Below are 72,089 nucleotides of genomic sequence, written 5' to 3' on the forward strand. Positions count from 1 at the left end.
TCCTTGTACAATCTCTTTAGGACTTTGATTCCAGGACAAGTCTGAGCAAGAATTTGTTGGTTAATGTGCTCAAAGCCCATTAGTAGAAACCCAACAACCTCGTGAGGAGGAGCAAGAGGGATAAATACCTGGGTCAGTCAGGTGGAAATCTGTTTGTGTATGTGTCCTTGTGTTGTCTGCATCATACATAAGTGGGTGCTAGAAAATGTAGGTGTAGAGAGGCAGGAATGGCGGATTCCCTGCATAACCTGGGTCTCCCTTTAGACTCCCTTCCCATAATTAGTCGGGTCATACATTCTGACAACAACAATTTGAGCCCGTGTTTTCCAGAAAAGGAAGAAGCAGCCCTGACTAAACCTGTTCCGAATGACCCGTCCACAGATTCCCCTAGCCAGATATGGGGCATGCCTTGAGGGATGCGGGGCTGGATGTGCTGACACCAGCTGTACAGAAGAGAGCCAGTGGCATCGGGCGCAGCCGAAGATGGAAGACCCGAGGAAGGTTCATTAGTCTATTCAAAGTCTCTTGTCTGCAAGTTTTCTGGATGGTAAAATAGGATATCTTGTAGCAAAAACAAAAACCTTCAAAATGTCTGCTTACAGATACATGTGTTGGGGCTGAAGGAGCAAAAATGTGGGACTTGAAAACACAAAACAAAACAACCAGGATAAAGGGACCCATGTTCATGGGGAGCTCCAAATTGAATCATCTCCTTGGATAGTACCTCAGAAACAATCACAATACCAGTTAAGGAGGTGTGGTTATTCATAGAGTTCAGAAGTGCTTGCTAGTCCTCCTTGTGCCCCGAGGCCAGGATATTGACAAGGAGAAAAACAGCAAGACTTCAAATGTCAGAAAATTCACAGGGACAGAAGACTATATGGCATCCTGAGCAAAGTTTTGATGAAGTGATTAGTGATGTGTTCAAGACTAGATGTCCTTTGAGAGACGATAGGGCAGGCAGGTAACTACTTTGCCTTTGAAGGTTCTCTAAAGAGTGAATAGGAACTTTCACGGAGTAAGGAATTTCTAGGAAAAGCCTCCATGGTCTTGACCATCCACCTTCTTGCAACACAGCCTGTATAGATAGGTATTTCCATGTTTGCTAGTTGTTCTGAGGATTGCAATGGGCAGCGATTTCTTATGAGGGTGGAAACCATCAATTGCGATGATGAATTCTAGAGACAAGGAATGTGAAATTATTGTTAGGTTCCATTAGAGTGTTTCTTTTTCTAAATTTGTCATACATCCTTCTTCCACAGAGGACGTGCCATTGACACGCATGATGGAGGACGGGTGGCTGCTCACCACCAAGCACCCCGAGGAATCACGTTCCTGTTGTGATGAGAGAGCAAATGAACAGATTTGTAAGGTAGAAAGCTGACCTTAATCACCTACTCCTGTTGTCTTCTATGATATCACAACCTGAAATGTAATGCCCATTTCTAAGCTACCTCATCCATTCCCCGGCTCAGAAGTTGGATTTAAAGAAAACATTTCTTGTCTTGGTTCTTTGTAGCTGTCCTAGAATCTCTTCCTATCATTTTGATTATGCTTTGTTGTTTGTGACTAATTTTCTCTTGTAAAAATGGCTTCGGTGTGAGCTGTAGCCTCTATGTAGCTCATGACGGGGATCCCAACAGTCAAATTTCACGTTCCCAGTGAATCCAGCATTTCAAAGGGAAGGTCTACCTTGTATGTTAGAGACCAGGCCATCTATCTACTACATATCGACCCGGTGGCCAGAGCGCTCTTGATCTTATAGCACAACTCTCAGTTGAGTGGCAGTGTCTTTATCTCCTGAGTGTCATCTGGTGTCCTGTGGCCTGGTGTGTTAACCTCGTTTTATGCACCTGGGATTTGGGTCTCCTTTCTCATATATTCCTGATCTGTGCGGAGAGTCCTTTCCTGTGCCAGTTTATTATTTTGTGAGTAGCCACGCTGCTGTGGTGGGCTGAGTTTCAGTTCTTGTCATCATGGCCTGTGTGTGTGTGTGTGTGTGTGTGTGTGTGTGTGTGTGTGTGTGTGTGTGTGTATTTGGGGTGGAGATTCCTGAATCAGAAGAAGGAAGGATCTCCTTCCTTCTTGGACCAGCTTCTCACCAGTTACATCTTCTGATCCACTGATCTTCTGTCCTTCAGGAATGTTTGTTCTAAATATAAGGCTCCACTGAGGTACAAGACACTGTCAGTTCCAAAACTGTGTGATTAAGGCAGACTCAAAATTCAGGGAAGCTAAGTTGTGTACTTTGAGTGATGGAAGCAAACTGCCATGGAGTACCCGGTGGCCTCTCCTGTGTGCAGGGGCGCTGAACTTGGAGTGACATTCCTGGAGAAGTTTCAAGGATCAGGGATAGATAACCCAGCAGGAGCAAACACCAGAGCCTAGAGAGTATCCCAGCACATCCATTGGAGAAATTCAAGAGACACGGCTCTTGAGACAGAGTGGGATTGAGCATGGAAATTGCTGTTCAGAGTTCTTTGTGAGATTGAGTGCTAGCAGGAGAGCTAAGGATGTCTCCAGTGTGTGTGTACTCCCTCAATGTCCAAGAACAGGGGAGCACTACTGGACAAAGGGGCAGCCTTAAGTATTTTGCCTGTCTGTCTTTACCAATGCAGAAACTCCAGAAGCATGTTGGTCTGTGATTGTTGCCATTCTCGAGGTCAAAGACAAACATGAATTTGCTGCCGAGTTATGGCATGCATTTATTCTCAATCTGCTGGGTTTCATGCTGGACATGTTTCAAATACAAATAGAAAAGTCACTTCCCTTACATGTCCATTCTTTTTTCTTTGTCTGCCTTTTCGGTTGTTTTGTTGTGTTTTGTTTCTCATTGCATTCGCGATAATTTTGTTGTGTCTGAAGGCAATTCATTCAACTTGCTTAGTTTATATCAGTCTGCCTTCAGCCAGTGTCAAGAATCAGCTTCTGTCTCATTCTCCTGACACCCTAGGTGACAATCTGCGAGGAAGGCTGACACGATGCCCAACTTCCAGTATGACTGGCATTCAGAAACGCCTATATGATAACACATCCTTGTACCAATCTCTTTAGGACTTTGATTCCAGGACAAGTCTGAGCAAGAATTTGTTTGGTTAATATGCTCAAAGCCCATTAGTAGAAACCCAACAACCTCGTGAGGAGGAGCAAGAGAGATAAATACCTGGGTCAGTCAGGTGGAAATCTGTTTGTGTATGTGTCCCTTGTGTTGTCTGCATCCCCATAAGTGGGTGCTAGAAAATGTAGAGATGCCGAAGGCAGGAATGGCGAGATTTGCCCTGCATAACCTAGGTCTCCCTTTAGACTCCCTTCCATAATTAGTCAGGTCATACATTCTGACAACAACAATTTGAGCTGTGTTTTCAGAAAAGGAAAGCAGCCTGACTAAACCTGTTCTGAATGACCCGTCCACAGATTCCCCTGCCAGATATGAGGCAGGCCGAGGATGGCGGGCTGGATGTGCTGAAACCAGCTAATAAGGAAAGGCCAGTGGCATCGGCCGAAGATGGAAAACCAGAGGAAGGTCCGTAGTCTATTCAAAGTCTCTTGTCTGCAAAGTTTTCTGGATGGTAAAATAGGATATCTTGTAGCAAAAACAAAAACCTTCAAAATGTCTGCTTACAGAATACATGTGTATGGGGCTGAAGGAGCAAAAATGTGGGACTTAGAAAACACAAAACAAAACAACCAGGATAAAGGGACCCATGTTCATGGGGAGCTCCAAATTGAATCATCTCCTTGGATAGTACCTCAGAAACAATCACAATACCAGTTAAGGAGGTGTGGTTATTCATAGAGTTCAGAAGTGCTTGCTAGTCCTCCTTGTGCCCCGAGGCCAGGATGTTGACAAGGAGAAAAACAGCAAGACTTCAAATGTCAGAAAATTCACAGGGACAGAAGACTATATGGCATCCTGAGCAAAGTTTTGATGAAGTGATTAGTGATGTGTTGAAGACTAGATGTCCTTTGAGAGACGATAGGGCAGGCAGGTAACAACTTTGCCTTTGAAGGTTCTCTGAAGGGTGAATGGGAACTTTCACGGGTGAGGAATTTCTAGGAAAAGCCTCCATGGTCTTGACCATCCACCTTCTTGCAACATAGCCTGTATAGATAGGTATTTCCATGTTTGCTAGTTGTTCTGAGGATTGCAATGGGCAGCGATTTCTTATGAGGGTGGAAACAGTCAATTGCGAAGATGAATTCTTGAGACAAGTAATGTGAAATTATTGTTAGGTTCCTTTAGATTGTTTCTTTTTCTAAATTCGTTGTACATCCTTCTTCCACAGTGGACGTGCCATTGACAAGCATGAATGAGGACCGATGGCTGCTCACCACCAAGCACCCCGACGAATCATGTTCTTGTTGTGATGAGAGAGCGAATGAACAGATTTGTAAGGTAGAAAGCTGACCTTAATCACCTGCTCCTGTTGTCTTCGATGATATCACCACCTGAAATGTAATGCCCATTTCTAAGCTACCTCATCCATTCCCGGCTCAGAAGTTGGATTTCGCAAAGAAAACATTTCTTGTCTTGGTCCTTGGTAGCTGTCCTAGAATCTCTTCCTATCGTTTTGATTTGTTTCCTATCGTTTTGACTGTAACCTCGTTTTATGCACCTGGGATTTGTGTCTCCTTTCTCATATATTCCTGATCTGTGTGTGTGTGTGTGTGTGTGTGTGTGTGTGTGTGTGTGTGTGTGTGTGTGTCCTTTGTAGCTGTCCTAGAATCTCCTCCTATCGTTTTGATAACACTTTGTTGTTTGTGACTAATTTTCTCCTGTAAAATGGCTTCGGGTTGAGTTGTAGCCTCTATGTAGCTCATGACAGGGATCCCAACAGTCAAATTTCATGTGCCCGGTGAATCCAGCATTTCAAAGATTGTTTGCCCTATATATTAGATTCCTGGCCATCTATCACACATTGACCTGGTTGTTGATGGGCTCTTGATCTCATAGGTAGGCTCTCTGTTGAGGTCCAGTGCTGTTAACCCCTAGTGTCATCTGGAGTTCTGTGGCCTGGTGTGTTAACCTCATTTTATGCATCTAGTAATTTGGGTCTCCTCTCTCTTACATTTTTGTCAATGTTATTGTTTCAACAAGAGTTGAATAGGCAATTGTTTGATTAATATGCCAAAGCTCATTAGTAGATAATGTTACCACATCCTTGGGAGAATTAACAGTGATGATTATCTTGGTATGTCTAGTTGAACTCTGTTTTTGTATTCTTTCCTTCTGGTGTTTCCTTAATCATAAGTGGGAGCTAGAAGATAATAGAGATTCACCTCTCTTGAAAGATGTGAATTCCCCAGGATAATCTTTGTGTCCCTTTAGACTCCCAATTTTATCAAGTCTTATTTTCTACAAATAACAAATCAAGCTGTTTTCAAGAATAGAAAGCATCCTAACTGAAACCTCTTCTAAATGTCCCTTTCGTAGACTTCACGGAATCATGAAAATGCTTTTGTGTTTGGTATGCCTGAGATTCCACAATCCAACAAAGAAAGACAAGTGGCAATAAGTTTTGGCCGAAAACTAGATGAAGGTACTTAGTCCACTAATGAGTATCTTGTCAACACTATATAATGTATGGTAAATTTGCATAATTTGCAATACCAAACTTGTCATAGGATACATGTGTCTGGGTCTGAATGTATAAAAAGTTGGGAATAAGGAAAATTCAGGGCAAAAAAAAAAAAAAAAAAAAACAGCCTAAAAGGACCTGTGTTCATTGTGAAGTCCAAATTGAATCACCTGATGGGATAGCGCCACTGAAAACAATCACAATACCTCTGTTATGGAGGTGAGGTAAGTCATATAGCCCAGAAGAGCTTCCTCATCTCCCCTGTGCCCTGAGGCCAGGATTTTGACAAGGAAGCTTCAAATGTCAGAAAATTGACACTGACAGAAAAATAAATGTCATCCTGGGCAAAGTTCTGATGAAGTGATGGTGAAATCTTCAGGACTTGGTGTCCTTTGAGAGACAATAGGGAAGCCACATAATAAATGTGCCCTTGCAATTCCTTCAAATGTAGAAGTCAAACATTCATGGAGTCAGGAATTTCTAGGGAAAGCCTCATGGTCTTAACTATTCACCTTCTGGCAACGGAGCTTATCTGTATTAGGAAGGTGTTTGTGTTTCTTAGTTTGCGAGTTGTTTTTGGACAGTGAATTCTTATGGGTGATTGAATCTGTTAATTGCAAAGCTGCCTTGTAGTGACAACTCACATAATAATATTGTTGGATCTGTTAGATTATTTTGTTTCCTAAAAGTGTGGGTTTTTTCTTGACAGCGGACTGGACATTGAATCCTGAAATAGAGGATGAGTGCCTCCTTAACACTGAGCACCACAACGATCCACCTTTGGATGGTGACAAAGGCTTGTTTTGTAATGTAGTAAGATCACTTTAATCACTTTGTCTGTACTGTTGGATTTGGTGACATTACCACATGGAAAGTAATGGCCAATCTATACTACCTCATATAGTTCATGACTCAAAACATAGAAGTTGCAATGAAAACATTTCTTGTCTTTGTAATCATAACTCTCTTAGAATATAGTCCTGTCATCCTTCTGTGATAGATCTTAGTTGAATTTTTAGTGGAGATCCAGAGCCTAGGTGAATTTGGAGTGTAGATTTATATAGGGGAGAAAGAAGGATCTCTTTGCATTCCTGTAAGAGGTTCTGCCCAGTTATATCTTCAGATCCACTGATCTACATTCCTTCAAGGATGTTTGTTCTAAGACCTGATGCTTCGCAGCCATACAAGAAACTGTCAATTCCAAAAGTGTGTAATCTCCCTGGACACACAAAGTGAAGGAAGCTATACTGAGTACTTTGAGTTATGGAGCCAGGTGAAGGTCAAATGCTCAGGGGATAGGTCAGACTGCAAATTGAAACAGTAGCTCTGAAAGAGAAACCCAGCGCATCCATGGCAGAAATTCAAGGAAGCTGCCCTTGAGTCAGAATTGGATTTAGCATGGAAATTGCTGGTCAGTGTTTTTTCTGAGATTGGGGGTTATGTGGTTAGGTAGTGATGTGTCCAGTGTGTATGCCTTCCCTGATTGGTCTAAGTTACATCGATGACTGTTTTCATGCCCATGTTTCTAATTGTCCATTATTCACATTGCCTGTTTGTGGCATTCATCATCTCTATTTATCCTGTCTTACTGTTAAAATTGAAACACATTTGAAAAATTAGTTTTGTGAATTATTAAACTCATTTCTTTAATGTAATTCAATTGAATGTTCTTCCTCCTTCTTGATTTAGTAGTAACATTTTGCATGTTTTCCATTTGAACAATGTTGCATGTTTTTATCATATTTTATGTTGCAGTGTGAATTTCTATATTTCTTCCTGTAATTTTTTAAACAAGAATATAATATGTTTTTCTATAATCTAGGAAGATTTTTATCTAAAAAATTGTGTTACTAGTGCTTTTTTTTTCTTTTCTTTTTTTTTTTTTTTTTTTTTTACAGAAAGTGAATGACCCTACTGTCATCCAAGCAACTGGTATGGAAAGTTCTCTTTTTATTGAATATGAACAAAGCTACATACATAAATATTGGGATGCGTGTAGGAAAGTGTAAGTCATACCTTTTGCAAAGTATACATTATGTAAGTTTTGGAAAGTAGATCAGTGTTTCAATCAGCTAAAGAAATGTTCACCAAAACATACACCAAATAGACTAGTGATTAGAGAAGACACAAGTTACTAGCTTTGAGTAATAGGTAAAGTTGAGCTAGTTATTGATGAAGCTGTATCAGTTTAATATTATGAACACTTTCCTGCCTGCCGGGTTCCACATCTGTGTCAGGTCCAAAATAAGACACAGAGACACTTTTGGTTGTAAAGCTGTTGGCAAATGGCTCCAGGATTTATTGCCTAGCTCTGTCTTTAAATATTAATCCATAATGACTAATATATGTATTTATATATGGTCTCATTTTTGAGAATGCCAGACTCCTGTCTTCTCCTCCTGGGATCACATCGAGACCCTCCTCTATCCTACTTCTCCCAGAATCCTCCTTGACCCCTAGTCCTGTCTTGTAAGAGTGCGGTTTTTCTGCCCGCCGCCTGGTCTTGTCCTGCCGCCATGCCGCCAGCCCCAAATAATGCACAGAGACTCTGCATTTGATACAATGCTATTGGCCAGGTGCTAGTTTCTAATTGGCTAGCTCTGTCTTGATTATTAACCTATTTGTGTTAATCTATGTATTTCCATGTGCTCTTCTTACCAGGAGCCGGCTGCCACGTATTGCTCTCTCCAGACTCTCCATCTTGGCTCCTCCTTACTTCCTTTTTCCTCCTTTTCTCCTAGTCCCTTCCATCTTCCTTTCCTATTGGCCAACAGGGCTTTATTATTAACCAGTATGAGAAACCTATACAGAATAACATCTCCCATCATCTCCTCTTTTCTGTCTAAATAAAAAGAAGGGTTGTAACCTTAACATAGCAAAATATATAACACAACAGTTATCAAATAAGAATCACAGTTAACAATATTTAGTCCATTAACATTTAGCAAGATTTGAAGAAAATATTTCATCATCTATTCTATCTTTGTGTATCTAAAGTCTAAGTAACTTACCTTTAATCCTAACTAATGAAAACTATAACCATAACTATCTGTCTTCAACTCCTTCAAAGACCACAGAAGGATAATATATAAACTCTAGAAATGACAGAGACAACTCACTGCCTGTTCACCCGAAGTTCTTTTGTAATCTTCCATCTTCAGCCCATAGGCCATAGTGTGTCTGGCAGACTCTTCAGCAAAGCAGGAAACTTTAAACTGTCTGACTGTATTGGCAGTTTGTCAGTCACTTTTCTCTGTGTCCTGCAGACTGTCTGGCAGACTCTTCCATGAAGCAGGAACTCTGTAGCAATGTCCATCTTGAATCACCAGCCACCTTTCTGTGGGTCCTGCATGTCCATTTTATACAGCATAAAGTCAAACAGTCCAGACAAGAGCAGTATCTTGTCTAAAGGGCTAGTCTTGCCATATTGAAAGCAAACTCCATAATGAGTTTCTTCAATGTCCATCTTCCTTTTGTGAAGGTGGTGTTGCCAGGAACAATTATGTCTCATTGTCGAGAAAAACCCTAAACCATTTTAAATGCCATATTCTGTAGGTCTTTGAAAGGTTTGAAGAATTCCTATCTATCTCAAATACATCTCTGTGTATCTTGAAAACCTAACTAACTTAACTCTAAGCTTTGACTATCATAGGTAATTATCTATAATCTGTATGTACTACATTATACATTACATTTCTAAATGAGCAATATAAAAACAATACCTAAACAAAAGGAGAAATATACACATCACAAAATTGACCTTAAATTGTATCAATAAATGAAAATCCATTCCAAAACAAAGTATTCGTATCTATACCATAATTCCCTTTTTACCTTTAAAAAGATATTGGTTGTGATCATTAACCATTTGTAACCAACCCCATTTGAATGAGGAAAGAATAGATGCTTATCTTCAAAGAACTCTCGATATGTTCAAACCACAGTTGTTCAAGAAGTATTAGGGCCTATAGAAGGCACATTTTTGAGCCTGAGGAAATCAATCATATCTGCAGAAATAGAAAGTATAATAGTATACATCACCAAAGTACTAGTTCAATAGGATACTATATGCTTCTTAAATTATTTCTGATGAGTTTATATAAAAGCAGATATTAAAGTAATACTTAACTGGAAGATGAAATGGATGAAGTCAAGAAACATGTGCAATGGATATTTTGCAAAAGGTGGGTAGTTGATTGTTTAGGCAGATGGTAGGAAAAGAACTTGGTGAATTATGAGTTTATCTTTCAGAATCTTGAGAGAAGTCTAACTGCATTTTTATTGCAATCAAATAGTAGATGTTTCCTGCAGTAGGGAGTTTTGTAAACAGAAGTAGGGAAATTGGGATACACTGTACCAATCACTCCTCCCTCCCACAACTCTCAGGTATCCAAATGTAATCTACATTAACCTTAGGTAGTGTTGGAGATAAATCTAAGTACATAGGAGAAAGTCACTTTTTAACTTCATCTTATTGTATATGAACTGATTCATAAATGAGCCTCAGAATATTTTGGCATGCCATTTGTATACATGAGGCTATTCAGCTTATTTGTATACATCTGTGCATGTTTTACTGTATGCATCAGTTATTTCAGTGCCCTTGATCAGTCATGGATACAGATCTGTAGCTACAAATGCTACAGTATAACATGAATAACATGTCTTCTTTTTGTCCTTATCTTGCACAGTTAACATATTAGAGACCCCATTCTATCCTCTAGAGCAGTTCCAGTGAGCTCTGCATGCAAAGTCACAGACCCATACAACCATAAGCTCTCATTTCTTTGTAATGCTTACCCTTTTGTTTTGTTATATGAAATTTTCTTATTGTTGGTGGTATTTTGTTTAGGGATTTTTCTAGAATCTCAACAGAGTAGGCATGTTTTGTGCCAGTGAGCTACACCTCTAGTTAATGGTATTGTGTTGTGATATGCTCTGGGCTCCACAAGGCATCACAGGGCACCCAGATGAGTGCTTCAACACAGGAAAATGTGCAACAGAAAAATGACAAAGTGACACAAACAACACAAAAATGTTCACATGGGTCATTCCCATCTGACCTGCTTATTCAAGGAATAAGGTAGTGCAGTTTTGCACAACTTCAGATTTGTACATCTTCTAATTCCTTTATTCACATTCCCTATTGGATACTTGGCTGTGACCATTTAACAAGTTCAGTCTTTCAGAAAAACCCCTTACTTCAGATGGAAAACACCTTCCCTTCCTGTAAACCATTCCCCTAACTTACTCATTGTGCCAAATTCAGGCACCAACCACACGAGAAAGATCCCTTGCAATGCAGTTGTGAACATGAACTGTTGTGTAAACACGGAGGTCCAAACACATAGAAATTAACTTGTATAACCTGAGTCCGTTCCAACACTGCATGCTGAGCCATTCTCTTCCTGTGTTATCCTCTGCTATTTCTAAGTAACTAGTGATATCCTAACCATGGTAGTTTTCATAGAGTGATAGCTATAGCTACTCCTTTTGGTATTTCTCTTCATCTCTTAACTACACCGCCTTTCATGCTCTTCCCACTTTGTGCTTCAGAGTGACCTTAACTTATGACTTTCTGTTTGGGACATGGCATTTCCTACAGAAAACCTCTAGCCGACAACTACTATTTCCTACTTGAAAAGTGATACCCAAACCTTACAGGCACACATCAATATTGAGTAAAATAAAGTATGCTCCTATCAGAATGATTTAAATGATTGCCCACCAGCACAGTAGAAAATTTTATGATGAAAGACTGAAATAAATTTCTGTCCAATAAATAAAAATAGTTAGGAATCATTAAACACTAAGACACCCTCATGGAAAATAATAGCTGTTCCCTTTTCGTATGTGGGTATGTGTATACAGTGTTGCACTATTGACATATTGAAATACCAATTAGTATTTTTATAAGAAGTAAATATTTCATCAACAGTTTACACCTCATTTTTTTTTTTTTTTTTTTTTACTCCTGCCTACTCTTTCCCTCTGCTCTATGCTGAACATCTATCTCTAGGCTGCCCTATGTTCCCTAATGCAATGGCAATGGAAGAAGAAACTGCAGCAGCCCTTGTTATTGATAATGGCTCTGGAACGTGCAAAGCTGGCATTGCTGGTGAGAGTGCCCCCAGGGCCGTATTCCCCTCCATCATAGGGGCGGCCCCGCTACCAGAGAATCATGTTGGGCATCGATGATGAGGATTTTTTACATAGGCAACGAGGCCCAACGCAAGAGGGGTATCCTGACCCTGAAGTACCCTGTTGAGCATGGCATCGTCACCAACTGGGATGACATGGAGAAGATCTGGCACCACACCTTCTATAATGAACTGCGTGTGGCTCCCGAGGAACACCCACTGCTCCTAACCGAGCCCCCCACTTAACCCAATAATTAACAGAGAGAATACGATGCAAATAATGTTTGAAACATTCAAAGCCCCGGCCATGTATGTGGCCATTCAGTCGACACTATCTCTATATGCCTCTGGCCGAACAACAGGCATGACCGTTGAGTCTGGTGATGGGGTCACACATACTGTGCCCATCTACGAAGGCCAAGTCCTTCCCTATGCCATCTTGCGTATGGACCTGGCTGGCAGGGACCTAACCGACTACCTAATCAAAATTTTGTTAGAGCGGGGCTATACCTTCAATACTACTGCCTCCAGGGAGATAGTCCGTGACATCAAGGAGAAGCTATGCTATGTTGCATTGGATTTTGAAAAAGAAATGGCAACTGCTGAACACTCCTGCTTAGAGAAGAGTTACAAGCTACCTGATGGCCAAATCATCACTCTGAGCAAGGAGCAGTTCCAGTGCCCAGAGGCACTTTTCCAGCCCAATTTTCTGGGTATCAAGTGTTGTGGCATCCACAAAACCACAATTAGTTCCATCCTGAAGTGTGATGTTGACATCCACAAGAGCCTGTATGGCAACATTGTGTTGTCTGGTGGCACCACCATGTTCCCAGGCATTAATGACAGGATGCAAAAGGAACTCATGGCCCTAGCACCTATAACATTTAAGGTAAAGAGCATTCCCTCCAAAGATGGAAAGATTTCAGTTTGGATTGGTGGCTCCATCCTGGCTTCACTGCCCACTTTCAGGCAGATATGTATTACCAAAAGAGAATATGAGGAGTTTGGTCCTTCTATAATACTCCACAAATGTATGTAGATGGACTCAAAGTGATTGGGAAGTATAATTTTTTTCCTGCCAGACGTACAACCCTCTTATGAATTTACACAACTGTACGAGTCCTTTAAAAATAAATTAATACTTAAAGTTTGTATCTGAATATCACCATTGGATGAAAGAACTTGCTCATTTTAGATTTTGTGTTCGAGTTGTATATTTAATATCTGTGAAATGTTTAATACCCTACAAATATCTTGATTAAGTCCTTAGTCCATGTGTCTTAGTCACCTGGATGCTGAGGGAACAGGCTAGGGAAGGGAACCCCCTGCCTGGTGAGTCTGTGAGAGCACAATGCAGTGACCTGTGTGTGCACTAACTGACTGTTGACTGTTCCAGGATTTTTTTTCAAGTCTGGCAAGGGTCCCTGAAGCAATTACCACTTCTGTCCTACCCATCTAAGCCAGTGAGGAAGTCTGGCCTTAGGATCCAGTTTTGGTTCTAGTGTTTTCCCTCCGGAACCCCACGGGTTGTTGGGGTTGTCACTTGTCTGAAGTCAGGAATGTTTGCATTGACACCAATGAATTTATTCTTCCCTGTTATTTCAGTAAGGTTATGTGCACTCAAGTCTTTAAGAAATGACAAATTTGGATTGCTAATGCTCAGTGAAAAACTTAGGCCCCACAAACATGTCTGAAGGTGTTCAGGAATTTTGATTTTTACTTTGGAACACAAAAATATTTTCTTAAAATAAGTTTTTAAACATCATCATAACAACCAATGGCTTTATTTATAATTACTCATTATAGTTAGCTCAGTGGGCTCCTCAGCAGAATCTGTTTTGAGAGAACAAAACAATAGTTCATGAAAAGAGAGCAAAATGGAACAATGGTAGAAAAATTATGCTGCCATAAATAAGTAAATAATTACATTTCAATTATACACTCTGAGCTGCTTTCTAAAAAACATTGGCTAGGATCTATTTTCTCAGCAATGTTCCCAAAGCCAAGGGGTTAAATTGAATATTTCTTTTATCATTAATGCACCAAAATGAAATTCTTCATTGCTTGACAACTTTTCATTCAGTCTTTGAAAGTTTCAATAAAACTTTGAAAATTTTAAGAAATCTTATGCACATGACTAGCCCTCACCAATGTCACCTGGTATTTATTAGTCTGCCTCCTTCTAGAGTTCACGGCCTTAAAAAAATACTGTTAGCCCAGTGAGTCTGTTAGTGCTACTCATATGTTCACGGCTGTGCAGCTACCAGCTGGAATATGACCAAATGTTCAGCAGTCAGGACTCCAATCAAAAGTGATTCTTCTACTTTGGCAGCGATGAATTGCCAACAGCTACTTGAGTAGAGGAGAGTCCTTGGGAGCCCTCCCCTCAAAAATATGAAAAATCTGACTGACTTAATCTTATGCCATTCTTATGTAGACCACACAAGTGACAGGAGTTGGTATATTCACCAGTCATGTCATGTTCAGAAAAAGAGTATTTCCAGGAATTATCCCACAGTCAGATTTTTGAAGGTTTTTTTTTTTTTTTAAACCTCAAAACTCCCTGAGCCTTGGGTAATGGGAACTTATTGTAGGTAACCCAACTGAAGCTTAAGACCAAGAGTAATTTTTCTTTTCACTTTAACAGGTTTATATGTCTATGCATTAAGTACTACTTTCTGCAAAAAAAAAAAAAAAAAAAAAAAAAAATGTCTTCTCTGGCTGATGTTGAAAGCAGGACAAATCTATGAATACAATATAAATAACAAGAATTAGGTTGATAACACGACCACTGATGAAGACATCAGTGACAGGTTCTGTAACTAGGGCCTTTGACTTCCTTAGAAATGAGCATTTGACAAGGCTTAAATAGTATGTGATATCAAATCCCTCATATGAAACAGGTCTCAAATCCAATCAAAATGTGGTTGGTTGCTTTCATAACCATCATGCCACCATAGCAGAAGTGGAAACATCTTACTTCTCAGTTCATTAGTACAGTATCACTGAAAGTCCATGACCGGGTAAAATCACTGATGCCTTTCACATCTAAGGGCCCACAATATGAAAACCTGCCAACAGGGAGTTTACTGGTCAGTTTTGCATTGATTAATCAATGTTCTGCCACCAAAATGTGTGGGGTCTTTAGAAATATGATCTTTGCATTTAGTTATTTTGTGCAACAAGAAGCTTTGGCAAAAGCTTGTGTTGTTGTGGGTGTCTCTGCTTCTTGATCAGTAAGTAGTTCATAGGCAAGTATTCAACACCCGGTTCTCTTTTTTTTCGCTCATTTACGTATTTATTTTTATTCTTTTACTATTTTACATATTGAACTCAGGCCCCTCTTCCTCCCCCTCTCTTTCCCTCCCTCCCTCTCTCCTTTGCTCCCATGCAATCTCAACCATCCTCCCATTCCATCCCCCCAAAAACACACACACACACTCCACAAGGAAGGTGATATCTTCCAGCAAGCGTCAAGAAAATATGTCAAGTCATTTGGAGTAGGAACTAGGCCTGCCCTCCTGCCTCTAGGTTAAGGGATTATCCCTCCATGAGGAATTTGCTCCCAAAGTCCTTTTTTGCACCAGGGATACATCCTGGTTCTACTGTCAGAGGTCCCTTAGATTGCCGAGGACTTCTGGGACCCATATTCAGGGGGTCTGAGTCATTCCAATGCTGGTTTCCAAAGTATCAGTGTGGGGGTCCATTTGCTCCTCTTTGTTCAGGTCAGCTGTCTCTGACAGTGGGTTTCTATAGCCTGGTCTTGTCCTCCCTCTCTGTATCTGGATTCCAGTCTGGCTCAGTGTTTAGCTATGGGTGTCTGTTTCTGTTTCTGTCACCTACTAAATGAGGACTCCATGATGGTAGATAACTTAGTCATCAGTCTCATTATCAGGGAGCGGCATTTATGTTAGCCTTTCCACTGTTGCTCAAATTGATAGTAGGGGTCAGTCTTGTAATTCTCTAGACATTTCTCTAAAGTCAGTTCTCTTCAAAACTATAAGGGCTCACTATTTTATGGTATCTCTCTTTTTATTTCTCTTGTCTATTCCTCCCCTGACTCTATATTCCTAGTCCCATGTGCTTTCTTCTCCTCCCCTTCTCTTTCTCCTAGCTCCATCTCCACTCACTGCCCCTCCCCCAATTCCTATATGCTCAGGAGATCTTGTCCCTTTCCCCTTCTCTGAGGGACCTTATATGAATCCCTTAGAATTCTCCTTGTATCCTAGTTTCTCTGGTGGTGTGAGTTATAGGCTGATGATCCTTTGCTCTAAGTCTAAAATCCATATATGAATGAGTACATACCATATTCCTCTTTTTGTGACTGGGTTACCTCACTCAGGATGGTTTCTTCAAGATCCACCTATTTGCATGCTAATTTCAGGATTCCATTGTAATTTTTTTTTCATAGAGTAGTATTCCATTGTGTAAATGTGCCACATCTTCTTTATCCATTCTTCAGTTGATGGTTATCTAGGTTGTTTCCAGGTTCTTGCTATTACAAATAATGTATCTGGTTCTTGAAGTTATATTCAAAGTCCAAAGGATTCTCCAAGCAGCATTTCAACACTTTCCATTTTCCTCTGCATATACTCTTTTTAGTATATATTTTAAATTCAATTAGTGGATTTCCACATACTTCTTCATGGATCTTTAGTTTTGGTTAACCCACACCTTATGCCTTGCCCTCACATACCCTTTACTCTCATATCCACTTGAAATTTTAGTTTATTCTCCCACTGTTATTTTTTTGTCAACTTTGGTCTATTGTCTCCTCCAATCATATTTTACTCAGGTGGCAAAATGATGAGTTAATATAGTGTCTTTACCTAATCCTCATTTTGATGAAGCATTTACCTCTCATTTCCCCACATCCTAACACCTCCATGTTTAGATATTTTTCAGCTTTCCCCTTCCATACTGTATTTTCAGTCTCTTCTCCCTCAATAGGTCCATCCACAATGCTTCATTTCTAATTATACAGCTTCCAAGTGTAGCCCTGTTTAGCATACAGAACCTTCAAAGATAGGGTTCCATATTATGAGAACATACAACATTTGACTTTTTGAACCTGGCTGATCTGGGAATATATTTTTATCTGGCCATATATATTGTCCTGAAATTTTCATTTCATTATTTTTACAGAGGAGTGATTGTATACATACAAGCACACACACAAACACACACACACACACACACACACACACACACACACACAAATATACTTGGCTGTTTTGACACATATAACTTGCCTGTAACATGTCACTTGCACTTGTGTCTATGCACGTGACTACTTAATCCTCTGAGTATCAATTGGATGATGCTCAGAATAAACGTGGCTATTATGTGAGAACTTAATTCACAATATTTATCAGCCCCATTCCCTCATTTCCCACTGTTATCTTAGAGTGGTAAACACATTATCATTGGGAGACTTTGTGTTACTGTTTCAAGTTTGCTTCTAGTTTTAAATCAGTTTAAATCACTTATTTTATCTGGTTTAAATATTTATATAGGATGATTCTAGAAATGCATCCAGTGATTTTATGTGTTCTAATTTAGTGGAGTAGGACTTTTCTTGTTTTAATTATGCCCATATTCTTTTCTGAATTTCATGCATACCTGTAGTAAAGTTTACTAATTTCATGCCTTCTTTTACTAACTGAGGTATTTCATCCATTGATTTGTCTAAAAGTTTATCAATAGTATTTGCTTTTTCAAAGAGTCAATTTCATTTTAATAATATTTTAATTTTCTGTTCCACTAGTTTCAGCCACACTTTTCATGATCTTTTCCCGTATTATGTTTCTAGATATTTTTTTTCAAGGCCTTAAGAATAATCACATCAAATTATTGGGACTTGCCAGGTTATGGTTTCACATGCCTTTAAAACAACTACTCGGGAGGCAGAGGCAGTTGGGTCCCTGTGAGTTTGAGGCCAGTCTGTCTACAGAGTGCATTCCAGGAGAGACAACAAAGCTACAAATAGAAATCCTGTCTGGAAAAAAAACAAAACCAGAAAAAGAAAAAAGAATATTATTGGGACTTCTTAAAAGGTAGATAATTATCAGTGTAAACAATTCCCTTTAAGACTGCCTTCCTTGTGTCCCACTGTGTTTTTGGTTGTGAGCCTAGCCTTTAATGGCTGATCCATCTCTCCAGCTCATGTCCCATTTATATATTTTGGTTTTTTTTTTTTTAGGTTTAATTTAGGTTTACAAAACATTTTAAAAGTTCTTCCTTGCTTTCTTCATTGACACACTTACCATAACACAGCCAGTGAGGTTTTGTATTCTCCGTGGTTTCTATTACTATGGATGTCTATAATAATTCCATGGCTTGTATATACCTTCCCCACCATTCATCTTAGATGGTTCTATTTGTTATAAGAAAGTGTTTCTCGGGGCAGTAGAAAGATGAATGGTATTTTCTAGTATATTCTACTTGGCAGTGTCTTTTATTGTGGAGTTAAGACTTAACATTCAGCGTTCCGGTTGAAATATGTGTATCATTTTGTTTTCTGAGACTATTTTGAAGGACTGTTCTGCTATCTCTTGTTTATTCCATGTGACATCTTAGCTGTGCTTTCATTATCTCCCTCAGACCGAAACAGGCTTTCAAGAATCCTCATGGAAAATGTTAGCTCTCTTTCAATTTCAGTACTTTCGCTGGATATAGCAGTTTGTGCTTACAGTATTGCTCTGTCAAACGCAGACTCTGTCTCTCTAGGCACATCTGGCTTTTACATTTTCTGTCTCACAATCAATTGTTATTGTAGCGAGTTTCTGTTTATAAGAGTGTTCTGAGACGGGGAAGAGACAAGATCTCCAGAGCACATGGGGAGAGGGGGCAGTGATGAACTATTACTACAAGGAATTTTGAAGTTTTTCCACTTTTATATTGGAACTCTCCAAGACAACAATATAATTGGAGGGATAACACATCAGTCAGTCTAAACATTAAAGAACCCATGTTGTAGATGTTCATCTCCTCATCCCATAGATGATCACCTTGTCCAGGGTGTGGCTGAGAGCAAAAGATCTGAGTGAAATTTTTTCTATGGAGACATTATAAGACATGGCTAATGACAGATCCTTAAGAAGTCAACTTCATGCACACCAGGTAGACACCTTCAGGTTATGTTAACTGGCACCCCCAGCTGTCTATTCTTTAGAAACATAGAGCATTGGACCCAAGGAAAATTCTATTATGAAACCTGGACGTGACCATCCAACAGGATAACCTGTGGGTGAATAGAGACTGGAAGGCTTGTATGATGTACCAGTAATGTTTGAAAAAGTATGCCTCCCATCCCCAGACCCCCCAAGACATTGCCTTACAAGTCATTCAGAGTGGAGACTAACCGTACTGACCCTCCAGTGACAGACAATTAGGAATGGTGGATGAAGACCCAGTATAGCTAAAGAGAGGATGTAGATAACTCTCTGATGCATTTAACTAATTATGGTAGTTTAATAGACAGGTATTTTTAAACAAACCTTGATAGACATATATATATATATATATATATATATATATATATATATATATATTTAGTCAGATTTTTGTAATTATTGCTTTTAGACCTTAGAAGTTTATCAAATCATATATAATATCTTTAAATCTCATTATTTATAGCACTTAAATAATGTTATGTTCTGACCTTTAGAGCTTAGAGAAGCTGCAAGGAGTTGGTGGTGCATGCTTTTAATCCCACCACTAGGGAGGCAGAGGCAGCCTGCCTCTAGAGGGTGAGTTCCAGGACAAACTCCAAAACAATACACAGAAAGCCCATGTCTCAAAAAACAAAACAAACAAAAACCAGAACAAAATCCTTTGAAAAGCTTAGAAAATCCATTCTAGTTTTCTATTCTATAAACATTTATCTGATTTATCTGTATCATATTTATATATACATATATATATGTATATATATATTAATTGTACTAAAACAATTATACAGTTTTATCCTTATACTGTTTGATTCTATTAATACAATGAGATTTTTGAGATTTTATACTCATATAAATACATCACTCTTGATATTTTTGAAGAAAATTTGCTGAATTGGGTGTACTTCCAATTTGTGTCTGTGTGTCTGTGTATAGGGGAGTATTAAGATGTAAGAAGTTGTGGTTGGCTTAGTTAAGCATAGCTAATGATAGAAAAATAACAGTTGTTCAACTTAGAAGAAAGAGCAGAAGCCCTATAATGGATATTTACGAATTCATTTATTAGTTTGCAATTAAAGAGACGACACAAAAAAAAAAATCCTTTAAATATTTGTATTTGCGTAATATATATGTATGTAGTGTAGGGTGGGTGGGGGTATGTTATTTTCAACTAAAATGAAGGAAAGTGTGTGTGTGTGTGTGTTATTTTCATTTAAATTGAGGGCAACAATAAACAAAATAAAAAACAATGTTTGGGAGCAGGAGCAATCACCATTTTAGTCTGTAAGTGCTAGCAAACCTACCGGAGCAGATGTTTAGTGGCAGCAGTTGGGAATTATTCTCCATTGGGATCTGTGAATTTTAAAGGGTTACTATTTTAGCACTCTGCCTTATATAAAAACCATGTCAAAAATTAAATAGCCATTCATGAAAATAGAGAAATGATCATCTTTTAAGCTTATGGGAGCTGAACCCATAAGCAGCTGACAGGGTGTTAGGAATCTTTCTTCAGGTGTGAATAAATAGGAAGAGAGGAGAAAAAGTTAGCTTCCCAAGTCTCCCTAAGGAATATTTCCTAGCTCAGTTCCAAGATAGGTGCAGGGTTCTAGCAGTTCTCTGCCCATAGAGTTAGTGGGCTGGCTTTCCCTTTTTTGAATATGTTTAGGCCATTAGTTTTCTTCTTATTCCTGTGAGAATCGGTGAGCAGTTTGACACAGGACAGGAGTTTGGAGGACATTCTGAGAAAAACACTGAGTCTGCTGTCCAAATGTCACATTACAGAGCCAGTTTCTAGAATTTTCAACATAGTTTTGTACTAGAGATGACTATATATAAAATTACATGAAGTGAAAACAACAGTAATAATTTTGTGTGGGACTTTTCCTGAACAGACAGGATATACATCTATTCAGATACAGGGCCAGGATAATGAATACTCCAAAGTCCAATTTGTGGATCGGAAGTGTTTGTCGGGGCTATTTACAGGAGCTGGGATGATTCCAATGTTTCTGTATCAGCAAAAAGTCCACCTTGGTGTGACTGATGACTCATGAATGCTGTAGCCTTGGAGCCCTCTGCTAGACTCACAGGAAACTCTTTGGGGCAAAGAATCTCCACCCGGCAACTTGGTTGAACCTCTAGCCAGTTGTTGGTCATTACTTCCATAATCTTGAGGAAGGGTCATTATGACCCTCAGACCTATAGAGCTGTTTACTTACTGAGTCTCATGAGCCCCTTCAATGAGGGAATATTTCTATTCAAAGGAGCTGCTGCACTCCCATCACTTCAATGACTCTCATTCCTCCCCCTTCGCTCTTCTGTGATAGTGAGATAAAGGACTACATAGGGCTAAGAACGGGATGGTCTTGCCACAGTGACAGTCACATGTCCTCATTGGCTATGCTAATGGTTCTGAATCTCTGAAGTATACAATACCTTCCAAAATGCAAGTCTCCTTCCATGACCCATTGCAGGTGACACCAGTAGTGATCTATAAGGACAGATACAATGTTAAGAAGGCAGCCACATCACATCCATTTATCAAACAAATAACATTGAACTCCACACTGGGGTCGGTGACCTTCCCTACCAACAGATTTTTGTGCTGAATGTCAGTTCCAGGTGTGAATTCCCTCTTGCAGAGTGATTATAAATCCCATAACAAAGATATTGGTGGTACTCATGATAGTTGTGCCACTATCTCACCAGAGCCAAGCTGGACTGTTGGTGATAATTATTTCCTAGAAAGCCACATAGCAACACCAGGTACTCTGAAAGCTAGCCAGTACAGACATAGTATGAAAGCCAATTCTAATTTTATTTCTCCATGTCCTGCATCCAAAGTATGTAATGTCTTCAGCAATAAAGTGCTACTTTCTCATTCTGGAATGCAAATGAGGCAGTGTCGGTGAGAATTTAGAGACTCTCCTAGCCAATGACATTTGGTACTAAGATTTTCATTCAAAAACCTATTTGTCGTTGGGAGTGCCCTTTTCTATAGATGCGGTGTTTCCTCTATACATAATCATTTTTGCTTTTTCTCATCATCATTTTCATTTTGAAGATGTATTTTTAAATATTTAATCACATGTATGCATTTGTCTCAGTCATTGTTCTGTTGCTGTGAAGCCATACCATTCCACAGGCAACTATTAGGAGAGAAAACATTTAATTTGGTGTTTAGTTATGGCTTCATTAATAGTCTCGGAGGTTTAGGGCATTAATGGTTTCAGAAGTTGAATCTGTTATGACAGCCTTGGGCTAAGCAAAATATTTCCATCTCAGTATGTATTTTCCTGAAGAGATTTGCACACAACTTACCTGCCCTTAGGATAAGCTTAGCCCTCTTTACCTGTATTGTTTTATCCCTCTATCCCCTCAGGGATGCCCATTTCCCATGATGGTTTCACAGCTTCCTAGAAGGGAAATAAAAAATTGAGTCCATGAGGATATGTGCTCCACTACCGAAGAGCTGAATACATTTGCTAATTCATTCAAGCAGAAGTCTGGGGAATATGTGTGGGGATGGATTTTACAGGTATGGGATAATGGTGGAAAGAACATAAAACTAGAGCAGCCTGAGTTTACTGATAAAGATCAAAGGAATGGAGAGTCTAGGGTTAATACAGAAGCTAGAAAGTTAAAAACAAAAATGGGTCAAATGTTTACTTGAAAAGTTGGCTGAGGCGTTTCTCAAAAGATGGCGTGCTGAAAAGCAGTTAAGAGATGCCTCATATTCCCTGACTTAACGTAGAAGAAGGACATTTAAGGTTTGGGAAATTTCAATTCTAGAGTTGGTGTGCTGTGTAAAACCTAATCTTCCACAATGGGAAGGCCCAGAAGAGTTGCCTTACAAAATTCCTACAAGATGAAAAATGCTGAGAGGGACACCAGCACATTTGAAGAAATTTGCTATTGTCCCTTTCCTTGTTCCAGACCGAAGGGTGGATATGCTGCTGCTCAGCTGGATAAATGAAATACAGTGGGTTCAGTTGGGCTGTGAGGTACCGGGCCAGGTGGCAGCATTCAATTGCTAAAGCAAGGTAAATGTACTCATCATAATGGATAGCATAGACATGACAATGTGTTTTGGCCCAACCAGGAATGATCAGCACAAGCAAAGTGCATTTTTTATTAGCATGGCTTGTATAATAAATGTTAGTGTTTCCGGGCACAAAATAGATAAGAATCATACTGAATTTTTATTAAATCTGTATGGTTGAAAATCTGCAAACCAATGAGAGAAGAACTACATTGAATCACAGCAAAAGACAATCTCAGCCAGTGAATCACTTTCCAGACATGAGCCAGGTTGCAGATCCATAATCCCTTGAATGAAGGGGTGGCCAGGCTCCCCCGAGGAAGGACCTTCCTAAGATACATAAAAGTCTTTCTGTTAGCCTTTCTCTAGTTCATCCCCCAAATGACCTATGGCTTTTTACAATGGTAAGTGTACACTGTGGGAAAGGAAACAATCAGAGTGTCCAGGTTCTACTGGATACAGCTTTTGAGTTGATACTGATTGCAGGAGGTTCCAAGAATCATTGTGTCCCTCCAGTTAAAGTAACCGCTTATGGAAGGCCAGGTGAGTAATGGAGCTTTGGCTGAAATGTGACTCATATTAGACCCTGGAGTCCCTGAACTCACACTGTGTTTATTTCCCCAGTTCCAGAATGCATAGTAAGACAGATATACTTAGAAGTAGGCAGAAGTCTCCATTTGATTTCCTGACCTGTGGAATGAGGGTTGTTATGGTTGGAAGGCTAAATGGAAGGCTTTAGAGTTGCCTCTGTCAAAGAAAATAATGAAGCAAAACTAGTCTAGCATCCCTAGAGGAACAACAGAAATCAGAGGCACCATCATGGACTGCTGCATAGCTGCATGGCTGCTGATTCTCCCAAATCTCTCTGTATTTCTCCTATCTGGCCCAAGCAGAGGACAGATGGATCACTGAGAATGGCAGTTGACTAAAAATCTTGATCAGGTAGTAACTCTGATTGCAGCTTCTGCACCAGACATAGTGTCCTAACTTGATTTGAGCACATTAACACACCTCCTGGTAATAGTATGCAGCTACTGATTTAGCAAATGCTTTTTGTTTCCTACGAATGCCTGGCTGAGGACCAGGTTTCCTGATGGTTCTGCATGTTATACAAGCACCACCCAGAAGTACAGCATTACAGCTTCAGCACTACAACCCCTTTATGGGACAAATCTGAAAGACAGTGGCAAAGGGAAATCTTCACAGTGGGAAGAACATGTGCAGTACACATAGTATTCTAGTTATTTTGTTCATTGACTCATGAACTGTAGCCAATGGTTTGGCTTGATGGTCAGGGACTTGAAAAGAGCATGATTGGAAAATTGGTGAGAAAGATATCTGGGGGGGAAAGAATGTGGCTACATCTCTGCAAATGGGCAAAGGATGTGAGGATACTTGTGTCCCAAGTAAATGTTCGTTCAAAGGTGACCAGCAGAGGTAATCAAGTAGATAAAATGACTTATTCTGGGGACAAACAGGCTTTCTCCCCAGCCATTCCTGGCATTGCTCAATGGGCTCAAAAACAAAGTAACCATGGTGGCAGAGATGGGGTCATGCATGGGCTCAGCAACCTGGACTTCCACTGACCAAGGCTGGCTGGGCTACAGCTCTGTCTGAGTGCCACATCTTCCAGCAGCAGAAACCAACACTAGGTCCCAGATATGGCACCTTTCCCTGGGTGGCAGGTTGAAGATATTGGACCGGTGCCTCTTTGAAAAGGACAGGTTTTGTCTTTAATGGAGTAGATAATTATTCTGGTTTGGGATTTGCCTCTCCTGCACATAATTCAGCAGACAAATGCACCGTCCGTGGTCTTATAGACTGCTTCATTGAACATCGTCGTATTTCACACAGAATGATTCTGACCAAGGAATTCCCTTCACAGATAAGTGTGAAATTCAACCCATGATCATGGGATCCACTGGTCTCTCCGTGCTCCCCACCATCCTGAAGCAGCTGGCGTGATAGGATGATGAAATGGCCTTTTGACTCCACCCTGGAGATCTAGGGCAGGTTTCTCCAGAAAGCAGCATATGATGTTTTTAATCTGTGACCAATGTATGTATGGTTTATCCCATAGCCAGGATACACATGTCTTGGAATCTAGGGGTGGAAAGGGAGTAGTTCCTCTCACTGGTACCCTAGTAACCCACTAGGGAAATGTTTATTTCCTGGTCCCTCAACCATAATGCTTCTACCGTATTTGATTTGGTTCCAGGGGCCAGTGCACCTGAAATGAGCCATAACAAACATTCCATTGAACTTTAAGCTCAGACTTCCCTTGGTCACTTTGGTCTTCTGATCCTCTTAACCCAACAGGCTAAGTAAAATATAACCGTGTTTGGAGCAGCAATTGCTCTAAATAACCATGAGCCAAGTGCATTGTTTCTCCACATTGGAGGTAAGATTATATCTGAAGTGCAGGGAATCCACTGAGGCATCTCTCGGTGCCACCATGTCCTATGATGAAAGACAGTGGTAAACTCCAACAGGCTACCCAGGAAGGATGACAGAGGGCACAGACATTCAGTAATGAAGGTATGTGTCACTCCTCCATGAAAACTCAATGCCTGCACAGTTGCTTGCAGAGCTTGTTGGAAATACAGAATGGCTAGTAGAGGAAGTTTTAAGAACCATATAAGGCCACATGACCGTTGCAGAAATGAGGTTTATAACCATCATGAGTGATTCTGTTGGATTAAGAATGCATTAGAACTGCTATTTGTATTATCTTCCAGTTTGTGAATCATATGTTGTAACATCATTTAAGAGATTGCTAGGAAAATGTCAGCAAACCGACTCAAAACGCACGAAGTTCAGAATACTTCCGATGAATTATTACACTGTCTCCTGTTATTATTAGTATTCAATTCTCACCATCATGTGGAGATGATACACCCTGGACCATCCATCTTTCTTAACACAATGTTTGTCTCAGTGAGGTTTCTATTGCTGTGAAAAGACACCATGACTATGGCAACTCATATAGGAAATATCTGTCTCCTTATAGTTGCAGAGGTTCAGTCCATCATCGTCATGATGGGGAGCATAATGGCGTGCAGGTATATGTGGATCTGAAACCAAGAGTACTTACAACAGGAAGTTACATTGAGGGAAGCTTGAGCAAAAGAGAACTCAAAGCCCTCCCCCACAGTGACACACTTCCTCCAACAAGGTCAAGCCTCCAAATAGTGAAACTCCCTTTGGGGGCCATGTTGTTTCAATCCATCAAAGCAATCCTAAATGTGTTTATACTTAACACACACATTCAAGATGAGAGACCCATAAATTCAGACTAATCCACAGCTTGCCTTGACAACAGCAACATAACTAAGTAACTGAAAGAAAACTCATATGAAAAACCAGGGTTTATAAATATGCTGAAGGCCATCATCATTCAATTTATGTTGTGGTCCTCCAGGGCTGAACTGGTCTTGTGTTTAACCTGAGGTGAGATCCTCTGATGGGAATTGTTGAAAGTCTGTCCTGGTTTCTAGTTGTTCTTGTGAGATTTCTACTGAAATAGACCAGGTCTGCTATCCAAGGGATGAGCTGTCTGTCTGGCCTTGATGTCTAAGCAGTTCTTCAAAGAAGCTGTTGACGCCCTTGTCCATCTGCCCCTGACTTCTATACTGATGTCCCTAGAACTTCCAGTCCAGGTCAGAAAGAAGTGTGCATGAGCAGGTGTGGGGTATTTGAGCCATGGACTGTAAAGAGCAAGACATATGCAGGAAGGTCAGGTGGCACATGCATCCACCAGCTATGCTCCATTCTTGCTATTTCAGTAGAAATCTGATGGAGGTCTCTTCTCTACAGAAAGTTACCTAGTCTGGGTTCTGGTGGAAGGTAGGGCACAGAGCCCAGGCACTGGCACTGGCACCTGGCATCTTTGCATTGTTAGCATACTTCAGCCAGTAAACCTGTTTCACAGGCAGATGACAAAGTTAGTTCTAGGAGTGATGTTTTCTTTGGGGTCCTGTTTGGTAAGTCTTTCTTATTTTTAAGTCTCTTTTATTTGCATACTGGTGATACCAATGAAACAGAAATTTCATTTTTATGTTTGTACACGTGGAAGAACAATTTTGAGTAAGGTTAACAGTGTCTCATCAGTTGTATGAGAACAGTCCAGTATTGCTTAGAGAGCCAGTGTAAGTGTTGGAATTAAGATATTGCTATTGAGTTTTTATAATACCTTGGCTGGTCATTGCTATTTACTATGAATTTTGGTATATTTCTCCTTTTAAAGTTGTACTATCATCTTTTTTCAGGGTAAACACAGGAATACACAATAAAATTAAGATTTCTCTCTGTGAAAAATTTTCTCTGTGTGGAAAAGTTAACAACTTATGCAAGGTAGATTTTTTAGGAAGGTTGACTAACTTGCCTTTCCTGATAAAGGAGGGGAAACCAGAAACAGAGAAACCAAGGGACTGGAGGCAGCTGAGCACTTGAGTGGGATGTGCAGGACAAGGCTTGTTTTTATTAGTATGGTTCTTTTGGTAACAGAGTTACAAATCTACATTTCAGTGGGAAAGACTGTGTCAAGGCCAGTACTTTCAGGGTTATTGAATACACAGCATTGTTTGTTTACAGAGAAACATTTGATATGTAAGACCATCATTTACCCTAACTATTCTTTAGACATGGAGGAAGTCACAAGTATTCCTGTGTTCCTTGTCACATTTGTTGGCATTGCAAGTTCTCTTCTTTAGAAATGCCAATACCAGATGTTTACATGCCCATGTCACAAGTTCACTAAATACTCACATAAACTTAATACTCAGCCCAACATTCAATATTGGCTTCATGTCAGTTCAAGTGTGTTACAAGTTTTACTCCTCTCACATCTTTAAGATTGTGATTAAAATGACATGAGACTTATGAGAGACTGAGACCACCAGAAGTATGCAAAGGCCAAAGGCAAAGCCTTCGTTAAGAAACAGACTGCCAGATAGCTCCAAGAAAAGGGAGAACAACCTTGCAAAAAGGGAGTTTGGGGTTGTATAGGGTGGCTTTAGCTTGCAATGGACTGTGTGATGTAGACTTGAGATAAGATGGATACCCCTCCGGTCCTGTTCCTTCAGGAACAGCAGGATTCTATTGTGATAAAAACTCTTACCAGAAGCAACTTATAGAGGACAGTGTTTAATTCATCTAACTGTGGTATTTCATCATGTTGGGGATTCAGGTCAGGAACACAAGGGAGGAACCTGCAGGCAGGAACTGATCAGAGACCATGGAGGAATGCTGCATTCCGGCTTGTTCCATTTGTTTCCTTATACAACCCAGAACCAACAGCCCAGAGTGGCCTAGTACACTGAGCCCTCCCACATCCATCATTAATCAAGAACATCCCACAAACTTCCATATACACACCAAACTGATGGAGGCATTTTCTCAAATGTAGGTCCTCTTCCCAAATAATTCTAGCTGTGTTAAGCTGACAAAACCAACCAGGACAAATGGTCCGTCTATACAGTACTACTCAGTGATTGAAAAGAAAAGCAAACAATTGCTGCAAAACTACAACATGAGTGAAGTTTAAACCATGCTTCCAAGTGAAAGAGCAAGCCTGAAAATTTTACCAGTGCTTCAGATGCAGATAGAAAAGATTTGGAAGCTGTATAGTTATTTTTTTTATTTATAAGTTTTTTATTTAATTTTATATAACAAAGTCCAATTAAATGAAAACAAACATTTATACACAATATTTGGGAATTTGGGCGTCGTTCTTTCCAAACTACTTCCTGCTGGTAAGGGCGCTGTCATGGGGGGATTCGAAGAGGCAGAGAAAGAAATCAGAGAAACATCACCCTTTACAATATCCATGCTGTATAGTTATTTGCTGTCTCCAAGTGTTTCATTGTGGCAGCTGGGACCCTTGACTGTGGACAGCACATACTTCCAAATAATGTACCTTCAGATGACCTGCCTGTTATTTCTTTGGTTTCAGAGCTAAGTACTCAGGAGTTCCCCTCATGGGCATCTCACTCTGGACAAAAGTACAAGGCTTTTTTTCCCCTATGAATGAAAAGTGCATTTTAACATTATGTGTTTGTCTGTACAGTATATGGGTATGTGCTTATGTGTGTGTAGGTACAGTTTGTGGGTGGGTTTTTGGGTAAGGACAACATATTAGTATTTGGATGTGTGTGTTTGTGTGTGTGTATGGATAGTATGTGGGTGTGTGTGTATGTACAGTTTGTGAGTATTTGCATGTATGGCTGTAAGTACAGAATGTGTGTATGTACATACATTTATGCACATGTATGTAAACTATATAGATATGTATAGATGTATGGTATATATGTATGCATATATATGTACAGTATGTGTGCATGTGCATGTGAGTGTATATACAATATATGTGTGTGTGTGTATGTGCATGTGTGTGTATGTATACTATGTGGGTGTGTGCATGTGGGAGTGTATGTACAGTATATGGGTATATGTGTATGTAGAGTATGTGGGATTTTATGTTTACAGTATGTGCGTGTGTGTGTGTGTGTGTGGACAGTATATGAATATGAGCATGTGTGTGTGTATGGATAATATGTGGGTATATGCACTGTGTGTATGTACAGTATGTGGGTAAGTGCATGTGTGTGTGCATGTATACTATGTGGGTGTGTGCATGTTTGTGTATGTACATATTGTGGTTATGTGTGTGTGTACATTTAAGATATGTGGGTATATTCATTTGTGTGTGTATGAAACTATGTGGGTGTGTGGTTGTGTATGTATGTACAATATGTGGGTTGTGCGTGTGTGTGTATATCTATATGGGTTGCACATATGTGTGGATGCACAGTATGTGGTTTATGCATCTGTGTGAATGTGTTCTTAGAGGTCAGAGTCATCACATCCTTTGGATCTGTGCTAAATACAGTTGTGAGACACTGGTTGTGGGTTCTGGGAACTGAACTGTAGTCTTCTGGAAGAGCAGAAAGCATTCATACATATTGAGCTATTTTACGGTATTTGCTATGACAATTTTGCTGTATACTTTTTTTTTTTTAACGAAATTTGGGTTGTTAGATGTGAAGTCTTTGAAAAGCAGGGCAACATGCACATAACCACAGAGGTTAAGAACAGACTAAGGGACTAGGGAGAGGGAAGAACCTTGCAAGGAAGGGGAAACAGAATAAATAAATTTGGTTGTTTGAAAAAAATGGTCCACATAAGAATTGACACTCATAGGAGGTGTGGCTTTGTTAGAAAAAGGGTAGCCTTGTTAGAGGAATGTGTCACTGTGGGGGTGGGTTTTGAGGCCTCACTTGATCAAGCTCCACCCAGTAACAAAGATTCCTTCTTCTGCATGAGAATCAAGATACAGAAGAGCTCCCAGCTCCTTCTCCAGCACCATGTATGACTCCACACCATCCTGTCTAACAGTGACGACAATGGACTAAACCTCTAAATTTATATACCAGCCCCAATTCAGTCATTTCCTTTATATGAGTTGCTGAGGTCATAGTATATCTTCACAGCAATGGAAAGCCTATGACAACGTGGATAGAAAGTGGTGGTAGGGGCTAGAACAGGTGTATCCAGCAAAAAGAGAGGAGGAAGTGGTTGTAAGGCAGAAGAAATACAGGGAGGGACAGCTAAAAGTAAGGAATATTTGAAGGCAATATGGAAACTGAATACAGTAAAAGCTAATACATATTTTATATAATACATATACATTAAATATGTAGTACACAGACATGGGCACACAGAGATAAACACACACACACACACAAACACACACACGTGACACCCCACCAAGATATCTTAGATATCTCTGGGTATCAAATGAAACGTTCATTACCAGGAATGGGTTACATTTAATTAAATAGCAGACCAAAGAGTTCCCATAGAACCTTCCAAATAATTTAGGATTTGACCAGGTTATTAACTGCTCACCACAAACTAGTGGTAAGATATAATTGGTGAAGCTAACACTTATATGACTTACGTTATGTGGAAAAGTCAAGCTAGTGATAACTTAGAGTCTCCCCTATATTGACTAGTGTTCATGGTACTGGTAGGTACTTTGCACACTACCAGAGGAGAAAGGGAAACACAGGCCTGGCTACAAAGCTTGTGTCTAAAAGGTGTCTTCGTGCATGACACGCTGGTGCACTAGTAGCTCAAAAATTGTGAGAGTAACAGGCCACTATGTGATTGCAGTTAAGGCCTACTGCATGAGATGAAAGGCATCCACGACACTGCTGGATGGCTAACAATATAACATTAGATAGGGCATGAGTCTAAGAAAAGAACAAATACTACTGTTCAGCTAAACAAACATAGCAATAAAATTACTCCTAATGACACTCTGCTATAGAAATGGATCAATGTCTCCCTCAGCCATCAACAGAGAACCTTCTTCCTGCAGCAGATGGTGGCAAATACAGGGACAACTGAATAATATGAAGAGAAGGAGACTGCCTGGGACACTCAATCCTAAATGGGATGTCTCCATCAAATCCTCCCCCAACAGAGGAGACTGACTGTAAGAGCCAGCGGGGATGGGAGACATCAGGGAAACAAGGCATTCTGGGCACAACAGGATTGCCACACAGACACACATATAACATCACAGAACCATGGCAGCATACACAGGGAAGCATAGCTCTCAGCCAGATGGGATCCCGGTTCTGACAGGGAAAGTGGAAACAAGTTCCCAAACAATTGTAGAACTCTCTCCAGTTGGTGACCACACAAAAAGGTAGAAGAAGTTTCCTCCAGTGGAGTTACACTGGCAACACACACTACACTCAAGAGCAGGCCCTGTGGCAAGCAGTAGTTGGCCAATAGAAAACAAAATCAGTGAGATTATTTGTTTCAAACTGCTTCTTCTATAAATAATGTGTACCTTATGTTTCTTTTGCTTATATATTATGGCTTCCAATTTTGTTACTATGGGTTTACTGTGTATGCAAATTTGTAGGTCTCAGCCTCTTATGTGTTTCTTTTGATTTCCTTTTGGCTGTTTCGTTTTCCCTGTTTGTTTTTATTTTATATTTTTCTTTTATTGAAAACAGAGATTCTGTTCTTTTACAACACATCCTAATTCTCCTTTCCCCTCCCTCTGCTGTTCCCAGTTCCTCTCCACCTCCCCTCCCTCTGGATCCACTCCTTTCACTCTGTCATTAGGAAATGCCAGGCTTCTAAGAGGTAATAACAAAGCATGACACAATAAAATATATGTGAAGCCAAAACTATCATGCCAAAGTGGTTTACAGCAACCCATCAGGAGAAAATGAATCCCCAGGACAGGAACAAGATTCACATACCAACTCTTTCTCACAGTCCCGACTCACATTAAAATTCTAAGGTAAAGGCTACAAGTATAAATGCAGAATCCTGATTCAGACAAATGAAGGGTCTGAGCTTGCTGGTTCTACCTCAGTGAGCCTTATGCATGTTGCTCAGTTCATTCAGAGTGCTTTCTTACTCCTGTGTGTGTCCTCATGCCCTCTTTTTCTTACAGTGTTTCCAAATCATCTAAGCAGGATTCCCTGAGCTCTTAGGGGTGGGACTTGTTGGAGTTCTGTAATTTAGGCTCTCTCTATCTGCATAATGTTTGCATGTGGTCTTTGAAATTGTTGGCATTTGCTGCCATCAGAGAGGAAACAGCCTCTATGATGATGACTGGATAAGCTATTGTTCTATACGCATGGCAGGATATAATTGGAAATCAGTTTATTGTGTGTGTGTGTGTGTGTGTGTGTGTGTGTGTGTGTGTGTGTGTGTGTTTCACCAGTAGTGTGTGGTTTTACCCTAGGCCTCTGGGCTCTCTACTCTCTTTTTCATGGTTACCAAACCAATGTTGGGCATGCATTCCTTCTAGTGCAATAGCCATAAGTCAAGTCAGACATTGGTTGTCAACTACCAGAAATTCTGTACCACCATTGCCATAGTATATCTGAAGGTAAGACAGATTGTAAGTCGAGGGATTTGGGCTGAGATAGTGTCTACTTTCTCTTACAGTATGTTCATTTATTATTACTTTTAGAGATTGTAGCAGAAATTGGAAACGGGAAAGGAATACATCTTTTGGGGGGAAACTACTGGAAAATAAAAATGGTGACAGTTCCCATTGCAAGAAAAGCTATATGCTAAGGGAAAAGGTACCTATTTACCTTATGGTCAGTGGATTATTAGCAAGTCTTCAATTAAGAATAGGATATGGTCCTATATTCAACTGAACGGCGTATAACAGGTTGTATAAGCAGAAAGTTTGGTTTCAGAATGAAAGCTTTGTTGAGAAAATACAAGCAAAGATGCTCCAACCTTTCTATTTTCAATTAAGTATAAAATTATGTCAAATGCTCCTCCTGGAATATAGTTACTGACAGGGAGGAGTGATAAGAAAATGGAGCAAGACTAGGCTAAAGTTACCCACAGAGACAGCTGACCTGAATGAGGGGGAGCTAATAGACCCTCTGACTCACAGCTAGGAATTCAGCATTGGTCAGACTCAGACCTCCCGAACATCTCATTTAGAAGGTCTGAGCAGACTAAGGGACTTGTGACAGTGGAACCAGGATGTATCCCTGGGGCAGGAAAGGACTTTAGGAGCACATTCCCCATGGAGGGAACTCCCTTAGCTTAGAGGCAGGAGGGTGGGCCTAGTCCCAACTCCAAATGACTGGACAGATTTTGTTGATTCCTCCTGGAAGCCATCACCCTCCCTGTGCAGTGTGGGAGGGATGGGATTGAGGAGGGCTCAGGGGGCATGGGAGGGATGGATAGAAAGAGAGGGAACTGAGAAACATAAAATTATGTCAAATTCTCCTCCATTGTCTTCAAATAATCTATGTTGTACAAGGTAATGATCCATCCTGGTCACACAGTATGAATACTGTCTACCTAAAATCTCTTCATACATACAATCTATGAACTGTACCATGAGGTCACGGAAGCTCTAGCACTGATTTGTCCTTTCTTCTTCTTTCTTTTTGTTTTTTGTTTATGGTTCATTTCGAGACAGGGTTTCTTTGTATTGCTTTGGAGCCTGTCCTGGAACTAGCTCGATAGTAGAGGCTCCCCTGGAACTCACAGAGATCCTCCTGCCTCTGCCTCCAGAGTGCTAGGATTAAGGCATGTGCCACCAAGCCTGGCTTGAACCTCTATAACTTTGTTGGCAAATTTCTACTAGGCAGTGAGAAGTTCAGCACTGAATATTTCAGGTGACCGGTTCATACTCATATTCCTTTATCACTCAGAAGATTGCAGGAGTGCTGTTGGAGGACTCATCTGAGTCAGAATTGGTCAGAGTGGGCAAGATTGAAACAGACAAGACATCTGGAATTCTCCATCAAAATGGGAAGCAGACACAAGGCAAGGGCTAAGAGGGAGGCCAAGGAGGACATGTGCTGAGAAAAGAAAGAAGAAAAAGGATGATTCTGTTCTCTCCAGTAGATTTTCAGGAGAGCTAGGGTGTGGAGAAGCTTGGGGCAGAGGTGTGCTGTTGCCAGAACCTAGAAGATGCAGGAGAATGAGACTAAGATGCCCAGAGAAGATGAGAAAGATGATGAGGAGAAGGAAGAGGAAGAATGAGTGAAGAGGAACTGTGTCACAAGGAGGAGGAATGTAGAGATAGCAGGCTCAGGGGACATCACAGAAGAGGGTAGGAGACTGTAATAGACACAGGGGAAAGTACATCTGCTGCAAGACTGTGTCTCCTATGTATGACACGGCCCCTGAATCTAGGAAACCTGACAATATGGCTGCCTATACAGCACTCTCCATCAAGAGCTCCAGGCAAATAATGACTATTGAGACAGGGAGGGTAAGCTTCCCTATCGATGACTATCGAGGAGGCCCTTAGTTGTTCTAATTCAAGTCTTATGCCCTGTGATCACATTCCTATGAGGAAAACTAAATGGACTCAGTAGGGAGTATTAATATATTTATTCGTTTATATAGGTGTATGCAACAAAAATAAAATGAGAGGGCATGAATTCTAAACTGAGGAGGAAGAAACAGAAAAAGTTGGGGATAAGAAGAGGAGACATGTAAATTCTGTACATATATAGTTAAAACAAAATTAAATTAAAAATGAATGCAAAACTCCATACAAGTGGTCTGCTGCTTTGCTGCATGTTCATCTCACCTGCATAATGTGCACTAACTTCTCCAGTGGAGCTCAGATGTCTCTGAAATCGCGGAGCAGAAGCTGGTACTTCAACTGCTAAATTCTTGTGTAGTCGCCAGGGCCCAGGGTCTGAGGAACAGAAAGAAACAGGTAAGTAGAGAGGGTTTTTTTTTTTAATTTTATTGAAAACTATGCATCCACTTCAGGGCATTCACATTATTTTCCTGTGCAAGGATACCAATTTCATAGTTGAGAGTCATTGATTCACATCCTCTGTCATGAAGACGTGAATCTTTGATCCTTGAAGGAACACAAAGTTGTATAGGAGGAGAGTGGGCAGGGCTTACTCTGGGCTTGGGCACTGCACAATGAATGTCAGTGCTCTTTGATGAGGTCAGGATCATGTGGGCTCGTTAACACAGATGCTCACACTGATATCCAAGGACATGCAATTGCACATGAGCACTGAGTATATTTGCATGGGCAGAGCTGCACATCGGCGTGGACATATGTGTAAATGCTAGGAATTGCTGGAGCATATTCGTTAACGAAGGTGGCTTTGCACCATCCTTTCTGATCAATGTATCCACAACTGAGCGACTCTCAACACTTGTGCTCAGTACCCTGACATCGTGAGGACAGCAGGTTGCCTTCTAATGGGTGATGGTATCAAGACAAACTACAGGAGGAGTGCGGCACAGAATGGTCACTTAAGGTATGTCTCCTGCAGCCCAGGGAAGACATCCCGAGAAGGTCTTCGTGAGGTTCTTGACTTTAGAGAAGTTTAGACTCTAGAATACTATTGCCGGATATACAGAGCATTAAGAGAAGCTATGAGGGTCTTTTGGAGTTCTTTGAATGCAGGAAGACATGAAGCTTCATGTTCTTTTTGCCTGGAAATTTCTGCAGATATGTCTCATAAAATTGCAGAAGTCGGATGCAAACAGCTCTAAGAATCTGAGACAAAGTTCTATGGTGTCTCAGTGTGGATGCTCACAGGTGGATCACACATGTTGAAAGCAGGTAAGAGGCCCTCAAGCAGGATCCAAGGCAGGGAAGGAATCAAGTCCAATATGGGAGGAGCCATCTCTAGTGTCTTCCCAAAGGAGACATATGTGGGGAGTGCCCAGCTGTGCTTTCTGTCACCCATCTTTCCCATAATTTTGATCTGCATAGTGGGCCAGTTTGGGTGCTGGGGCCATCTGTGTAAGCAGCAGGATGGGACACAGATTATAACTGTTTCCCATTCCATGGGAGCCTCTTATACTACATGACTCTGACTCATGCACAAAAGAAATGCATGCAACTTATCTAAATTTTGTGTTCATGTGCCTTCATATTTTTGCCAACTTTTAATCACTTCAAGGGAACCTTTCCATTCCTTGTTTGCAAATTTTATTATATATATATATACACACACACACACACACACACACACAAACACACACACACATATATATACATATATATACATATATAATTACATGTATGTTCTCATTATTTTATATTATTTTAACTATAGAGTGAACATTATTAGGAATGTAAAATATAACAAATACAGTTATTGAAAAACTACCAACTTCATAAAGATTTTCTTAAATATACTTACCTTCCCAATTATGTATCCTGTTTCTTGAAATCCATTTATTCTCTGTCATATGTACTTCTATCTCTCATGTTTCTCTGTCTACTATAATTACTGTGTTTAATCTGAGCCTCCCTTCCCCATTTAAACACAGATTTTCCTTTAGGTTAATGGTTCTTGACAAATGGCGGGGGGCAGGGTCCCTATATATCTAGATTAAATTTTACTGTTTCTATTGCTGTAAAGTCTGCTTCATTTGCAAAAAAAAAAATTGTTTAGCTATCACCCTCCGTGCCTTGATAATCTGTCTGTTATATACCTGCCATTATCATAAATCGGAAGAATACTGGACTTTGTGAAACCACCTTCATTTGTACTAAAGAATTTTTAAGATGTTCCCAATTGTCATTGTAAATATCAAGAGTTGCTATTGTCATTCTAGCATCCAAATGATAACAATACATAATAAGCCCGCCATGGCAACACAGCCCTATATTCCCTGCCCTTTGGAACCTATGGCCAAATTGTATGAATTTGTGTGGAGCTTGTGCAAAAGTGATAACTATGCCTTGTATTTTGTTCCTGTTTCTTTGGTTTTTTGAGACATGGTTTCTCTGTTTAGCTTTGACCCTTATCACTGCTCTTGTTATGAAGCCTCGAACTCCCAAAGATCAGCCTGCTTCTGCCTCCGAAGTGCTGTGAATAAAGGCATGTAGCACCACCACACAGCCCATGTCTTGTTTTTAAAAACAGGGTTTTAGACTCCATGAAATATAATTCTCCAACATATCTATAAATAATGCAAATGGATGTTTCATGAACCTATTAAGAATTAAAATATACTTTTAAGTACTTTGAATGGAGTCTCTTCTTTTCATATCTTTGTAACTATCTTATTTAGCATAACTTCATACAATCAAACAAAACCTCTATATTCCTCTCCCATTGTCCAGATGCTGGACACCACTGTGATATCTTCTGTATCTGTGGATTTTCTACTGTGCACACTTAACATTCATAAGATCACATAGCATTTGGCTTTCTGTGAGTTGTATCCAAATTGTGGACTTTATCCAAATCAGTGCAAAATAATATTGGTTGTATGTGCATAATACATATCATTTATATTGAAATAGATCTATGGGTCGTTCAAATAATTTGAATTATGTTTTCCAAAATCTTGTTATTGATTCATTATGGATTTCACATCATGGGTCTTAATTCTTCTCTCTGCCCCTCTCCTCTCATCTTTTTCCATCTTCCCTCTAGCCTTGCAACCCTTCTCCAAGATAAAACAAGAACAAATTGAAAAAGAATAAAAGAAAAACCTCTGGAAGCTGCAGTGTACTCAGTGAATTACACAGCCTTTTAGTCCATATAATTTTACTTGCAAATATTCATTGCATTGAGTTCTTGGTCTGGTTTGAGGTCTCTGGTTTTTGCTACACCATTAATACTGGTCCCTCACTGGGGCTCCTCTTGGATAGACTGTTGTCCTATGTTATGGAGATCCTGTAACCTTGGGTCTGCAGGACCACCCTGTTTTTGGGCTACAGCAGATCATAGACTGGGTGGATGATGGGAAGGGTTAATTCCTAGCTTTGTACTGGCTTTGGGTGGTTGCTGGGGTGGTTAGTCCACCTGCTTGCTTCAAATTTATCACCAGGGTGAGCTGTCTGGTACTGCCCTGGATAGCTTACCCTTTGTGGAAAGCTGCAAGAGTGGGGCTGATACTCTTGCTCTCATGTTCTTGGGAAAAGTTTTAACTGTTGGTGGACTCATCAATAACCATGCCACTAAAACCAGCTGTGTCATGCTGCCCAGGTGAGGTGCAGGACCTGTTGGCCTTCTCTAAGTCTGCAGTCATTGAGGGGTAGGACCAGTTGGCCATGGTACTGCAGCTGACTCTGTGCAGCACTATATTCTCTGCCTTCAGTGGAAAGGGGACATCACCAAAATCACAACTGCAGCCATTCTACGGGTGCATACAGGGCCTTTGGCCACAGCACAGCCATCAACAGCACGATGCCTCCTGGTGACAATTTGGCCACCTACCTCAGCCATCTCCTCTCTGTCTTTACCACTCTGTATCAGCTTCTCTTCATAGGTCATGAATCAGACAGACTCTTTCTGTCTCCCTCACTCATTCCCTCCCTCTTTCCTTCCACTCCCCATCTGGCCTTCCCTCTCTTCCATACCCACCATATATTTCTTCACCATAATAGAGCACATCAGGCTACTGGTGGGCCCATGGCTTCACTTCCAGCACCAGGGCAGAGATCCCTTGCCCAGCATGAGTCATTTTCTCCCACTCAGTCTTACTGGTGTTGTGCTTCTATCTTCTCTTCAGGGCTACAGTCTGCATCTACAGACAAAAGTCCTTTCTCAAGATATCTGGACTGGATGATTCTGCCAAAAGAGCGCAATGATGAGCGACAGCTCTGCAGTAGAGGTGCCAGCATGTCTCATGAGTCTAGCCTCTTGGGGGTGAGATGTGCTGGCTGTCTATAAACTGCCAGGCCTAAAAACACAACAATTGGACTCACCTGCTACAGAGAACTGGCATGGAGATATCCCTTTCAGAAATCCCAGTTTCCATTATTTCTGATGTATAGGCCATGAGATTGCTGTATCATTTCAGATACACATGCACCAACACAACACTTGTTGAATTATTTTAAGGTTCTCCACACTTCTTTGGCTTCCACAATTTTAATTAATTAATTAACTATTTATTGTGGTTTTCCCTCCCACTAATCCTCCCAATTACTTCCCACTTCCCCTCCCAGCCATCTGGATCCACCCACTTTGTGTCTCTCATTAGGACCCAAACAAGGTTCTGATGAATAATACTATAAGTAAAATATATATTGTAATGGAAAATACATGCTAACACACCAGATTCAGACAAAATCAGCAAACAGAAAGAAAAGAGCCAAAATTGATGCAAAAGAAACTGGTATGGAGAGAGACACCCACTCATTCACACACTTAGGAATCTCTTTAAACCACAAAAGAGGAAGCCTTAATGATACACAAATTATCTGTAAGGTAAAAATAGTGTACTAACAAATAATTATAAATCATTAAATTATATAATTGAAAGAAACCCTGACACAAAATTATGAGACAAGAAGCTTTAAAAGATGCAATTGAGTTGCTTTATGCTTGTCTTCTACTGCTGGGCATGGAGCCTTCCACAAGAATAGTTTGTTTTTAAAGTTTGTTGTGGAAAAACCTAAATTTCCTTTGAAATAGGTTGTGTTTTGGAGATTGGTTCTGGGTTAGGAATGGGGACACAAGTTCACTTGTTTCAGCTCTAGGTATCATTCTTGTGTAGATCCATGCACCATTTAAAATTCTCTAAGTAGAAATTAATGTTTTACTCTAGTGAGAGAGCAGAACACCAGCATGTTGACACACAGAGATACAGACAAACACACACACACACACACACACACACAGAGAGAGAGAGAGAGAGAGAGAGAGAGAGAGAGAGAGAGAACACACCCAGAAAGAGAGTTTAGAAAGAGAGAGAGAGATGGACAGACAGACACAGAGAGAAAGATTAAGAGGAAGAGAAAGAGAAAGTGAGAGAGAGAGAATAAAGTATGCAATCAGGAGATGTACCAGGGGAACAAGTTCTGTGATAGGATTTTGATTTTGCTGGAAGCCATTAGGAGACATTCTATCAGACATTCTGACTGTCTTCTTTCTATGTCCTGAACCCACAAGCGAGAGCACACACAAATCAAATGGACAGGCATGTGAGCTGAAGGAAATTTCAAGTGTGCATGAATGTTGCCTTTCCTTCAGAAGAAAGGCACATCATTGTTTAGAAGGCAGATGGATTACTTATCAGTTAGGGATTGTGATTTCACTAGGAGATGTGTATGTTTACATTTTGCATGGTATGTTCATTCAAAAATCCCTCTCATTCCCACAGGATAGCACTGCATTTTGCCTGTGGCAGTGGATGGACTGACTTGGGTACTCTCCTGGTGGAGGATAAACATGAAAGTGTGTGATGAACACAATTGCACTCTGCTGATGAAGGTAGATGGGAAGTAACAATCACTTTGAGCTTGGGAATGTTTTGACTTACTTGACTGGAATTAGAACAAATTTACTTTACTTAAATATAAGTAGTTAGGGAGTATATAGAATATTTATCTTAATTTCTTTGAATGAATGATCTTGAAGTTGTCAAACCCACAGGCTGCCCAAAGCTTCCAAGGGGATATCATGCTCAACCATCTGGAATACGGTACTGATAGAGACAGAAAGGCTGGTGGTGTGACTCGGTTTTCTACCATGCTAACTATGGGAAGCCAGGGATAGATTCTGTCCTTCTAGATCTGGTGCTCTGAATGAAGGCAGATGTGAGGTGCAGATCACCAACCTTTGAAGTACATGGGACATGTGTAATGTGGGAGCATGTGCAAGGAAACTGTGAACTTACTGTGAACCATGGATGGGGCAGAGTGTAGGATATCACAGGATATCCCTTTAGAAAGAAGTGTATACACCATCACAAGTGACAGCACTTAAAATCAAGGACATAAAGGCAATGCCCTGGCTTGACCACATTATTAGTGTTGGATGCTACAGACTTAGTTAGGAGTGTGCTGTGGCATAGATCTCTGAACGTTCAATGTTAATAGTGAAAGTGGAGTTTTCAAGCTCCTTTTTGTGTTTGAGAGGCAGTATGCTCATCACCCTGGATTTATTCCTTCATTTTCTGGTTCCCATTATCTGCACTATGGTGAACATTTCATCAGAATGTCTGTATTATCTGTATAATTATACTTCAAAATGAAGAATTTGTGCAAACTGCAGACAATATTCTTTCTACCCAAAGTTTCCTATCAACAATTCAAGTTATTTATTTTGCTATGCTGTATTAAAAATAAAAGTAGATTTCATTGGTTCATTTTTCACCACTGGCTTACATTTGCCTAGGATAAAGATAACCTGATAGTGTAAGTCAATAGAACCAATAGTAAGTGTGCATTATAAACACTAGCTACTCTAGACTTGATGCATAAACCTGAAATCATACACTTTAATGGCCTCCAACAAGTAAAGTATACTTCCCAGGCATAGCCTGGGCTGTGTATCAAGACCCTGCTTCCTTCTCCCAAGAATGATAGTACATACAAGACTGGAAAGATTGCTGAGTGGTTAATAGGAGTTGCTGAGCAGCCAACACATTACAATGGGCTTGAAACAATTCACGTGTCCAGCAAATGCTTTTATTCCCCATTCCGAGAATGCAAGGATCTCATCTAGCATTCTTCTTACCTAGGCATGCACAAGAACACACACCAACATGCATTCTACACATACTCATGAATAAAGAAAAAGAACACTAATCTTGTTTAGAGAGTGTAGATGTACACACTGGCTGGACCTGCCTGTCCCCGTGAAACCACCCTGAGTCCACGATTGCTTGATTTTTGACACCCATCGACAGGACTCTGCTGGAGGTGAGTCTGGGACCAGTTTGGGTTGAATCCCCCCTACACCCTTCCCTGTGAAATCCCTGGGTTGGCCCCAACTATCACTTCCCCTGTGTCCTGTCCCCAGGGAGAGTGTTCCTGGTGCTCTGATCCACAACCCCACCCACTCAGAGCCTGCCCTATCTACACCACTGCCCCACTGCTTTGTTTAAGCACTGGACCAGAGGCAAGTCCAAAGATCCTACCACCTCCAGGGAAATGCCAGGATCTACTCAGAGCACACTAGAAATGCCTATCCACGCAAGATCATCCTGAGTCTCTGCCTGTCTGATCTTTGATCCAATCACCGGGTATATGCTGGAGGACCACACTGAATCCCTGCCTGCCTGATCTTTAATTTTCATCACCAGGCACCTGCTTGAGGAGAGACCTCCTAGAGAGCTTGGACCACCCAGAGCTACATACATCAATCTCCTGACACTCCTAAGCCCACTGGGGGGAGTAGCATAGAGAAAGATCCCATTGCACTCACTGGAAGAAGGGAAGGGAAGGTGACAATACAAGAAAACACCTCCTAATAGAAAGACAAGCCTTACACCACCAGAATCTAGGGACTCTACACCAAATAGACCTGAACACACCAAAGCAGATGAAGCAGAAGAGAACTATTTAAAAAATATCTTCATAATGATAGAAGTCCTTTAAAATGATATGAGAAAATCCCTTAAAGAAATGGTAGAAACAGACAAAATGTGGAAGAAATAGAGGAAAAGACCATGCAAAAAATGCAAGAAATGAACAAATCCCTTAAAGAAAGTAAGGAAAGCCAAGAAAAAACAAATAATTGAAGGAAGCAAATCAAACAGTACATGACTTGAAAACTGAAATAGAGACAATAAAGAAAACACAAACTGAAGGAATGCTGAAAATAGAAAAACTGGGCAAATGATCGGGAACTACAAATGCAAGCATAACCACCAGAGTACAAGAGATGTAAGAGAGCATCTTAGGCACTGAAGATTAACTAGGGAAATAGATTCATGAACCACAGAAAATGTTAAAACCAACAAATCCTAAACACAAAACATCCAGGAACTGTGGGACACTGTGAAAAGACCAAACCTAAGAATAATAGGCATAGAGGAATGTGAAGAATACCAGCTCAAGTGTGCAGAAAGCATATTCAACAATATCATTGAAGAAATCTTTCCAAATCTGAAGACAGCCATGCCATTGAAAGGACAAGTAGCATACCAAACACCATAAACACTGGACACACAAAAATGTCCCCTTATCAAATAATAACCAAAACACCTATCATACAGAATAAAGAAAGAATATTAGGAACAGCAAAGAAAAAGGCGAGATAACATATAAAGAGAGACCTATCATAATTATACATAACTTCTCCATGGAACTCTCAATGCCAGAATGTCCTGTTCTACAAATAAAACAGTCCATCAATGCCAGCCTAGGCTATTAAACCCAGCAATACTCTCAATCATTATAGATGGAGAAAACAAGATATTCAATGAAACAGCTAGAATTTCACAATACATATGCACACACCAAGCTCTACAGAAAGCTCTGGAAGGAAAACTGCAACCAAAGAAAGTAAACTACACTCACAAAGACATAGGCAATAGATAATCCCACTTTACCAGAACCCCACCCCCAAAAAAATTTGCAGGGCAAATATACTCACAATACCACCACCAACAACAAATCTAAAACAAACAAGAATTAACAATCAGTGGTCCTTACTTTCCCTCAAAATGAATGGTCTTAACTCACCTATAAAAAAATACAGGATAACAGAATGGATACGAAGACAGAATCCATCCTTCTGCTGCATACAAGAAATACAACTAAGTTTCAAAGACAGACACTATCTCAGGGTAATGGGTTGGACAAAGGTCTTCCAACCAAATGGACCCAAGAAGCAAGCAAGTGTGGCTGTCCTGATATCTAACAAGTTACACTTCAAACCAAAATCAATCAAAGGAGATGAAGAAGGTCATTTCATATTCATCCCAGGAGAAATCTCTTAGCTCAAGTCTCAATTCCGAACATCTATGCCCCAAATACAAAGGTTTACACATTTGTAAAAGAAACATTACCAAAACTCAAAGCTCACATAAAACCTCAACAGTCATAGTGGGAGACTTCAACACCCTACTCTCACCACTAGACAGGGCCACCAAACAGAAGCTTAACAAAGAAATACAAGATATAATAGAAGTTATATCCCAATTGGGTTTAACAGACATCTATAGAACACCCCATCCAAATACCATAGAATATACCTTCTCCGCAGTTCCACATGGAACCTCCTCTAAAATGGACCACAGAATTGGCAACATAACACACCTCAACAGATACAAAAAAATTGGAATATCCTCTGTATCTTGTCAGACCACCATGCTTTAACATTGAGATTCAACAGGAACACAAACTGCAGAAACCCTGTAAACTCATGGAAACTGAAAATGCACAACTGAATTATTCCTGGGACAAGAAAGGAGTGAAAGATTTCCTAGAATTCAACGAGAATGAAGACACAACATACCCAAACTTAAGGGAAATTTTGAAAGCAGTATTATGAGAAATGTTCATTGTACTAAGTGCCCATATGAAGAAAATGGAGGATAGCCACACTAAAGAATCAAATCTTCGAAGACAAAGTGGGATGTACCCTTAAAGGAATTGGTAGAAAAGACTACTTCCTGAACATAACACCAGTAGCATAGACATTGAGATTGAGAATTAATAAATGGGACCTCCTGAAACTGAGAAGCTTCTGTAAGGCAAAGGAAACAGTGACATGACCCAATGGCAGATCACAGACTGGGAATAGAGCTTTATTAACCCCACACCTGACAGAAGGCTGATCTCCAAAACATACAAAGAACTCAAGAAACTAGTCAACAAAACACCAAATAACCCTATTAAAAACTGGCAGGAGACAACTGCATAGAAATTTCTCAATAGACGAATCCAGAATGGTTAAGAGACACTTGAGAATGTACACAACATCCTTAGCCATCAGGCAGGGAAATGCAAAACAAACCATTCTGAGATACCATCTTACTCTTGTCAGAATGGCTAAAATCTGAAACACCAATGACAGCTTATACTGCGGAGGATGTGGAGAAAGGGGAACACTGCTCCACTACTGGTGGGAGAGCAAAATGTGCAGCCATTTTGGAGATCAGTATGGCAGTTCCTCAGGAAAATGGAATCAATCTACTACATAATCATCAATTCCACTGTTAGGAATATACCCAAATAATTCACATCCATTCACCAAAGACATCTGTTCAACTATGTTCATAGGAGCATTATTTGTAATAGCGAGAACCTGGAATCAACCTACATACCCCATAACTGAAGACTGGAAAAAGAAGATGTGGTACATTTCTCAATGGACTATTATTCAATGGAAAAACAAAAAACAAAAACAACAACAACAAAAACAAACACTGCAACTTTGAAATTGGCAGGGAAATGGATGGAACTTGAAGAAACCATCCTGAGTGAGGTAACCCCATCACAAAAAAGATGAACACAGTATGTAATCACTCATATATGGATTTTAGACACCTAGCAAAGGATCACCAGCTTACAGTTTACACCACCAGAGAAACTAGGATACATGAAAGGACCTAAGAGGTTCATTCAAGGTCCCTCACAAACGGGGGAATGGGCAAGAAATACTGAGCATATTGGGAACAGGCGGAAGGGGCAGTGAGTGAAGTGGGAGTTAGGAGAAAGGGATGGGGAGGAGAGGAGAACAAGTGGGAACAGGAAGATTGTGTCAAGGCATGAATAGATGAGGGCAAAAACAGAGATACCATAATAGAGGGAGCTTATTATAGGTTTGAAGAGAAAACTAGAAATGTGACTCTAGAGAAATGTCCCGAGACTACAAGGATGAATGCAACTAACAATCTGAGTAATGGGGGAAGAGGCTACATTAAATTCCCTCCCCTGATATTGAGATTGATAAGTAATTTATATGCCATCCTACAACCTTCATGTAGTAGCTGTTGGAAACAGAAGGAGACATCTGCAGCTAAACACTGAGCCCATCTCCTGGAATACAGTTGCAGAGAGGAAGGAATGATAAGAAGGGGGTTCAAGACCAGGCTCCAGAATCAGCTGACCTGAACAAGGGGAGCTCATGATCCTCCAGACTGATAGGTAGGAAGCAAGGGTTGGACCAACTCAGTACCCCTGAACGTGGGTCTCAGGAGGGAAGCCTGGCCAGTCTAAGGGACCTCTGATAGTGGAACCAGGGTGTATCACTGCTACACAGAAGGACTTTTGGTACCCATTCCCATGAAGGGATACTCCCTTAGCCTTGATGCAGGAGGCGGGGCCTAGACTCTAATCCAAATGATTTGACAGATTTTGTTGATCTCTCCTATAAGGCATCACCCTCCCTGTGGAGTGGTAGGGGGAAGGGATACGAGGGTGGTCTGAGGACCTCGGACAGAAGGGGGGAGGCAAGGGCAGGGGAGGGAGAGGGAATTGGGATCTGTATGTAAAAAAGTATAAAAATAAAAATAAAACAAAGAAGTTTAAAAAAAATGAGTAGATGTAGGGCTAGCGAGATGACACAGTGTTAAGAGCAGTGGCTGTTCTGACAGAGGACATAGTTTCAGTTTCCAGGGCCAGCATGACAACTTGTAACTGCCTATAACTCCTTTTCTCAATAATCTGATGCGTCTGTGGAATCTATAGACAGAAAACACAATTCAGTGTTCACACAATACTGCTTGCAAAACATGGACAAACATATTACATAAATGAGCCATGTTGTTTTATAGTAGTTGTGCATCACATTTGTGGGATCATCATTACCTTTGAGAACATTATATTTTCTGAGCTTTCTGACAAACTTATCTCTTTCTGTAAGTAGTCTTTATCTATATTCTTCCTTGATCAACTTGCCTATTTTCATTCCAGTGACATTTTGGCTTTTACTAGTATTGCTCTATACTCTATCTTTAAAACTGGGTTTGTGATACACTCACAATTTTTTTTTAATTACCCAGAATTGTTTTCACTTTACTGGGGATACACGGATCTCTCTCGGAAGGGAAAAATAGAATAGATTACAGATGGATTGGGAACAGGTGGTGGTGGGAACGGGAGGGATCATATGGGGGAGGGTGGGGCAGAGGGAGAGAGAGCTGGGTGAGATGACTGGAAATGGTGTTGGCATGTGGGAATTGATAAGAAAACTAAATGCAATGGAAACTTCCAGAGAGTGACCCTAAAGAGGACTCATAGTAATGAAAGATTCAGAGCATTTTCCAGTCACCTCCTCCAACCCAGCAAGGCAATAATGATGGGACTAGGACACCAACCCAGCCACAGAACCTTCAACCCACGATCTGGCCTGGCTGCAGGATATGCTGAGACAATGGTGGCTCCAAGCTTGTGGGAGTGACCCACCAATGGTCTAACGTTAGACCCCAGCCAGGAGAGGGATGCCATGCCTGACACTGCCTGAATGTCCAGGAACAGATGCTGGATCCTATAGAGATCTATGGTTGAACCAAACCCAACTGGCAAAAGAAGAAAAAGTCAGTGAATTGGTTCTTGATGATAGTCTGCTGTATTCTAAGATCAGTGCTTAGCCCTAGTCATTAGAGAGGCTTCCTCTAGCAGCTTACAAGAGCAGATGCAGAGACCCACACCCAAACATTATTCCAAGGCCAGGAGACTTCCACAGAAGAGAGGGAGGTAGGAATAGAGGAGCCAGGAATGTACAGATTGTCAGCAAAACAGGGACTACAGAAGCAACTAAGAGGGGCTCTAGTGGCTCACAGAGACTGAAGTGACAATCCTGGAGTGTGTACAGATCAGTAGTAGGTCATTAACATATATGTGGTGGTTGTTTATTTTCCATATATATATATATATATATATATATATATATATATATATGTACATATATATATCCTTCCTGTCTCTGTCCCTCCAATGTTCACCAACCCCCTTCCCATCTCATTCTGCCACTCAAAGGGTATGGTGCCTTCCAGGAATGGTTTACAATACCTGTAAAGTCATTTGGAGTAGGAATTAGGCCCTCCCTCCTGCCTCTAGTTTAAGGGAGTATCCCTCCATGGGGAATGTGTTCCCAAATCCATTTGAGCACCAGAGATACGATCTGGTTCCACTGTCAGAGGTCCTTTAGACTTCCCATGCTTTCTAACTGAGACCCATGTTCAGGGGTTCTGAGTCAGTCTCACGCTGGATTCCCAGCTAGCAGTCTGGGGGCCCATTTCCTCCTCCTTGTTCAGGTCAGCTGTCTTTGTGTGTTTCTGTAACCTTGTCTTGTCCTCCCTCTTTGCATCTGGATTCAAGTTTGGCTCAGTGTTCTGCTGTGGTGTCTGCTTCTGTTTCTGCCAGCTATAGATGAGGGCTCTATGATGGTGGATAAGCTAGTCATCAATCTCATTATCAGGGAAGGGCTTTTCTGGTATCCTTTTCACTTTTGCTCAAATTGTTAGTTTGGGTCAGTCCTATAGGTTTCTGCATTTTTCTCTAGAGTCATTTTGCTCTTCAAACCTATAATGGCTCACTTGTTTCTGGTATCTCTTTTTTCTCTCATCTATTCCTCCCCTGACTCAATCTTCCTAGTCCCAAGGGCTTTCCTCTCCTCCCCTTCTCTTTTGCCTAGCTCCCACCCTAGTCACTGCCCCTTCCCCACTCTGAATGTGCTCAGGAGATCTTGTTCCTTTCCCCTTCTGTGAGGGACCTTGTATGCATCTCTTAGATTCCTCCTTGTGCAACTGGGGGATGTGTGTAGAAGACTGCAGATAGACCCATGAATATCGCCATGCACAAACTCTAGTCAAAATGGTCCAAAGACCTCAACATAAATCCAGCCACAAAACCACTGAGAAAGTGGGACGCACTCTTGAACAAATTGGTACAGGTGACTGCTTCCTAAACATAACTCCAGTAGCACAGACAATGAGATCGACAATTAATAAATGGGACCTCCTCAGACTGAGAATCTTCTGTAAGGCAAAGGACACAGATGACAAGACCAAACATCAGCCCACAGACTGGGAAGAGGTCTTCACACATCCTACACCTCACAGAGAGCTGATCTCCAAAATATACAAAGAACCCCAGAAACTAGTCAAAAAACTCCAAATTGCCCTATTAAAAAATGGGTACAGGACTGAGGAGAGAATTCTCAATAGAAGAAATCGAGAAGGCTGAAAGACACTTAAGAAAGTGCTCAACATCCTTTGCTATCAGGGAAATGTAAATCAAAACAACTCTGAGATATCATCTTACTCCTGCCAGAATGGCTAAAATTAGGAACACCCATGACAACTTATGCTGGAGAGGATGTGGAGAAAGGGAAACACTCCTCTGCTGCCAGAGGGAATGCAAACATGTACAGCCATTTTGGAGATCAGTATGGCGGTTCCTCACAAAAATGGGAATCAGTCTACCAGAGGATGCAACAATTCCACTCTTAGGCACATACCCAAGTGATCCACATCCATGCAATAAAGACATCTATCTGTTCAAGTATGTTCCTAGTAGCATTATTTGTAATAGCAAGAACCTGGAAGCAACCTAGATGCCCCTCAACTGAAAAATAGAAAAAGAAGATGTGGCACATTTCCAAAATGGAACAGTACTCTGCATAAAAAAATAAAAACAAAAACAAAACAAAAAACAATGGAATCTTGAAATATGCTGGCACATAGATGTAACTTGAAGAAACCATCCTGAATGAGGTAACCTAGTCACAAAAAGAGGAACATGGTATGTACTCACTCATATATGGATTTTAGACATAGAGCAAATGATCATCAGTCTATAATTCACACTGGCCCAGAAACTAATATACAAGGAGGATTCTAAGAGCCTCATACATGGTCCTACACAGAAAGGGAAAGGAGCAATATCTCTTGAGCATTTTGGTAGTGTTGGACGCAGTGATTGGAGGGGGGCTAGGAGAAAGAGAACAGGGGTAGAGGAAAGCACTTGGGAGTAGGAAAGTTGAGTCATGGGAAGAATAGACAAGAGAAAAAGAAATAGGGAGAGAGAGAGAGAGCATAAAAGAGGGAGCCATTATAAGTTTCCAGAGAAAATGACTGGAGAAATGTTCAGAGACCTACAAGATTGACACCAACTAACAATTTGAGCAACATTTTAAAGGATACCATGAATGCCCTTCCCTGATAATGAGATTGATGACTAACTTATCCACCATCATAGAGCCCTCATCTATAGCTGATGGAAACAGAAGCAGACACTTGCATCTAAACACTGAGCCAAACTGGGATCCAGGTGAAAAGAGGGAGGCCAAGCCCAGGCTGAAGAATCCCACAGAGAAAGCTGACCTGAACAAACAGTAGCTAATGGACCCACAGACTGATAGCTGGGAATCTAGCATTGAATCAACATGAACATGGGTTTCAAATAGAAGTCCTGGGCAACTTAAAGGACCTCTGACTGTGGACCCAGGGTGTATCCCTGGTGCACAAAAAAGATTTTGGGAGCACGTTTCACATGGAGGGACATTCCCATAAACTAGAGGCAGGAGAGAGGGCCTAGTCCCTAGTCCAAATCACTTCACAGATTTAGATGGCCCTTCCAGGAAGGCATCACTCTGCATGTGGTGTTGGGTGGGTATGAGATGGGAGGGTTGTCTGGCAGCATGGAAGGGAGGAAGAGAGAGAGGGAGGGAAGGAGTGTGTCCTGGGATTTATATGTAAAATAAGAAAAATTAAATACATTTTAAAAGTACTGTATTGACCATGACACCCATTGCTATCATCAGAAAAATGTATACACTTGGTAAATCATCTGCTAAAATTCCTCCCATATAGTTAAACAAAAGACACCTAACGTCCTGAATCGTAAGATTATCTGCTTAAATTGTGAAGGATGTTGAAATTACCGTATCAGGATGCTTTTGTCCTGTATCAAATGAAAGATTCCAGCCTGCAGAGTAGTTGGTGCAGGATCCTGTTTGGTTGCAATCTAAACCTGCAGTAATTACATATGGCCAGTTGGTGGCACAAGTGTATCACCAAATGGTATGTGTTAGCAGAGGATAACTCCTACCTCCCTGTTAAAGTCTACAAATGTTCTTAGATGGAAGAGTGAAATGAAGCTTCGTGTAAATGACTGGGACTGTAGAAGCAGAGACTGCTCTGTGCACAGACTCAGCGCAACGTGGGGGTTGAGAGGGACGGCAGTGGTGTAACAGGCACCAAACTGCAGTGCAGACTTGTGCCAGCTGCAGGAAGACTGCAATCCCACCCAGTGCTCTGCCTTGTTGTTACCTGGCATAACAATTATCTGTACCTGCTAGAGGCTTAATTCTCAGAGGAGGCAGTGTAGTGCTCCTAACAGCTTTGGGAGGAGGCAGTCAGAGTGTAGTGCTCCTAACAGCTTTGGGAGGAGGCGGTCGGAGCATCTGCTGGTGGTGGTGGTGAAAGAGGGTCAGGAAAGAAGCACAGACTTGGCAGCTGCAGGCAGCTTTTGGCAACACAGGCACCTGTGAGCACTTAGAGCAAGGAGACCACAGAACTTGGGGGCACTGGAGTGCTGCTGAAAGCCTGGGGTCAGGGAAGCAGGCTGGGTGTGACCTAATTTCCCCAGAGCCAGTGCCAATCTGGATCCATTCTGACATCAGATATCGGGGAAAGATAAGGATTGGGGAAAACAGGTAGGCAGAATAGATATTTATTTTGGGAAAAATAACTCACAACAGAGACAGATGAACACCAGCAGTTTCCAGTCCCAAGGATGCCTCTGGATGCTCCAGGGTTCCAGATCCCAGACCTAGTACCACCAAGTCATGTCTGTATCTGTATCCACCCCCACAGAGCAACAGGTGTGGGCAGGTGGATATCTCACCACAGGAAAAGAGTTTGCTCAGAGGTCCATGGAAAGTAATCACAGCTCTGCTTCAGAAGATATTCTTTTCTTTTTCTCCTCTTTTTTTCTTTTTCTTTTCTTTCTTTCTGTTTTTTTTTAAATGTGTGAATCTCTAAAAAGAGGGATGAGATAACTCCTTATGAGTTAATTGTGAGGAAGGCTTCAAAAGCAACAGAACCAATTGCAATAGATCTGGAATACCCACCATACATAAAATGAAAAAAATCTACTGCTGTGTTTACCACACACTTTGGCGTTGATTTTCAATGTCATGCAAACAAACTGACCATGAAACTCTCCATCTCTCCATACTGGCCTGCTTTCAGACTTAGGTGTGATAGTGACCACTGGTAGCATAAAACCAACAGTGATTTCCGTCAGTCCTGGACCTTTGATGCAACAACATGAATTCCTAGGCAACTTAGGCCAACTAGTGCTATAGTGTCATGATAGCTGTGTGCATAACTAAGCACATTCATATTGGATGTGACACATGTTTCACAGGAAGGATTCAATGCCTGGTACTTCAAACCCTATACTGCGAATAGCTTATGTCTGTGTGAGTCCAGTTGCAGAGAGTGAGGAGTGATGAGAAAAGGGGTCAGGAGCAAGCTACAGAAACCTACAGAATGAGCTGACCTAAACAAGGGAAGCTCGTGGACCCCAGACTCAGAGCTAAGAAAAAAGGATTGGGACTCGGAGTTCCTGCAAGCAAGATCCTTGACCCCCAAATCCGGGCCCCTGCCAAAGAACGAGGTCTCAGCTGGAGAGCGCCAGTTTCCAGTGAGATCCCACTACCCTGCAAAACCTTCTCAAGTTCCAGCCCAGCCCTAGTCCTCTTCTGCTGGCTATTGGCCAGAGAGAAACCTCCTAGAGAGCTTGGACCACACAGAGCTACAGACATTGAATCTTTGATCCACATAAGCCCATCGGGGAAGGACCATAGAGAGAGGGAAGAGACACCACCAACACCTACTGGAAGAAGCTATGGGAAGAAGGCAATACAAGAGAACACCTAACAACAGAAAGACAAGCATGACACCACCAGAATCTAAGGAATCTACACCAACTAGAATGGAACACAACAACAAAGCCGAGGAAGCAGAAGGGTATGACTTAAAAATTACCATCACAAAAATGATAGAGGCCCTCAAAGAAGATGTGAGAAAATCCCTTAAAGAAATGGAGGAAAAAACAAACAAAAAAGTAGAAGAAGTGAACAAATTCCTTAAGGAAAGTACAGAAAGCCAAGAAAAAACAATTAATCAGGTGAAGGAAACAGTTCAAGACTTGAAAACTGAAATAGAGAAAATAAAGACAACACAAACAGAAGGAATGCTGGAAATTGAAAAGCTGGGCAAAAATCGCCAACTATGAACACAAGCATAACCAACAGAATTCAAGAGATGGAAGAGAGAATCTCAGGCGCAGAAGATAAACTAGAAAAAATAGATTCATCGACCAAAGAAAATCATAAATCCAACAAATCCTTAACACAAAACATCCAGGAAATGTGGTACACCATGAAAAGGCCAAACCTAAGAATAATAGGCATAGATGAAGGTGAGGAAGCCCAGCTCAAAGGTGACGAAAACATATTCAACAAAATCATCGAGGAAAACTTTCCAAATCTGAAGCTGGACATGCCCATGAATGTACAAGAAGCATACCCAACCCCAAATAGGCTGGGCCAAAGAAAAAAGACCCCTCGACATATAATAATCAAAACACCTAGCATACAGAATAAAGAAAGAATATTAAGAGCAGCGAAGGAAAAATGACAGGTAACATATAAAGGCAGACCTATCAAAATTACACCTGACTTCTCCATGGAAACTCTCAAGGCCAGAAGGTCCTGGATAGATGTTCTAACAGTATTAAGAGAACACGGATGCAAGCCTAGGCTACTATATCCAGCAAAACTCTCAATCACTATAGACGGAGAGAACAAGATATTTAATGACAAAACCAGATTTTCCCAATACGTATCTACAAATCCGGCCCTACAGAAATTATTGGAAGGAAAACTCCAACCCAAGGAAGGTAGCTACACCCACAAAAATGGAGGCAACAGATGATCCAACTACACCAGAAACCAAGGGTGAAGCAGAATTAATATATTCACAATACCACTGCCAACAACAAACCTAAATCAAACAAGCATCCACAATCAATGGTCCTTACTCACCCTCAACATTAATGGTCTTAACTCCCTTATAAAAAGACACAGGCTAACAGAATGGATACGAAGACAGAATCCATCCTTCTGCTGCATACAAGAAACACATCTAAGCTTCAAAGATAGACATTACCTCAGGGTAAAGGGTTGGGAAAAGATTTTCCAATCAGATGGAACTAAGAAGCAAGCAGGCATAGCTATCCTAATATCTAACAAGTTAGACTTCAAAACAAAATTAATCAAAAGAGATGAAGATGGTCATTTCATATTCATCGCAGGAGAAATCCACACAAAGTCTCAGTTCTGAACATCTATGCCCCAACACAAAGTCACCCACATTCATAAAAGAAACACTACTAAAACTCAAAGCTCATATAAAACCTCACACACTTATAGTGGGAGACTTCAATACACCACTCTCATAACTAGACTGGACCACAAATCAGAAACTCAACAAAGAAACAAAACAACTAACAGAAGTTATGTCTCAACTGGGGTTAACAGACATCTATAGAACATTCCATCCAAAGACAAAAGAATATACCTTCTTCTCTGCTCCACATGGAACCCTCTCTAAAATCGACCACATACTAGGTGACATAACAAACCTCAATGGATACAAGAGAATAGGAATAGTCCCCTGTATCTTATCGGACCACCATGCTTTAAAATTGTCAATTTCCTTTTCAAACCTATGTGGCTCCCTCTATTATTGTACCTCTCTCCTTTTTCTCTCTTGTGTATTCCTTCCCTAACGAGGTCTTCCTAGTCCCACATTCCCTCCTTTCCTCACCATCTCCATCTCCTAACTCCCTCTCCACTCCCCCACTCCCTATATGCTATGGGGACCGTGTTCCTTTCTCCTTCTGTCATCTGTCATCATAGAGCCCTCATCTATTTATTAGCTGAAGGAAACAGAAGCAGCTAAACACTGAACCAACCTCCTTGAATGCATTTGCAGAGAGGGAGGTGTGAGAAGAAATTGGCGGCAAGACCAGGCTACAAAAACCCACACAGACATCTGACTTGATCAAGGGGGGAGCTAATGAAAGCCAGGACTGATGGCTGGGAAACTAGCATTAGACCAACTCAGACCCCTTGGACATGGTTCTCAATTAGAAGGCCTGGGCAGTCAAAGGGACCTCTGACAGTGGAACCAGGATGTATCCCTGGTGCTTGAAATGACTTTCCCCATGGAGGGATACTCCCTTAGCCTAGAGGCTGGAGGGAGGGCCTAGTCCCTACTGCAAATGACTTGACAGATTTTGTCCTGGAAGACATCACCCTCCCTGTGGAGTGAGAGGAAAGGGATGGGAGACTAGACCTGTTATGGAAGGAATGGAGAAAAGGAGGAAAAGTGAACTGGAATTGATATGTTTAATAAGAAAATATAAAAAAATATAGCAACAATGAAAATTGAGAACATAAATTTAACAGTGACCCTGAGGTGTTTTGATATAACAAAATGACATTAAGGATTTTTAATTGTTTTTTAAAACGGTTTTGATAATGTTATATTTATATGGTTACAGGATATTTGTGCTTATGTTATATGGTTAAAGTTTGGACTTAAATCAAAGTGCTAAAATGTAAGATCATAGCCATAAGCTCCATATGCAAAACAGAAAGTTGTGATGTTCATTTCTTATGATACAGTAGGGCAATGCATCCTTGTTTTTGCTAAATTTGGTATGCTTAAGCTATTTAGATAAACTGAGTCACATATATTTTCATGTTTTGATAAAAGGAGCTTCAATTTAAAATCATTATTTTTAAAGCTAAACCAGACAATAATAAGTGCCGTGCTCAGACTGCCAGAGTTCCGAGCTTGACAGAGGGTGCTGAGATTGAAACACATAACAGATCGCCAAGAGAAGTGAAGATGAAGCTGCTGCTGACATTTATTACAGAGAGTAATGGGCTTTTATACCCAAGCCAGGGTATGGGCTAAGCATATGAGGAATTCATACATCACGCACACCTGGGGTCAAGGTATGGGCACTGTAGACTGGGAGTTCTGAAGAAAACCTTGTTTACTCAACCTTGTTTGTGTGGAAGTTCTACAGCTGGATAGGGAGAAGAGAGCTACAAGGGACAAGTACTTAAATTTCCCAACAATAAATTTCTAGTTTAATAAAAGGTGCTAACCTATTATAAGATGTTAAAAAATATAAGTACAAATGATTAATAATGGGGATACAACTTACTCAGTCCCCAGTATATGTTTTTAAAGGTTAAGCTTAAACAAGAAACTAAAAAAAGTTGTCTATTCAGATCTACCTAGGCAGACTTATAATACTACAGAGATCTGTAGAATATGGCATTTAAAATGTTAACTAAATAGCTTATAATATCAGACAGAGAATCCCAGATCCTGACAGTGACTGAAGATATCTAAAGAAGATTATATTATGGGGCACCAAGGATGGTGACATCACTGACTAGTGACCAAGATGCTCAAATGTGATGCCTGCTGCCAGGCAGGACCCGGGTCAGAACATGGACAGTCTGCAGGCACTGGAAAATTCACTGCTCCACCTTTGCCCAGACAAAATATGGTCAGTCTTTTCCATGTCCCTCATTCACAGAGAGAAAGAAAACAACCATTTTATAGACCTGGTGAAGATACACATCTGCCACTGATGCTATGGAGACTTGGATATGGCTAACTGTATGTGGACTGGTCCCTGTCATTTTTGAATAGATTCAGAAGTTACTTAAAATTTATCCTTCTCAAATCTCTGATACTATTGATGGTTTCGCTACCTATAACTTTGTCAGTTTGACAGTATCAGCAGCCTTGATACAGCACCTAAATAAGGAACTAAGGATGTAAAGGGTATAAAATAAAATAAAGTATAAAATATTAGAGCTTAACATTTAATATAGTTCTGATAAGCTAATACAGCGGTGATGGGTGATTTGTTTCTGTCAATATGATTCTCTTATTGGTCAATGAACAAAGCCCACTGGCCAAAACAAAAGCAAGATGGGGGAAGTAGGAGACAAGGACGATTTGGGGAAAGTAGGAGGAGATTCGACATGTAGCACCAAGAGAGCAGAACTACAGACCCTCTCTCTGGTAAGTTAAGACCATGTGTAAATACTTAGATCAATAGAAATGGGTTAAAATTTAAGATAGAACTAGCCAACAAGGAATGCTAGTAACAGGCCAACAGTTTTATATCTAACATAGCATCTCTGTGTGTTATTTGGGGATGGTGAGGCTGTTTCACCAGGCTGGTATGAAAACTAAGCATAGCAGCAGTGGCTACCTGCAGTTCAGGCCCAAGCTGAAGGATTTAAGATATATTTTGGGCGTCATCTAAGTATAAAAATAAAAGGCTAGCATCAGGCCTAAGGCACCTCTGTCCAATCTATACCTGGATCTCTCTGGACAGAAGAAAACTGGACAAGTAGTTTGTGTCAGGACTCAAAGGTATAAATATATTCCTGCTGTTTTACAGATGCCCAATATCTGCTTTTTCTGCAGTATGCATTTAAGTACAGATTGGTAATGATAATATATATATATAAAACTTCTATGTCCTTTTATATAATAAAGTTCATTTAGGCTTCAGAGGACCAAAAGTCATAAAGCTTGGATCCTCTTCTCACAGGTTAAAGGACTCTAGGTAAGTAAAGCTTTTGTTATCTCACCTGTATGTTCCTGAGGATGGGACTCCTGTCCTTCTTGATCACTAAAACTATGGACCTAAGAGTTCCAATTAAGTATATAAGTTTTAACTTCTCTTCCCAGTTTAAACATGTCTCCACAGGTTTCCACTTCTGGAAGACAAGCATCAGCTGCTGACTATAGCCTGCTCCAAAAGACTGCTAAACCTGTACTTGCAGTGGATGTGAACCAGTCCAGTAGATGTGAATCTTCAACAGACTCTGCAAACTAATGACTCTGATAAATGTTCCATTTACTAACTTCCATTTTTTTTTCCTTTGGCTAGCATTTTAGCCTTCTCATGAGCCAGGCAACAACACCACAAAACTCAGCAGGAAGTAGCATAGGAAAGAATAAATGGCTCCTTTACCCTGGTTGAGATGTTAATCAAAAGGAAAGGTGAATACATAGGGAACAACATAACAATAGGTACAAAATTACTAACCTGTAACTGAAAATTCCCGATAATCTTTTTCTAGTAACTCCACAATGGGTTACCTAAAAGAAGGGGGGAAATGATGGGCCAAAAATTAAATTAATCAAAGTTTAAGAACTCGGGCCCTAAGCTATACAGAGTAAGGGAACTTCTGATGGTAAAGGAAAATTTAACTCCTTAAATCAGGAGTGCCATAGCTGGCACCTGAGCCCAATTTCAGAGAAGAGCAGGTGAGAGCCCACCACTTATGTCAAACATTCCTATGTCTGCTAATTGCTGGTCATGAATGTTCCCTGATGGTTGCAATGATCCTTCACACCAAGGGATAACTGACAGATCCTCTGAGCCTCTAAACCTGAAACCTCATGCCCTGTCTTATCTTTCTCAAATGTATCTTGCTTGAAATGAATAGATAGTGCTCCATTCTGTACTTTGTATGACCTTAAGTAGCCATGGAAAGTCTGGAAGGTATAGCCTTCAGCCTCATAGTCTTCCCCTTTAAGAGCTTCCCTTTATGGCTGGTTGGCATCTCATTCACCCACTACTGAGTGAAATCCAAACAGGCCAGCTTGAACAGTAAATAGAAACTTTTGTTTGCATCAAAAAAATAATTAAAGGACATTATTCATTTTCAGTTTTGTTTTCTCTTGAACCTTCCCAAGTATAGGAAGGTTTTCACTTTTACCAGGGTTCTTGAGAGAGACAGAGAGAGAGAGAGAAAGATGGAGAAAGAGAGATAGAGAAAGAATAGAGAATATAAGAGGGAGCCATTATAGGATTGAAGAGAAACCTGAACCTAAAGTAATGTCCAGAGACCTATAAAACTAATGCCAACTAACACTTTGAGCAACAGTGGAAAGGCTACCAGAAATGCCCTTCTCTCATAATGAGATCAACCACTAACTTATCCACCATCATGGAGCCCTCATCAGTACCTGATAGAAACAGAAGCAAACAACCACAACTTAGCACTGAGCTGAACTAGAATCCAGATGCAGAGAGGGAGGACTAGACCAGGTTGCAGAAACACATAGAGACAGCTGACCTGAACAAGGAGGAGCTAATGGGCCCACAGACTGATAGCAAGTGATCCAGCACAGGACGGATTCAGACCCCCTAAACATGTGTCTCAGCTAGAAAGCCTGAGCTGTCTAAGGGTCCTCATAGAGTGTAACCGGGATATATTCCAGGTGCACAAAATGACTTTGTGGACACAACCCCCATGGAAGGATACTCCCTTAACCTAGAGACAGGAGAGAACTCCTAGTCTTACTCCAAAAGATTTGACAGGTTTATATGACCCCTCCTGGAGAAAATCACCCTACATGTGGAGTAGGGGGGCATGGGAAGTGATGGTGTTCGGAAGCATTTGAGGGTGGGAGTGAGGGAAAGATGGAGGTAGGAAGGAAGGGAGAGGGCACTGGAATCGGTATGTAAAATAAAAATAAAAAATATATTTTAAAAAAGCCCAGGACAGGACGGATTTTCCATAGACTGTACTAAACCTTCGAAGTTGAAAGAAGAGGGAATTGGAAATACTCTCTGGTTGTTCTTAAACTAGAAACAGAAGCAAAATTGCATAATATTTTGAAAAGGCCATAACTATCCAGATACACACACAAAAGCCCCACAAAGAATGAGAATTATAGACTAATTTCCCTTATGAACATAAATTATTTGCAAACCAAACCCAAGATTATATCAAAAAGATTATCCATCATTATCAAGTAGGCTTCATCAAAAAGATGGGTGAACACACACAAACTGGTCAATATAATCCGTCATATAAATAAAGTAGAAGAAACACTACTTGAACATCTACTTAGAGGTAGGAAAGTTCATTGGCAAAATCCAACAACTCATCATAAAAACCTTGAAAAACCATAGACAAAAGGGAGAAATTATCAACCTAATAGATGATATTCACAAGTCTATAGTCAACATCAACACAAATGGAAAATATAGGTATAGATTACTGTAGATTAACGTACTTTTCTTTTTTTTAATTTATGTTATATAACCAAGTCCATTTAAATGAGAACAAACATTTATAGACAATATATGGGAATTGGCGCGTCCTTTCCAAACTACTTCCTGAGGGTAAGGGGCGCTGTCATGGGGGATTCTAAGTAGATGCAGAAATCCTGGATGTAGTTTATAAGGCTGCTTTGTCCAGCTGTTTTGAATGTAGGATCACCTGGTACTCTGTTTCAGGTGGTCTCGCTTGATCAAATCACATTAATCTGGAAAGATTCCACAGCTTTTCATTTTCTGTAGAAACAAAAATTGAAATCCTTTCCCCCAGTAACTTGTCCTTGAACTTAAATTTTGGAGTCAAAGCAATTTTTTTTTATTTAATTTATTATTTTACATGTTGATCTCAGTTCCCTCTCCCTCCCTCCCTCCCTCCCTTCTTCCCTCCCTCCATCCTTCCATTTTACCCTCTCTGCCCTCTCACATGCACCCTAACCACCCTCCCCTCCCATCCTCCCACCCCAATTCCATATGTAGGGGAATGCCATCCAGTTGGGGTCATGTAGATCTGACAGATTATGTGAAGTAGGGACTAGGGCTTCTCTCCTGTCTCTAGGTTAAGGCAGTTATCCCACCATGGGGAATGTGTTAGCAAGGTGCTAACAGGGATACATCCTGGTTTCACTGTCTGAGGTTCCTTAGACTGCTCAGTCCTTCTGGCTGAGACCCATATTCAGGGGGGCCTGAGTCAGTCCCATGCTGGCTTCCCAGCTATCAGTCTGGTGGCCAGTTAACTCCTCCTTGTTTAGGTAAGCTGCCTCTATGTCTTTCTGCCGCCTGGTGTTGTTCTCTCCATGTGCATCTGGGTTCTAATTCGACTCAGTGTTTATGTATGGGTGTTTGCACCAGTTTCCAACAGGTATTAGATGAGGGCTCAATGGATAAGTTAGTTATTGATCTCACTATCCAAGAAGGGCATTTATGGTAGCCTTTCCACGGATGCTGATATTGTTAGTTGGCAATAGTCTTGTAGTTCTCTAGACCTTTCTTTTTGTTCAATTTTATCTTCAAACCAATATTGGCTCCCTCTTTTATGTTCTCTCTCTCTCTCTCTCTCTCTATCTCTCTCTCTCTCTCTCTCTCTCTCTCTCTCTCTCTCTCTCTCTCTCTCTCTCTCTCCCCCTGTCTTCTATTCCTAACCGGGCTCAATGTTCCTAGTCACAGGTGTTTTCCTTTCCTCCCCCCTACTTTTCTCCTACTTCTATCTCCATTCGCTGCCCCCCCACTTCCCTGAGCTCTGGGGGACTTGTCCCTTCCCGGTTCTGTGAGGGACTTTACATGAATCTCTTAGGATACACCTTGTATCCTAGATCTTCTGGTGGTGTGAATTATAGGCTGGTGATTCTTTGTTTCTAGGTCTAAAATCTATATATGAGTGAGTACATACATACTATGTTCCTCTTTTTGTGACTGGATTACCTCATTCAGGATGGTTTCTTCAAGTGCCATCCACTTGCCTGCAAATTTCAAGATACCGTTATTTTTTTCTGCAGAGTAGTATTCCATTGTGTAGATGTGCTACATCTTCATTATCCATTCTTCAATTGAGGGCATCTAGGTTGCTTCCAGGTTCTTGCTATTACAAATAGTGCTGCTATGAACATATTTGAACAGATATCTTTTTTGTATGGATGTGGATCATTTTGGTATGTGCCTAAGGGGGGGATTGCTGGGTCCTGTGGTAAACTAATTCCCATTTTCCTGAGGAACTGCCATACTGATCTCCAAAATGGCTGTATGAGTTTGCACTCCCACCAGAAGTGGAGGAGTGTTCCCCTTTCTCCACATCCTCTCCAGCATGAGTCATCATTGGTGTTTCTAATTTTAGCCATTCTGGCAGGAATGAAATGGTATCTCAAAGTTGTTTGGATTTGCATTTCCCTGATAGCTAAGGATGTGGAACACTTTCTTAAGTGCCTTTCAGCCTTTTTGATTTCCTCTATTGAGAATTCTTTGTTCAGTTCTGTATCCAATATTTAATATGGTTATTTGGTGTTTTGTTCACTAGTTTCATGAGTGCTTTGTATATTTTGGAGATGAGCCCTTTGTCGGCTATAGGATTGGTGAAAATCTTTTCGCAGTCTGTGGGCTGCCGTTTGGCCTTGTCCATTGTGTCCTTTGCTTTACACAAGCTTCTAAGTTTGAAGGGGTCCCATTTATTAATTGTTTCTTTCAGTGTCTGTGCCCCTGGAGTTATGTTCAAGAAGTGGTCTCCTATACCAATTTGTTCAAGGGTACCTCCTACTTTCTCTTCTAAGAGGTTCAGTGTGGCTGGATTGATGTTGAGGTCTTTGATCCATTTGGACTTGAGTTTTGTGCATGGCGACACACATGGGTCTATCTGCAGTCTTCTACACACCATCATCCAATTGTGCCAGCACTGTTTGTTGAAGATGCTGTCCTTGTCCAATTGTATAATTTTAGCTGTTTTGTCGAAAATCAGGTGTTCATAGGTGTGTGGGTTAATATCAGGATTTTCAGTGAAGAATTGTGGTGGAATTTTAATGGGAATTGCATTGAATCTGTAGATTGTTTTTGGCAGGATTGCCATTTTTACTATGTTTATCCTACCTATTCAAGAGCATAGGAGATCTTTCCATTTCCTGGCATCTTCTTTAATTTTTTTCTTTAGAGCCACAAAGTTCTTATTATATAGGTCTTTTACTTGCTTGGTAAGCGTTTAACCAAGATACTTTATGTTGCTTGTGACAGGGTAGGGCACAGGGTAGGGGGGGGGGCAGGCTTGCAGTGTGGATGGGTGGGGGTGTATCAGAGCACCAAGGGTGCTCTCAATGGGGACAGGACACAGGAGCAGCGGGATCAGGAGCCAACCCAGGGAGTTTGGAGTGCGGGGACGATTAGTGTACTTTTCTTCCCTGAATTTGTTTACAACGATGTGCTCTATATCTGTGACCTGTATTTCTTCTCCTTTCTACAAATTATTCAAAGGTTTAGACTTTCCATACTGTGTTTGTCCCTGAATAATTCTTCTTCTTTGATGAAGTCATTGATACCTTCTTCCTTGACATCCAGACTGGAAATTCTCTCATATTTTCTGAGGTTGATAAGGCTTGACTATGAAATTTTTGTTTAATATCTACTATTTTTAATTCCAGTTTATATTCACTTTGTGTTTTCATTGACAATTCTATTTTTTATTACTTTCAATTTTTAAAATTTCCATCATTAAAATAAACTATTTTCGAGTTCTCCATGTGTCATTTGTGAATAACCTCTTTAAGGGTATTATTGAATGGCCACTCTCTGTATTTACTGTATATTGTAAATGAAATCTAAGCTAGATCATTCAAATAGATGAACCAGATCAAGGGAATACAAGTAATAGAGGAATTAGTCAACGTCTCCTTATTTTCAAGTGATAAGATTTTTATATACAAAATCCCCAATGACTCTACCAGAAAAAAAAAATCTACAACTGAAAAACATCTTCAACACAAGAGAAGGATACAAAAGTAACACAAATCCAGTAGCCATTCTTCACAGAAATTTAAAAACTGCAAAAAATGAAAATACAATAAGGAAAACAATAACTTTCACTCTAGTTTTCAAAACAAAATGTCTTGGTATAATTCTGGCCGAGCAATTGAAATACTTGTGTAATACAATATGTTAAGTTCTTGAAGAGACAAATAGGTCAAGGCACCACAGATTGGAAATATCTCCCATGCTAGTTGACCACAAGAATTAATATCGTGAAAATGGGCATCCTACGAAAGTAATTTACAAATTTATGCAATTCCTTCCACCATCCCTCAGATCCCTGCTCCTCAGTTGTCTTTTTAAATAAAGCAGGTCTCCCAGGTATATAAACCAAGCACTGCATAACAGCATATAAAAAGACTATGTAGAGACTCTCATTTCAAGGCAGTTGAGGCACCCTAATAGGAGGAAAAGGATCAAAAGAGCAGGCAAAAGAGCCAGAGACAGCCTCACTCCCACTATTTAGGAGTCTCACAAAACCTCAAACTAAACAGCCACAACATTTCTGTAAAGACCTAGCACAGATCTGTACACACTCCAGGGTGGCCACTTGAGCCTCTGAACTACTATGAGCCCTGCTTAGTTCATTCTGTGGTCCTTGTTTTACTGAAGTACTGGACATCCATAGCTCCTACATTCCTTCCTCCCTCTCTTCTGTGTGAGTCTGCTGGGCATGGACTAATGTTTTCTGTGGGTCACTGCATCTGTCCTTGTAAGCTGCTGGAGGAAGCCTGTCTAGTGAATAGGGAGAGGCAATGATATATGAGCATAGCAGACTATCATTAGAAACCAATTCAATGACTTTTTTTTCTTTTTTTGCCAGTCGTCTTTGCTTCAACCTAAGGTCTCTGTAGGATCGAGCTCCTGTTGTGTACATTCAGGCAGTGTCAGGTGGTATGAGTATGTTTTTTCCACCAGCCTGGGTTCAAGGCTGCACCAGCCCCAAATAACACAGAGAGACCCTGTATTAGATATAATGCTGTTGGCTTATTACTTGTTTCTTATCAGCTAGCTCTGTCTTAAAAAGTAACCTATTTCTATTAATCTAAGTAATTCCATGTGGTCTTCTCTTACCAGAGAGAGGGGATGGTGTTCTGCTCTCCTTCCTCCATCTTGGAACCCCTCCCTACTACTTCCTCCCTCCTTCTTGTCTCCTAGTTCCACATATCTTCACGACATATTGGCCAACAGTGCTCTACTCATTAACCAATGAGAGAAACATATTTACCGGATGATAACTCTCATCAGTCAGGCATGGGATCCCTGCCTGAGGTCTGAAGTTAGAGCAGTCATTGGTTGGTCACTCCCACAAGCTCGGAGCCACCATTGCCCCAACACAACCTGCAGCCTGGCCAGATTGTGGGTTGAAGGTTTTGTGGCTGGGTTGGTGTCATAGACCCACCTTTATTGCCTAGCTAGTTTAGAGATAGATGACTAGATAATGCTCTGAGTGTTCCATTTCTACAAGAACTCATTAGGGTCACTCTCTGGAAGTTTCCATTGCACTTAGTTTTCACATCACTTCTCAAATGCCAACCCCATTTCCAGTCATCTCACCCAGCACTCTCTCCCTCTACCTGACCCTCCCCCACATGATCCCTCCCATTCCAATCACAACCTATTCCCAATTGACCTGTAATCTATTCTATTTTTCCCTTCCCAGGGAGATCCGTGTATCCCCAGTAGAGTGAAAATTATTCTGCGTAATTAAAAAATATAAATATTGTGAGGGTATCACAAACCCAGTTTTAAAGATGTAGTATAGAGCTATAAACCAGCATGTCACTGGAGTAAAAACATGCATGTTGATCAAGAGAGAATAGAATCGAAGAGCCTGATATTGTTCCACACAAAAAGGAAGACCTGATTTCTTTGGTGCCCATCAAATTGGATTGCTGCCTGTAGAAGACTAAAAACATCTATATCTGTCTATCAGTTCAAAACTCAACTCTGGATGGAACACCGACTTTACCATAACACCAGATAATCAGGATTAGAGGGGGGACCTATGGACCAGATTTGAATTCATTTGCACAATGAAGGTCTTTGACAAACAGCAAATAAATGAAAGCTCATGAACCACAATGTCTTCTCTATAGCAAAGGACAGCATCCTTCAAGCAACTTACAATATACAGACATCCTTGACAATTATACCTCTGATAATAACATCTCAACAAAGAAGAGTATAGAAAAATAATGAAACAAATTATCCAGTTAAAAAATGTGGCACAATGAGCTAGTACATTAGAAACCATTGACTATGGTTGTGATGCCATGCTCAGACTTAATGCAGAGGGAGTAGAGTAGGGGTCTTGGTTATGGCACAGAATAATGTGTCAGAATGTGTTGACTCCTCATGTGAGACCTCACCGTTAGGGAGGAGTGAATTGGGGATTGGATAGGGCAGATGAGGAGGAATGGGAGCCAGTAGGCAGAACTGTGTTGGGAATGCAAAATTAAATTAAAAATCAATAAAGTAATATTTAAAAATGGGGCACAAACTAAGTAGGTATTTCTTTTTAAATTTACATTATAATCAAGCTTTTTTAAATATGTCAATCCCAGGTCCTTCTCCCTCCCCTCCTTCCCTGCCCTCCAAACCTATATCCCATCACGTTTCTGGTCCCCAGGGAGGATGAAGACTTCCAGGAGGGGTTATTTAAAGTCTGTCATATAATTTGGAATGGGGCATAGGCCCTCTGCCATGTGTCTAGGCTGAGAGAGTGTCCCTCTATGTAAAACGTGCTCCCACCCCCACAAAATTGGTATACTAAGAATAAATACTGATCCACTACCAGAGGACCCATAGATTTCTCAGGCCTCCTAACTGACACCCACCTCCAGTGGGTCTGGCTCAGTCCTACCCTGGTTTCCCAGATATCATTCTGGGGTCCATAAGCGCCCGCTTCTTTAGGTGATTGGTCTCTGTGCATTTTTCCAGCATGGTCTTGACTACTTTGTTAATCACTCTTTCCTCTCTGCAACTGGAATCCAGGAGTTCAGCTCAGTGTTTTGCTGTGCATGTCTACTTGTTTCCATCAGCTACTGGATGAAGGACACAGGATGGCATATAAGGTAGTCATCAATGTCATTATCACTGAAGGGCACTTAAGGTAGCCTCTCCCCTATTGCTTAGATTCTTACTTGGGGCCATCCTTGTAGATCTCTGGACATTGACCTAGTGCCAGACCTTTGTTTTAAATTATACTGACTCTCTCTACTATGGTGTCTCTTTTCTTGCTCTCCTGTGTTCTTTCCCTGACTGAATCAACCTCCTCCCTCATGTTCTTCTCTAACCTTCTCTTTCTCCTTACTCCCTCTCCCCTCCATGCTTCAAATTTGGTCAGGAGATCTCGTTCCTTTCCCCTTCTCCAGAGAACCATGTATAACTCTCTTAGGGGCCTCCCTGTTATCCAACTTGAATCCTAAAAGTAAAAAACAACAAAGACAGTTCATGCCGGAGATGTTGTGGAGAAAAGAAGCACTCCTCTACTGCTGGTCAGAGTGCAAACTCATACAGTCACTTTGGAAATCAGTAATTCATTTCTTCAGGAACACTGAATTCAGTCTACCACAAGATCCAGCAATTCTACCCTTAGACCTATACCCAAAGAATGCCCATTCATACAAAAGGGAATCTGTCCAACTAAGTTCATAGCATCATTGTTGTAATAGCCAGATCCTGTAAGCAATCTAGATGCCCCTCAACAAGAGAATGGATAAAGAAAATGTGATACATTTACACAATGTTTTACTACTCAAAACAAAACAAAACAACAACAACAAAAACATAATGGAATCTGGATATAACAGGAAACCATCCTGTGTTAGGTAACCCAGTCACAAAAAGAAAAACATGATATGAACTCACTTACATATGGAATTTAAGCAGATCTTTCTTAAAAGATGAAATCCAAATGGCTGAGAAACAAAGAAATGTTAAAACCCTTAGTTATCACAGAAATGAAAATTATGATACTTTGGAATTCTTTGTAACACCTTTAAAAATGGACAAGAGCAATAAAGCAATGACAGCTAGTGCTGGAAGGAAACACTCACTCCGTTCCCATGGGAGAGAAAACTGCTCTGAGCACTGCAGAAATCAGTGTGCGGGTTCCTCAGGAAGCTGACCATGGATCCAGTCTCACCTCTCGTGGACATGGACCCAATGAATACTGCAGCCTATGACAGACATTTGCCTAACCATGGTCTTTGTTCTATTAATAACATTCACTACGGGAAACAGCGTATATATCAATGATTTATGAACAGATATTGACAAGTCGTACTTTTAGATAATGGAATACTATACAGCTGTTCAGAACAATAGAATTATGAATCTGCTGGTAAATGAATGGAGCTGGATAAAATAGTCCTGAGTGAGGTAACCCTGATGCGAACTACAAATATCTGTTTTTTTTCTTAGGTGTTCATGTTAACACTGATGCTCTTCAAATGTGTGTTTCAATCTGAAAAGACATAGAAGCAAAGTATATAATAAAACACAGGGCAGAGGACAGGATTCCCCAAAGTTTAATAAAAATGTAATAGTGTCCTAAAAAGGTAAGGGGAAAACTCAAATAGGAAGACAAATGCGAGACTATAGTGATGGCAGAGTAAATGGCGGGGGGATATAGACAAAGACAAATTACACAAAGAGACAAGTTTGTGAGAAAGCTCAGAAAATATAATGCTCCCAAAGGTAATGATGATCCTGCAAACCTGGTGCACAACTAGTATAAAACAAAATGGCTCATTTTTATAATATGTTTGTGCATGTTTTGCAAGCATAATTGTGTGTGCACTGAATGTGTGTCTCCTGTATATAGAGGCCAGAGATGCACCAGAGTACATGAAATGGACTTATAAGCAGTAACAAGTTTCCATGTTGATCCTGGAAACAGAACCCAGGTCTTCTGCCAGAACAGCAACTGCTCTTAGCACTGTGTCATCTCAAAAGCCATATATCTACTTAGTATTTAAAAAGTTTCTTTCTGTTAGTATTTCTTCTTATTTTACATATAGATCCAAGTCTGTTTCTTCCTACCATGTACCCCAATGCCCTACCCCATCCCATCACCCCGCAACTCTACAAGGAGGGTGATGCTGTCCAGGCATTTAGAGTAGGGTCTAGGCCCGGCCTCCTGCCTCTAAGCAAAGAGAGTATCCAATCCCCACAGAGTAACAGGAATGGGCAGCCAAAATCCTTTCGTGTCCCAGGGAGACATCCTGGTTCCATGTCATTGGTCCCTTAGACTGCCCATTCTTTCCTACTGAGACACTCGTTCAGGGGGTCTGAGTCAGTCCAATCCTTTTTCTTTTTTTTTTTTGGGAATTTGGGCGTCGTTTTATTTATTTATTTATTTATTTATTTTTATTTAATTTTATATAACAAAGTCCAATTAAATGAAAACAAACATTTATACACAATATTTGGGAATTTGGGCGTCGTTCTTTCCAAACTACTTCCTGCTGGTAAGGGGCGCTGTCTTGGGGGATTCAAAGAAGATTCAGATATCCTAGCTGTAGTCTGTAGGGCTGTTTTGTCCAGCTGTTTGGAATGTAGGATCAGCTTGTACTCTGTTTCAGGCAGTCTGGTGTGATCAAACCACATTAGTCTGGAAGGAATCCACATCTTTTCATTTTCTGTGGAAACAAAAATAGAAATACTTTTCCCCAGTAACTTGTTCTTCAACTTAAATTTTGGAGTCAAAGCATTTTTTTTTGTTTTTGTTTTTGTTTTTAATTTATTATTTTACATGTCGATCCCAGTTCCCTCTCCCTCCCTCCCTCCCTCCCTCTCCTCCAGCCCTCCCTCCCTCCTTCCCTCGCTTTTGCCCTCTCTACCCTCTCCCATGCACTCTAAACACCCTCCCTCCCAACCCCCCACCACAATACCATATGTAGGGGAATGCCATCCAGTTGGGGTCATGTAGATCTGACATTTCCTGTGAAGTAGGGACTAGGGCTTCTCTCCTATCTCTAGAATAAGGCAGTTATCCCTCCATGGGGGATATGTTTGCAAAGTCCTCTTGTGCACCAGGGATACATCCTGGCTCCACTGTCTGAGGTCTCTTAGACTTCTCAGAACTTCTGGCTGAGACCCATATTCAGGGGAGTCCGTGTCAGTCCCCTGTTGGCTTCCCAGCTATCAGTCTAGTGGCCCTTAGCTCCTCCTTGTTCAAGTAAGCTGTCTCTATGTACTTCTACCGCATGGTCTTGTCCTCTCCATCTGCTTCTGGGTTCTAGTTCGACTCTGTTTATGTATGGGTGTTTGCTCCTGTTTTCAACAGGCATTAGTTGAGGACTCCATGGAGAAGTTAGTTATTGATCTCACTCTCCGGGAAGGGCATTTATGATAGCCTTTCCACGGAAGCTTAGAATGTTAGTTGGGAGCAGTCTTGTAGTTCCCTCGACCTTTCTTTGTGTTCATCTTTATCTTCAAACCAATATTGGCTCCCTCTTTTATGTTCTCTCTCTCTGTCTCTCTCTCTCTCTCTCTATCTCTCTCTCTCTCTCTCTCTTTCCTATTTTCTATTCCTAACCAGGCTCAATCCTCCTGGTCGCACATGCCTTCCTCTCCTCCCTCTCATTTTCTCCTACTTCTCTCTCCATTAGCTGTCCTCCCCCACTTTACCTGAGGTCTGGGGGACTTGTCCCTTCCCAGTTCTGTGAGGGACTTTATATGAATCTCTTAGAATACAACTTGTATCCTAGTTCCTCTGGTGATGTGAATTATAGGCTGGTGATCATTTGATCTAGTTCTAAAATCCATATATGAGTGAGTACACACTGTGTTCCTCTTTTTGTAACTGGGTTACCTCATTCAGGATGGTTTCTTCAAGTGCCATCCACTTGCCTGCGAATTTCAAGATACCATTATTTTTTTCTGCAGAGTAGTATTCCATTGTGTAGATGTGCCACATCTTCATTAACCATTCTTCAATTGAAGGGCATCTAGGTTGCTTCCAGGTTCTTGAAATTACAAATAGTGCTGGTATGAACATAGTTGAACAGATGTCTTTGTTGCATTGATGTGAACCCTTGGGTATATGCCTAAGAGGGGGATTGTCGGGTCCTGTGGTAAACTAATTCCCATATTCCTGAGGAACCGCCATAATGATCTCCAAAATGGCTGTATGAGTTTGCACTCCCACCAGCAATGGAGGAGTGTTCCACTTTCTCCACATCCTCTCCAGCATGAGTCATCACTGGTGTTTCTAATTTTAGCCATTCTGGCAGGGGTAAGATGGTATCTCAAAGTTGTTTGGATTTGCATTTCCCTGATAGCTACGGATGTGGAGCATTTTCTTAAGTGTCTTTCAGCCTTTTTGATTTCCTCCATTGAGAATTCTTTCTTCAGTTCTGTACCCCATTTTTTAATAGGGTTAATGTGGTGTTTTGTTGACTAGTTTCTTGAGTTCTTTGTATATTTTGGAGATCAGCCCTTTGTCGGATATAGGATTAGTGAAAACCTTTTCCCAGTCAGTGGGCTGCTGTTTGGTCTTGTCAACTGTGTCCTTTGCCTTACAGAAGCTTCTAAGTTTGAAGAGGTCCCATTTATTAATTGTTTCTTTCAGTGTCTGTGCCCCTGGAGTTATGTTCAAGAAGTGGTCTCCTATACCAATTTGTTCAAGGGTACCTCCTACTTTCTCTTCTAAGAGGTTTAATGTGGCTGGATTGATGTTGAAGTCTTTGATCCATTTGGACTTGAGTTTTGTGCATGGCGACATACATGCCAGCACCATTTGTTGAAGATGCTGTCTTTGCCTCATTGTATAATTTTAGCTGTTTTGTCAAAAATCAGGTGTTCATAGGTGCGTGGATTAATGTCAGAATTTTCAATTCGATTCCATTGGTCTACCTGTCTATTTTTATGCCAACACCAGGCTGTTTTCAGAACTATAGCTCTGTAGTATAGCTTAAAGTCAGGAATGGTGATGCCTCCTGAAGTTCTTTTATTGTATAGGGTTGTTTTGGCTATCCTGGGTCTTTTGTTTTTCCATATAAAGTTGATTATTATCCTTTCAAGGTCGGTGAAGAATTGTGGTGGGATTTTAATGGGGATTGCATTGAATATGTAGATTGCTTTTGGTAAGATTGCCATTTTTACTAAGTTTATCCTACCTAACCAAGAGCATGGGAGGTCTTTCCATTTTCTGGTATCTTCTTTAATTTCTTTCTTTAGAGTCACAAAGTTCTTATTATATAGATCTTTTACTTGTTTGGTAAGCGTTACACCAAGATACTTTATGTTGCT

General features: G+C 40.7%; 1 pseudogene; it reads left to right on the forward strand.

Moving 5' to 3' along the window:
- Window positions 1-11,555: 11,555 nt before the first annotated feature.
- Window positions 11,556-39,038, forward strand: LOC127217955 (actin, cytoplasmic 2-like; annotated as a pseudogene).
- The last annotated feature ends 33,051 nt before the right edge of the window (window positions 39,039-72,089 follow it).

Source organism: Phodopus roborovskii, unplaced genomic scaffold (genome assembly GCF_943737965.1).
Source record: "Phodopus roborovskii unplaced genomic scaffold, PHOROB, whole genome shotgun sequence".
NCBI lineage: Eukaryota > Metazoa > Chordata > Mammalia > Rodentia > Cricetidae > Phodopus > Phodopus roborovskii.